The 72089-nt window shown below is 35.8% G+C and overlaps 5 protein-coding genes across 9 annotated transcripts; 2 read left to right on the forward strand and 3 right to left on the reverse strand.

Annotated features, from left to right (window-relative positions):
• Positions 1-1416: 1416 nt before the first annotated feature.
• Positions 1417-3652, forward strand: LOC104106149 (pentatricopeptide repeat-containing protein At4g21705, mitochondrial). 3 transcript variants are annotated; one of them, XM_009614640.4, is made up of 3 exons: positions 1417-1770; positions 2223-2303; positions 2439-3652. In XM_009614640.4, the coding sequence occupies exons 1-3, from the start codon at positions 1531-1533 to the stop codon at positions 3468-3470; spliced, it is 1353 nt and encodes a 450-aa protein (XP_009612935.1). In that variant the 5' UTR covers positions 1417-1530; the 3' UTR covers positions 3471-3652. The 3 variants fall into 3 exon arrangements, with proteins under 3 accessions (XP_009612935.1, XP_009612936.1, XP_009612934.1); XM_009614641.4 differs by having other exon boundaries at positions 2448-3652; XM_009614639.4 differs by having other exon boundaries at positions 2223-3652.
• Positions 3653-6523: 2871 nt separating this feature from the next.
• LOC104106148 (monothiol glutaredoxin-S17) lies at positions 6524-11071 on the reverse strand. Its single transcript, XM_009614638.4, has 3 exons — positions 10818-11071; positions 9938-10012; positions 6524-8042 (listed from the first exon to the last, which is right to left on the reverse strand). The coding sequence occupies exons 1-3, from the start codon at positions 10995-10997 to the stop codon at positions 6852-6854; spliced, it is 1446 nt and encodes a 481-aa protein (XP_009612933.1). The 5' UTR covers positions 10998-11071; the 3' UTR covers positions 6524-6851.
• Positions 11072-51982: 40911 nt separating this feature from the next.
• LOC104096299 (anther-specific protein TA-29) lies at positions 51983-52948 on the forward strand. Its single transcript, XM_009602656.1, has one exon. It carries the CDS (start codon positions 51983-51985, stop codon positions 52946-52948), a length of 966 nt encoding a protein of 321 aa, XP_009600951.1.
• Positions 52949-52959: 11 nt separating this feature from the next.
• Positions 52960-55248, reverse strand: LOC104096297 (stem-specific protein TSJT1). Of its 2 annotated transcripts, XM_009602653.4 has the most exons (5): positions 54914-55211; positions 54488-54728; positions 53836-53956; positions 53531-53753; positions 52960-53203 (listed from the first exon to the last, which is right to left on the reverse strand). In XM_009602653.4, the coding sequence occupies exons 1-4, from the start codon at positions 55117-55119 to the stop codon at positions 53554-53556; spliced, it is 768 nt and encodes a 255-aa protein (XP_009600948.1). In that variant the 5' UTR covers positions 55120-55211; the 3' UTR covers positions 52960-53203; positions 53531-53553. The 2 variants fall into 2 exon arrangements, with proteins under 2 accessions (XP_009600948.1, XP_070051691.1); XM_070195590.1 differs by lacking the exon at positions 52960-53203 and having other exon boundaries at positions 53372-53753; positions 54914-55248.
• A 1742-nt stretch (positions 55249-56990) lies between these two features.
• Positions 56991-66766, reverse strand: LOC104092013 (uncharacterized). 2 transcript variants are annotated; one of them, XM_070195592.1, is made up of 5 exons: positions 66155-66766; positions 64675-65608; positions 63994-64518; positions 58078-58527; positions 56991-57364 (listed from the first exon to the last, which is right to left on the reverse strand). In XM_070195592.1, the coding sequence occupies exons 1-5, from the start codon at positions 66649-66651 to the stop codon at positions 57050-57052; spliced, it is 2721 nt and encodes a 906-aa protein (XP_070051693.1). In that variant the 5' UTR covers positions 66652-66766; the 3' UTR covers positions 56991-57049. The 2 variants fall into 2 exon arrangements, with proteins under 2 accessions (XP_070051693.1, XP_070051692.1); XM_070195591.1 differs by having other exon boundaries at positions 56991-57370; positions 66155-66763.
• Positions 66767-72089: the final 5323 nt, after the last annotated feature.

Here is a 72089-nt window from a genome sequence, read left to right on the forward strand (position 1 = left end):
TGGAAAAAAATTCCGATCATAATTGATTTGGTATGGTTTTAACTAAAAAAAGTTAAACCGAAACTAAACTAACCCGACATTACATGTATAGAAATTTTAAATATATTTAATTCATAAAAGTATTTATTGTAGTAAGTTATAAATATTTCTTAAACCTTTTCATAGTTTTATCTTTTAACGCATTATTACAAGTTTGGACTTATAATTTTTGAATGCTCCAATAAGTTTTATACTCCATAAATGTTAGTAACTCAAATAAAGTCCAAACTAAAATCAAATCAATATTAATGCTAACAAAAGACATTCAATTCAATTGTACTAGAAATGACAATATTGTTGGATATCTATTTTTTAGTTTTTTCATGGTTTATATAAAATGCATAATTTTTTTTACTGTTTAGTCATGTAAATAATAGTACTTTTTAATCATATTTATTTTAGCAACTTAGTAATTTTAGATTATGTTCATTTTTATTATGCCTTATTAATAATATTCTTTATGTGATTTTATTATCTATTAAATAATTAGTACACCGTCATGACTCATCTCATATTTTATGTTATTTTTTTAAAAAATACCTTATATAGTTTTGTCTTACTTGGATTAAATAAATATTTAGAACACAAATTTTATATTTTGTGCTATGAAGACTTTGTGGGAAAAAGCCAAAAAATACGGAAAATCCGAGAAAAATCGAGATTAAAAAGCCCGACTTTTATTGGTTTGGTTTGATCTTTAGATTAGTTTGATTTGATAATTGAAAAATCGAACCAACCCGACCTATGTACACCCCTACTCATCAGAATACAAACTGTGAATCTATAAATATTATTCTCTTTTTTTTTTTTGGTAAATAAAAATTTTATTACAAAGTTGAAATATTCACAGTTCAAGAGAAAACAAAATCAGTAAATCTGCAGTTTGGACATAATGACCCAAACATTTCACAATAACACTATTTTATAGGAAAATGTTTATGATTTACATTAGATAGTAATACTCCCTCGGTCCCTTTTTATATAACTTTTTCATACTGAACTGGGAGTTTAAGATATCAGTTTTACTTTTATATTAATTTGTAATAGTAGAAAAATATCAAAATAATAGTGTAAAATTTGGTGTATATGGTAAAAAGAAAACTATCACTTCAAAGTTAAAAAATTTGAATTCTTAATGTAATTAAAGCTGTATATAATAATCTTATTAGAAGAATGGGTCTAAATATTTTAAAATTAGTAAAACATAAAAGAAGTTTCATATAGATTGGTAATTCTTTTTATTTTTATTTTTATTTTTTAATTGTGATAAAATCTTTCGTTTAGGTGTAGATGCAATATGTTGGATTTACAACCTTTTACCTGTATGGCTGTATAATATCTAAAAGATTGAAGGGTGATTATGCAATTTATGGAACTTCCTTTCGTTTTCCCCCAAATGCGCTGAAACTCGTAAAACCCCCTAAACCCTAAAACAGTGTTTCACTCAGCAGGGATTTTTGCCCAAATTGTCATCCAAAATTTCATCGGAAAATGCAATTGAATCGCCGGGTATTCCAATCCCTAACCGGAATTACATGTCGATTTTACCATTCCGACAAGCGGAAAAAGGTGACACTTTACTCAAAAATCAGCCCACTGGGAGACCCTAACTATAGCGTAACGAATGAGCTGGACGAATGGGTTTGCAAGGGCAAAAAAGTCCGATTTGCAGAGCTTCAACGCATCATTCTTGATCTTCGTAAACGCAAACGCTTCAATCAGGCCCTCGAGGTACCCCTCTATCCATGAGTGATACTTGTTCTCTAATATGTTAAAATTTCTATAGTTTTACTGTATTTTTTTTTTTTTTTTTATGTTTGCAGCTAATTAGAATTTTAGAGATTAAGTTTAGTCAACATTTCAGTTATTAGTGTTGTGGAATTGTTGGTGAAGCTGCTCATTTGTTAATCTAGGATGTTGGTTTAAACTTTGTGCAATTGGTTTGGATTATAAAAATATTCTGATTATTTTAATACAAAAAATTATTAAGGGTGTTTCCTATTGAATTTATTTTTTCATGGAAAATATGTCGTTTTTTAATGGAAATGTTACTATGAGACCTAATCTCTGACATTCAGCTTCTGTTTCCACATGTATATATAGTTCCTTGCCCTGATTGAATGGAATGTCCCATATATTGGATGCTAATTTAGTCATTTGTGCTGAACTTTATTGTTGAGCAGGCTTCGGAGTGGATGAAGAGTTCTGGTATTTTCACTTTTTCATCAACTGAGCATGCAGTACAACTGGATCTGATTGGTAAGGTACACGGGTTTCATTCTGCAGAAAGCTACTTCAATAACTTGAATGAAGAAGATAAGAATGATAAGACATATGGTGCTCTTCTACATTGTTATGTTCGGCAATGCGACATTGAAAAGGCATTGACACATTTGCAGATGATGCAGGAGAAGGGTCTTTCTCTATCTTCTGTGGCCTTCAATGATATAATGTCACTGTACACCAAAACCGGTGAGTATGAAAAGATCCCTGAAGTGCTACACCATATGAAGGAAATTGGGGTTTGTCCTGACAATTTAAGTTACAGAATCTGTATCAATTCGTATGGAGCAAGATCAGATATTGAGGGGATGGAGAGGGTCTTGATTGAAATGGAGAACCAATCATACATTGTCATGGACTGGAACACCTATGCTGCTGTGGCGAATATTTATGTTAAATCGGGCCTAGATGATAAAGCAAACAGTTTCCTCAAGAAAGCAGAGGCGAAGATAGATAATAAAGAAGGGCTCGGGTATAATTACCTCATCTCGGTATATTCTAGACTGGGAAACAAAGATGAAGTCATCAGATTATGGTTTCTTGAGAAGAGTGCTCTGAAGAGGTGTATAAATAGGGATTACATAAATATGTTAGAATCTCTGGTGAGACTTGATGCACTTGAAGAAGCAGAGCAGTTGCTCAAGGAATGGGAAACATCCGATAACTGTTATGATATCCGTGTGCCATACATAGTCATTATAGGGTATATCGATAAAAAGCTTTATGAGAAGGCCGAGACCATGCTTGAAGATTTATCTACAAAAGGGAAGACACTAACACCAAATATTTGGGGAAGACTGGCAGCAGGCTACCTAGATAAAGGTAAGTTTGAGAGTGCTGTGAAATGCATTAAAGTTGCTCTTTCCTTAAAGAAGGATAGCAAAGGATGGAAGCCTGATCCTAAGGTCATCATGAAAATATTAAGTTTGTTGGGGGAGAATGGTAGTGCGAATGATGCTGAATCATTTTTGAGTTCGCTGAGGCCCGTCGTCTCTGTAAATAGAGAGATGTATCATGTCTTACTAAAATCATATATAGCAGGTGGTAAAGAAGTTGAAAGACTTCTAAACAGTATGAGAGCTGATAACATTGATGAAAATGAAGAAACAAAAGTGATACTTGAAGAATATAAACCAATAAGCTCCTAACAGTTAAATGTACTGAATGAAATTCTTTCAAATGCTAATTCTGAAAATAATTCTGTGTTGGGCATGAGTGTTTGTGTGTCCTTTAACAGTTTATGCTGGTCCTTTGTTGTTCCACCTTGCATTGTTCCTTTCAGAGTTTTTATCTAACTGGGATTTCTTCTTTTGTTTTCTTCTTCTCATAATGCTGTATATTCCCTTTAAAATCATTGCCAAGTCTTCCTGATCTTCTTCGTCCTCTTCTTCACTTTCTGTTTCATCAAGAATGGTTTTGGATGCAACATTCCTTCTCTTTTCTTTATGTCCATGCCTTTGAAGATGAATTTTCTCGAAAGTAATAAGATTGTAGCGAAGTTCATCAATTATCATTTGATCCAGATTTCCACTTTCAATTGCAATAACCTTAGGTTCCCACACTCTAGGCAAACTCCACAGAAATTTTCGGACTTGTCTACCATTAGAGTAGGATTTTCCTAAAGCCTTGAGATCTCCAACAATTTTACTAAATCTCGTGAACATCTCTTCAATGGTTTCATCTTCTTTCATCATGAATAACTCGTACTTATGAACTAGAATATTAATCCTGGCTTCCTTTTCTTGCTTTGTACTTTCATAGAGTATCTCCAACTTGTCCCATCTTTCCTTTGCAGTTTCACAACTTGAGATCTTTGCGAATTCTTCCATGCTTAAAGCACAATTAAGTATTGGTTTGAATGGCATCCTTTTGTTCTTTTTGTATAGGATGTCTTACCTTCTGTTTCCTTCCCTCATCATCAGCAGGAATTGGTAGAGGTCCGTCCTGAATGACTAGCCATGCTCGATAGTCAACTGATTGCACATACGTTCTCATTCTAGCCTTCCAATGACTATAATGTTCTCCGTTGAAGTATGGTGGCCTAGAGTTTTCTTCATCACTGGACATTGGTCTTTCCTTACCTTCTGTTAAGCAAAAACAAGCTTGTGAGATAGAGACTTTGATACCAATTGTAAAACAAGAGGCGTGAATTATGCCCTTTTAAAATATTTAGTCGACTATACTGATATAGCTTGTTTGGATGGTTGTTACCCATGGTATGTATTGTATTATTACCAAAACAATGTTTGTTTTGATTGTATGGTATTATTAACTTCATTGTTCCGGAACAACAAAAAGCTCTATTTTATGAAACAATCGATTTGATGTGCTAGGAATTATTTCCTATTTTTTCTTTTCAATTATGCCTTTGCTTATTACTCCATAATTCTATTTTACCCTTTACTCTATTTTTTTTTAATTTTAACTCCAAATCTCCAACCCATTTGACCTACTTTGCCTTTGTCCATCCTTCCAGAATTGGTTCATGCCGTTCTTTTCATCCAAATCTCCGTACGTTTATTTTTCTTTCCATCGTTCTACGATTTTTTTTGTTAAATGATAGTTAACCTTTTTTTTCAAGTTTTTGCTCTTGTTTTCAAGCTACATAATTGGTGATACATTAGTAAAAAAAGATTTTTTAAAATTATTTTTATGGGTAATTCTTGATAAATTATTTAAAACAATGCGGGTATTTTAGTAAACTTATCAGTTACGGTACTATATGATACAGTCAAACCAAACAACAAAAATATTATTTAACAACAACAAATATACAAGTTGTATTCATAAAATAAAATACAATCTATTATAAAAAATAATAGGTAACAATGATCCAAACAGAGTGTAAGTTAACTAATTCCTGCTTACAGAGCTACACAATTTCATAGGTAAGATTCTTATTCAATTACAGATTATAATAAGAGACTGAAGATACATTGCAGGAAGTAAATGAGACAAGTTTTTATACTGATACGAATCACAAGAATCGTACCTAATCCAGTGTTCTATCTTAAATAAGCTTCATGATTTTGTCCAAGTTAAACTTCTTAATTTTCTGATTTTGTGGAGTCACGATCTATGCTGCTTTCATTAGTTTTGGAATTTCATTCCTTGATCGCCTACAATTCCTCCTTAAATATTCTTAATGTCAAAATAAACGCAGTAATAGTCATTATTGATATCTTTCTTTAATTTCAATAGTGGAGAGTTAAAATCTTCGTTGATGTAAAAAAAAAAAAAAGGAATCGAAACTGATGGAATATATGTATAAAGCGGAAGCATTCCAGCATCAATTTGCATAGACAACGTATTTCGGATTTAAATCAATTTTAAGTCAGAAGAATACCTCTTGAAGTTGTGTAAGTCTCTGCCTTTCTAGCAGTTTTCCCAAACTACTGTTGTTATGTTCAAAGACTGACATACACATATATATATATATATATACCAAAATCCTAATTTCGGGCCTCCCTGTTTTAGGGTGAATTAGGTTAAGTTCTTTTCTTTTCCACCAAAAATAAATCTCCCAAGTCCTTGTTTTACTTGGGCATAATAGAGTTAGAGACTACATATTTAACAAATAAGGCGGCTTATTATGTAAATAATAATTCCTTTCTGACTGAATTATTCTTTTGATAATAATATATTAGAATTATTCAACTAAATCATTATTTTAATGGTTGTCTCCAAATCAAACTCCTTAATTTCCTAATTTTGGGGAATCACAGTCTATAGCTGCCTTCATTAGTATTATAATCCAAATCTTCAGATCTTCAATCCGGGATTGCCTACAATTCTTCCTTAAATATTCTTTGTTTTTCGACCTTACGGAGACAGGATACATTAGAGGACATTATTGTTTTCTTATATGAATTTAGTTATGGACATTTAGAATCTTTATTGATTTTTACTTGAACGCTAGAGAAGATAGCAAACTATATGTTCCTTCTGGGGGTTAGCAAATTAAGGATCACCAGAACATCAGTGAGTTGAGTTATATACAGAGAGTACTCCGTAGTAAGGGTGGACTTAAAAAATAATAATTGATGCATTCTTGGTTATATGAAGTGACAAATATTTTGGACCACTTTCTTTTTTGTGGCTAAAGTGACAATAAAAAGGACAAGAGGTAGCTACTTCCACCTTTATAGGCTCTTTATTTCATCTCAGAAGCTATCTATTGGGAGATATAACCTCGCTATGGTTTGAAGGCAAACAAAATAAGATGTCATAACAATAAGCTAAATTCTCAAATTGACCTACAACTTCAATGTCATAACAAACTCATCGCATAGCCGAAGGAAAGAAAACCAAAAATTGAAAGATAAGGTCTCTACAAAAGCATATTGCTATTCAAACCATCTCTAAGAATGTAACTCTATTCCTCTAGTAGCATGAAATTCTTGTGGAGATAAACATACATAGCTCAGGCAGTTCAGACACCACGAAATCATGTTGACGCAAAATGTATAAGACCTGGGAAACAGCTAACATGTTATGGCTGATGCACGGAACCTGGTCCATTGGTTCTTCTATTCAGATAATGTTGACTTCAGTTCACCGCTGCTTTGCAGTTCCAGCACGATATCACATCCTCCTACCAGTTCACCTTTGTAATACAGCTGTGGATAAGTTGGCCAGTTGGAGAAGGTCTTTAATCCCTGCCTCACTTCTTCATCCGATAGAATGTCAAAGGATCCAAACTCAACCCCTTCCTCCTTCAAAGCATTTACAACCTTGGAGCTGAAACCACATCTTGGTGCATCTGGTGTACCCTTCATGAAGAGCATTACAGTTGAAGAATTTACTATATTCTTTAAACGGTCTTCAAGACTGTCTTTCTGGTGAATCCCGTTCTCAGCTAGAACCTTCCTAAGCTCACCACTTTTTTGCATCTCTAATACTATGTCTGATCCACCAATAAGTTCACCCTTTATGTACAGCTGCGGATAGCTAGACCAGTTGGAATAAACTTTCAGTCCTTGACGGACTTCATCATCAGTAAGAATGTCAAAACTCTCAAACTCTACTTTCTCCTGTTTAAGAATATCCACCACCTTTCTGCTGAATCCACACCGGGGTTCATCATGTGTTCCTTTCATAAACAGCATAACCGGGCTAGAATTTATCAGATCCGCAAGACGAGTAGTCAGAGCAGCACTCGTGCCAGATGGTTCAGAGATGCCACCCTTCTCACCAGCAGTATCTACCCCGTAATCCTTGAAAACTTCCTTAAGTTCACCACCCTCATGCATAGTTATAATAATATCACAACCACCAAGAAGTTCACCCTTGCAGTACAGTTGAGGATATGTTGGCCAATTGGAAAATTTCTTCAACCCCTCACGGACCCCATTGTCGGTCAGAATATCAAAGCTTCCAAATTTGACATTCTCTTTCTTCAAAATATCGACAACTTTCTGACTAAAACCACACTTGGGTTCTTCAGGGTTTCCTTTCATGAAAAGCATTACTGGATGAGAAGCAACCAGCTGCTGAAGTCGCTTTGTCAGCCGATCATCAAGACCAGAACTTACAACTTGAGGAGCGCCACTTTCTCTAGCCAATTCCTGAACTGTTTCAAGAACAGTGGGACCTGCAGCCATCCCTAGGCTAGCAGGAGCAGCAGGATCCCCAGGAGTTATTGACCCAGCAATTTTTGCAACCTTGTTGGCCAAACTAGAAGGATCAGCCCCTTCCAACGTATCAACAGCCTTACCATCCTAAAATAAGCAAAGGAATAGCATGTTATAGGTAGTGTAACAAGCAAAAAGAGAGCTTCATGTCAAGGAATCGTTCAAACGTAACAAGGAATCAAAGTTGAAAGTGTTGATTAATACAACTAATGGGAAGGAACTTAACAAAATTTCTTATCAAACTTACTCAACAATTGATCACCTTTCCATAATTTTTAAAAATTTTATATTGGATTTGTGTGACGACGACTCTAGGCAATTCTTTTCATGACCACCCATTATATTTGTCAGGCGAAAACTACTGAATTTAATATTTCTTGATCTTGCTGACAGATGTTCATCTTTTCACAATAAGTAGCTACGAATATTTCGATCCCATTTTTAAAGAGGTAAATAACTCAAATTTTTGAAAAGCCATATTGATGATTTCACCATGGCATAAGCCTAAGTACTTTGATACTCACACAGTTTCACCTAAGGATACTGGCAAAGACAGTGGAATCCTCCGAAGTAGGATAAGTGACCAGAAAAAATGACATCAACCAGTCAACCCAATTACACCGTGATTTTCATGGATAATCAGAAAGCTTTTCAAATCAGACTGACAGAAGACAGTGATATCTGCAAATGCCCATCACTGGCATGTCATACAAGAGGGAAATGAGGAAGTGAGAGATATTTTTGGGGCTTGTACATCCGACTGCACTAGTAGAGTTTACTGAAGACTTAACAATTTAGCGATTTTTCCAGAAGAAAGTATATGAAGTTAAATGAGAAAGATAGTGGTGTTGCCCCTTAAATAAAGCTTATACATTTTGCAAAGCGATGACCAATATTCCAATTGTCCTTAGCTTAATATGCCTCCAAATAGTAGCAATACCTCATGTAGTCAGCAAATAGAAGAGGCAGATGGATCTCATAGGGTCATGCAAGCCTTAAGGTGCATATGGTTTTCAAGAAGATTGCAAGCACGAAGAACGACATGGCCTTGGCAGAATATGACGAGCTGTTCACTATTTTAAGGGGCATTCTCCCGTTCAAGAATTGACACTGCAATGGGTTACAAATATATAAAGAATCTTTGGGCGTGTGACCTATAGGTCAAGGGTTCGAGTCGTGAAGCAGCCACTAATGCTTGCATTAGGATAGGCTGTCTACATCACCCCTAGAAGTGCGGCCCTTCCCCGGACCTTGCATGAATGCGGGATGCTTTGAGCACCGGGCTGCCCTTTGGGCAGACAGAGCACACTCATTGTCTTTGAAGAAATAATGAAGCCATGAGAGACAGAGTCCATATTCAAGTAATATCTAGAAGAAAAAGAAGGGAAAAAACTCTGAACATTTGTTAGGAAAATATCTTAAAGTGGTTAGGCTGTTGATTACTTTAGAGTATCTTCTTAATTTACTTGTTATTTATTTAAGACATGCATTTGCTATGTAAAAGGTCTCCTATCAATAGATATACTGTGATTAGAGAATAAAATTATGGAAATTATGTGGTAGATGGAGTGTAAAAGAGGTCGAAACAGAAATCCTCAATCCAACAATTTACTTGTTGGCAAAAAGCAGATAAGTTTCACTGAGTTTATTGCATAAAGAAACAAGATAACTATGCAAACAACTAGCAGTAATATCATCATGATTCTCAAAATCATTTCCAATAGTAGAAGTTCTTTCGGATAACTGATGCATGAGCAGATTCTCCCTTGTGCTGCTGACAGTCCAAAAAAGTAACATCATAGAAGGGCTCGTAGGGATTCAGAAGGAAGCTAGGTAAGAATAAAATGCAGGTAGAACTCACATAAGCAGAGGGTGGTCTACATTCATTTCACCGTCTATCCAGCAGGAGAGTAAGGTTTACAAACACAAGCAGCTATACAAACAGTACATGGACAAGGAAAGCAAATTCCCATGTGAGTTACCTTGAAGAACACAAAGTAAGGAACAGCAGAAACAGAGTACAGCTCAGATATTTCAGGCTGTTCTTCAGCTTCAACCTGAAATATAAAGACAGAAGAAAAAGAATCATAATCAGAGACAAGCTAGCTCTTCAGAACGAATAATGAGCATATTCCAGTAGTACTTGAAACATAATCCATTAAGTAGTTGGGATTACAATAACATCAACTACGATAGAAGAAAAGTCCAGCTCCAAGTTCACAATGTTAGAATAAAACAGCTATATCAGTATATGCAGGGTTCTCCAATTTCTATTTGAAACTAATTAGAAGTGCCAAATCAAGGTAAGACTGCAGCAAATCGAGGAGAGCAACAACCCCCAAATTTCCCCGTGTCACAGATTCTTCATATTCATGTAACATAGCTATCTAACCACAAGAACACATCTTTTTTTCTCTGTGCCCATTAAGGGAGACAAATTATTCCCAAAGAGCATATCGATAACCACTCAGGGTGTTTCACAGTTCATTCAAAGTTCCATAAGCTATCTTGAATTATATTCAATAAAAATAACAGAAATCAACCAATAAATAAAAAAAATTCAAGCTTGGTCCATACGCTTAAAAGTTATACACCATGAGGCCAAAAAGTTTACAAAACCCTAAACCCTTCATAGCAAAGTTACAAAAAACAAATCTAAACAACCCCCCTCCAAACAACAAGAACATATCAAGCAGAAAATCTATCAATAAATCATCACTTTATTTCATAGTTCATTAAAATTCCATATAAGCAGTATCATATATGCAAAATTAATACCAGAAATCGATCAATAAATACACTTTATGGGCTTCTCTTTCACATAAGCACATGTATATCAAAAAAGGGAGAAGATTTGATTACTCTGAGAAAATGGGCGTGTGGGAAATCAGTAGAAAGGTGAGAAAAGACTTGGTCCATGTGCTTAGAAGCTTCACACCATGTTGCCCAAAAGTGCAAAATCGCCGGTGACCCGTCGCCGACTATCTTGTCGAGCTCTCTCTTTGATCCAACTTCCTTCACTGATCCTCCTCCTCCGGCCATCCTCGCTTCTTTCAATATTCTCTAATCTCTATAGAAGTGTGAACTGAATACCGCAAACCAAACAGGAATTATTTTTCCTCTTTTCTGCCCTTTTATATTAGGCTTATTTTCTTTTTCTTTTTTCCTTTTCTATGATATCCTCTTTTTTAAAAAATAAATAAATTAGACAACCTACTTTTGAAGACATTCTACTTGTTTTGTCAGCAGAATTTTTTTTTTTTTTGTTGATTCTAACATTTTTTGTTGACGTCACTATCCCTAACTCACATTTCCCCATGTAAATTGGCCTTAAAAGTAAAATGAGATTGCATAATGAAAAAAGAGATATTTAATAAGTTATATATATATAGTCAATTCCAATTATAGTTTATTTCTTTCCATATATTGTTGATTGTCTTATATTTGTGTCACATTGTGAGAATATGTAATCGAATTTTTAATGTGTTTAAATAACAATTTACTTGTATATTAATCAAATTCCACCGCTGAAAAAGATAAAAAGGAAAAATTCTAATAAAATAACTATTTGTAGAACAAGTTTAAAGTTTCTGAATATATCAAATTAATTACTATATAACCATATAACTTTTACGGTATTAATTAGTTATACGATAAGTATAATATCCTTTCTATTGACATTACCATTTGTTCTTCCATATTTTCCTCGAAAAAACTCTTTGTGCATCTCGTAACTCTTCATTTTCTCCTTTTTGTGCACACAAGACCATGAGATCTTTTTCTCTTGGCAAGTGTATTCATAACTAAAAATGGAAGGGTAAATTCAGATTATTTTTTTTGAATAATTTAGACAATTTGCTAACAATAAAGATATTAATCGACAAAAATATAATAAATGAAAAAATTAAACAATATGAAAGAGTACATGAACAAACTTTGAATGTTTTCCCTAAAATATATATGTATGCATTGTCAAGCGAATGAAAGTGTGGGAGAGGGTGGTTGAAGCGAGGGTGAGGATGACAGTGTCTGTATCCGACAACCAGTTCGGGTTCATGCCGGGTCGTTCGACTACAGAAGCTATACACCTTGTTAGAAGGTTGGTGGAACTATACAGAGACACGAAGAAGGATCTGCACATGGTGTTTATTGACCTAGAGAAAGCGTATGACAAGGTTCCTAGAGAAATTCTCTGGAGATGCCTGGAGGCAAAAGGTGTGTCGGTTCCATACATTATGGCGATTAAGGACATGTATGATGGGGCTAAGACTCGGGTTAGGACAGTAGGAGGCGACTCTGAGCATTTTCCAGTTGTGATGGGGTTACACCAAGGTTCTGCGCTCGGTCCGTTCTTATTCGCCCTGGTGATGGACGCGTTAACACACCATATTCAAGGGGATGTGCCATGGTGCATGCTATTCGCCGATGACATAGTTCTGATTGATGAGTTGCGAGCCGGTGTTGACGAGAGGCTGGAGGTTTGGAGACCGGCTCTTGAGTCTAAAGGTTTCAAGCTGAGTAGGACGAAGATGGAATACCTGGAGTGTAAGTTCAGCGCTGAGCCAGGGGAAGTGGGCGTGTATGTGAGGCTTGATTTGCAGGTCATCCCGAGAAGAGGCAGCTTCAAGTATCTTGGTTCGGTTATCCAGGAGGGAGGAGAGATCGATGAGGATGTCACACACCGTATTGGGGTAGGATGGATAAAGTGGAGGTTAGCATCTGGAGTCATGTGCGACAAGAGAGTGCCACCGATACTCAAAGGTAAGTTTTATAAAGCGGTGGTTAGACCGGCCATGATGTATGGGCCTGAGTGTTGGCCCGTTAAGAACTCACATATTCAGAAGATGAAAGTAGCAGAAATGAGGATATTGCGGTGGATGTGCGGACACACTAAGATAGATAAGATTAGGAATGATGATATTCGGGAGAAGGTGCATGTGGCTCCTATTGATGACAAGATGCGGGAAGCGAGACTTAGATGGTTCGGACATATTCAGAGGAGAAGCCTAGATGTTCCGGTATGGAGGTGTGAGCTGCTGGTTGTGGAGGGCACCAGAAGAGGTAGAGGGCGGCCTAAGAAGTATTGGGGAGAGGTGATCAGGCAGGATATGGCGAGACTCCAGATTTCCGAGGACATGACACTAGATAGGAAGATGTGGAGGTCGAGTATTAGGGTTATAGGTTAGGAGGTAGTTGAGTCGTGCCTTACTTCGTACCATTGTGGGACTAGTCATGTAGGGTTTTTGTCTGAGATAGCTAGTGGCAATGTTGTGGATTACTATTTCGCTTTTCAATGCATGTCTTATTTACTAGCTATCACTTTTTCTTTGCATCTTTCTTCTAGATTTCATGGTGTTCCTATTGTTCTTATGATTGTCGTGGTGATATTAATATTTACTAATATTGTCTCCCTTTACTTTGCATCCTTCTTCTGGATTTCATGGTGTTTCTATTTATCATATGATTATTGTTGTGATACTAATATTGTCTCCTTTTTGTCCTTTTGTATTCTTGTTTCTTTTTGATCCGAGAGTCTTGCGGAAACAGCCTCTCTACCCCGTCGGGGTAGGGGTATGGTCTGCGTACACACTACCTTCTCCAGACCCCATTAGTGGAATTTTACTGGGATGTTGTTGTTGTTTGCATTGTCAAGCGAATAAAAAAATAAAGCAGATTAAATAAAGACTAAACGATACCAGATTATGTTCAGATGAAAAAGTAATTGTGTGCTGTGTATACTCGTTGTCATACACTCATACTTCTTCCATTTTTTTAATCATTGGCGCCAACTAACAGTGGGTATTATGATAAACCTTTTGGAGTATAGTCACGAGATTTTGATTATTTATCAGACGAGCAGACGGGTATATATATATGTGCGGGTTCAAGTACCACCCTCCTTCCTTTGTCCTTCAATCTTGCTAAAAGATTCATGGGAAGGTCCATCTAACCCAAATAACAGAAAATGTTCTCTCTTGCCGAGAGATGTGTGAGAAGGTCCATCTCACCCACATAACAAAAAGTATGTTTTCTCTTACTCTAACGAACATATACAAGAATATAGACGCTCCCACCCCCTTGTCCATCACCAAACACTCCATGCAAAGCCATTTCATGATATGCTGCTTCCACGAATCCGTCGTCAAATTTATACTATCCATTAGAGCACCTAACATAAGTATATATAGTAATGGCCACCATGAACACCTCTCATGTGAACCACAAACACTGTAAAGTGAATAAAAACTATGAACCACTTTATCTGCCCTATCACATACTTGCCAAGATTAAGTTGCAACGGGTACTCAAATTTGTCGTTTGTCTTGGTTGCAATACCCCTTGAAAAATAAAATGGTAACAATTGCAGTTAAAAGCACGAGAGGGAGTCGATGAAAGAATTAAATCTCTTAGAGCATCCCCATGCCTGTATTCCTTGACACTGTATTGATTATCATCAGTAAGTTATTTTGATTCAACATACTTGTCAAAAGAATCATATACACGAAGACACCCCTTGACATGAAGGGAAAGAGCATAAAAAGATTCTACTTTTAGTAATGAACTCAATGTGTTGCACTCTTTTTTTAGGACGGAGCTCGAAAGGTGACAACCTCAAATGATATTAAAGATGAGGCGCCACCCAATAATTATTAAGATGAATTAGGACATCTATATTATAATTTATTTTATTAATGGTCTAATCCATTTTCAAAAGATTAAAGGCATGAGCTCCAAAGCCCGAAATTTTCAACGTCGCGGCAGCGACAACGATGGCGGCGAAGAGGACAACACCACCGCAACAAAACGACCTCGAGGCACCGCCTCCGCCAGGAAAAGCCTCCTCAGCTTCGCAGACGACGAAGATTTAGAAGGCTAAGCGTGTTATGAAAGCCCTACGTGATGATGTGGAAATTCTAGAAGTACGTGTTCTCGATTTCATATGTTGACTGTTTTTGTTCAAAATGAGAATAATATGATACTTGTGTCGTAAAAAAAGGTAACAATTTAAATTATTTCGAAAGAAGGAGTTTCTGAAAGCTCAACTCACACTTATCGGACCACTTGAATAGAGCACCCTTCTGAATCAATCTAGTCAATGGGGCCGCAATAAATAAAAACCCCTCCACGAACCGGCGATAATAACCCGTCAAAATTAGAAAACTCCGAATCTCTATAGGTAAAGTAGGTCTAGACCAGTTCTGAACTGTTTCAATCCTCTTAGGATCTGCTTTAATGCTCTCAGCAGATACAACATGCCCCAAAAAGGCAACCGAATCCAACCAAAATTCATATTTTGAAAACTTGGCATATAACTTACTATCTCTTGGGCTCTGAAGTACAACCCGAAGGTGCTGCTCATGCTCTTCTCGACTGCAGGAGTAGATCAAGATAGCATCAATGAATACGATCACAAAAGAATTCAAATAGGGCTTAAATACCCGATTCATCAAATCCATAAATGTTGCTGGGGCATTCGTCAATGTCTATGCTAAATTATTTAGGCACCTTTCGAGATCCACATAATGTCATTCCCTTTCGGATTTTAAAACTAAGTAGGATTGTATGTCTATGCTAAATTATTCTAAGTGGACATGCAAGATTAACTAAATACTAGTTTTCCTATTAGCAATGACTAAAAAACTTTAAAATATTATGTAAATATTAAAACATGTTTGAATTATAAAATAAAAATAAAAATAAAAATGATATAAATTTATGAAATAATAAATGTCGAACATATTACTAAGCTTAATAAAAGAAAGAACCCTACTACACATAAGTGCTTGAATGCCCTATTGTAATTTGATATGTGGAATGTATTTGCTTTGAAAGTCAAAGATGGACTTATATTCACATTACTCAAGAGTAATTTTAGTGCTTCCATGATTTTACACTTTTTTAAACAAAAAATTATTCGAAAAATCTAGTTTGAATGTCACAATCAAATTTAACACAAGGAAGATCATCAATATGAAAATATTGAAAATATCTTGAAGAAAACAAACAAAAGTACTTTTAATAGGCAAATGTCACGACCCAAAATTCTACCACAGGTACCGTGATGGCACCTAGTCTCTAAAACTAGGTAAGCCGATATCAATTACATTTTGAAGCCATTTTTTTTATAAGTAATCGAAACTAACAGCGAAAATAATTACGATATACAACCTCCCAAGACTGGTAGTACTGAGTCACGAACTCTAACTGAATACATGGAATGATCACGAGGACCGAATATACAATACTGTTTGATTACAAATTAACAGTATAATAAAATGAAAAGACTCCAAGGGACTGTGACGACCAAGCAGCTCTACCTTGAATCCTTACAATCCCGCTTTAACTCTGCTCAAGTCCGATATCTCTAATACCTGGCTATGCACAAAAATGTACAGAAGTGTAGTATGAGTACGCCACGGTCGGTACCCAGTAAGTATCAAGACTAACCTCAATGGAGCTGAGACGAGGTACAGTCAAGACACTTAGTAGTCTAATAACCTGTGCAATATAGTATACAAAATAATAGGAAACAGATAGCAATAAGGGCAGGATAAAACAACCAGTGGTATGCGCAGCAAGACAACAAGAATACCATAAATATCACTCAATAAGTAATAATACATGTACGCCCAATTAATTCAAGTTTTTTAAATAAATATCCTTCACATAAAATTCTTCCAAATAACTCTCTTTCAAATGTAGTTTTCTCAAATAATTATTGTTCAAATATAATTCTTTCAATAAATCTTTTCAAATATAATTTCGTCAAATAAATATCTTTCAAATACAATTCTTTCATATAATTCTCTTTGAATAAAAATCCTTCCAAATAAATATTTTGAATATAATTCTTTCAATTAAAAAGTCACCATGTGACACCTCATTTCATAATCATAAAAAATACGGGTCTCAACCCATTTTTATATTTTTCATAAACACGGGTCTCAACTTATTTTCATATTTCCACGGTACCTCGTGCCCATAACTAAATCATATCACAATTGCACGGACAATTCACGTGCCAATTATCATCATCATTTCATCACAACACCTCGTGCCCACATTTCATATCATAACTGCACGGATAATTCACGTGCCAAATATCCTCATTATTTACTCACGGCACCTCGTGCCCACATTTTAATTTATAATCCGCCTGGCAATAGCCACAGGCTCTCAATTTCAACATAAATCAGATTGTTATCAATTTACCAACAACAAGACAAATTGCACAAGGTATAAAAGTAAACACAAGAAAGTCACAACATCACATGAAAATTATCAACACCACAACCCCACATCATCACATATCGTCCTTGACAATAACCACCCGTATCGCTCCTATTGCCACCCTTTATCGCTCCTATAGCCACCCTTATCGCTTCACCCAGACAATATCAATAGCCACCCTTATCGCTCATATCGCCACCATTATCGCTCCTATAGCCATCCTTATCGCTCCGCCTAGACAATATTCTAACAAACACAACAATAGTGAAATATCACCCTTATACCCACATAATATCAACGGTGAAATGCCACCCTTATCTCCCCAAAATAATAACTCACACAACATAATAATTTATACGGGAAATTAACACGGCAACATAATAAAATCAATTCATATCACAATTTGCACAATGGCCACAACCAAATTCCAAAGATATAACAAAATCAATTAATTTCATAACAAATAACCCAAGGCTCCACACAATATCTATAACACCCAAAAACAATCAATAGAGATAGAAATTACTCAGCATAAAGCAAAGCCTTCATTAATGCAAATTTAGATAATTATATTAACGCTTCTTCTTAAACTTGCTTAATTAATTATTTGCATAGGAAAAATTTAAAATGAAATTAAATTTCAAGAATTATCAAACCAACAAACTCACAGAATTACATAACTATTCAAATAAAATTCACATCAAATTGTTATATAAAAACAAGTTCAACCAACAAGGATTTAGGTATGGCAAATAGATGATTAAATAAGTGCCAATAATTATCCAATTTACTACACAATATGCCTAAGACTTAAACCCAATATATTTTGCACATACAAACCCGAGTACGTATTCGTCACCTCGCGTACATGGCTTTTCACTTATCACAAACGGTACATAAGACTCGATGCCTAAGGGATAATTCCCCCACTCGAGGTTAGGCAAGACACTTACCTTTTTGAAATTAGGCCGATATTCCAAAATAGACTTCTTGCTTGAATTGACCTCCGAACAGCTAAAATATATCCAAATTAATTGTACAACTTCATTAAAATTCATCAAAAATAATTCCGGATAATAATACGTCGACTTAAAATTTTATTCCAAAAAGTCAACAAAAGTCAACGCGGGACTCGCCCCTCGGAACCCGATATAATTTTTATGAAATACAAACACCCATTCCGATACGAGTTCAACCATGCCAATTTTATTGAATTCTAATAAAAACTCGACCTCCAAATTTTAAATTTTCGTTTTTGGAAGATTTTATAAAAATCTTAATTTCTTCCATTAAAATCTGAATTAAACGATGAATATAATCATAGATTCATGAAATATAAACACTTTAGGATATAGAACACTTACCCTAATTCATATGGTCAAAAATCGCCTCAAACATCGCTTCTATCCGAGCTTCATAGCTCCAAATATGTCAAAAATGGCTGAAACCTCGAAATATAGCTACTGCCCAGGTATTTACTTTTCGCGATCGCAGCTACTGACCAGGTATTTACTCTTCGCGATCGCGAAGCACAAAAATTTTCAGCCCCAAAATTGCTCTTCGCGATCGCGGAAAACCAATCATGATCGCGAAGAACAAACTCCCCCAACTCTTCCAGATAGCCTCTAGTTTAATGGTCATAACTCTTTGTACAAAACCCTAAATTATAAATAGTTTAACTTTCTAAAAACTAGACACCAAGGACTATAACTTTCATTTGTTGCTCATCTCCCAATTCCTTATAGATTTCTAGATATAAGCTTCCAAAATCAGCCCTGTGCAACAGAGATTTCCAAACTCTTCCGAGACAGCCTATAGTATATCTACCATAACTTTTTGTACACAACTCTAAATGACAAATGGATTACTTTTCTGACAACTACACATCAAGGGCTACAACTTTTATTTTTGGATCATCTCCAAATTCCTTATAGATTGCAAGATATAAGTTTTCAAAGTCGGGCCAGTGCGACATAGATTTGTTCTACGCGATCGCGAAAGAGTTTCCGCGATCGCGATTCACAAGGCCCCAAACTGCTGTTTGCTCTTCACGAACACGACCAAAGGTTCGCAATCGCGATGCACACCTCTGTAGGCAGAAACCAACAATTAAAAATGGCCTAGAAATGGTCTGAATCCATCCTGAAACTCACCCGAGCCCCTCGGGACCTCAACCAAATATACCAACAAGTCCTAAAATATCATACGAACTTAGTCGAAGCCTCGAATCACATCAAACAATGCTAAAACCACGAATCACACCTCAATTCAAGACTAATGAACTTCGAACTTTCGAATTCTATATCTTGTACCGAAATACATCAAATCAACCTCGAATGACTTCAAATTTTTCACAGAATTTATAAATGACATAACGAATCTATTCCAATTTCCAGAATCGAATTCCGACCTCAATATCAAAAAGTCAACCCCCCGGTCAAACTTCCCAAAAATTTAACTTTCGGCATTTCAAGCCTAATTCACTACGAACTTCTAAATAATTTTTCGGATACTCTTCTAAGTCCAAAATCACCATACGGAACTATTGAAATCATCAGAATTCGAATCCGATGTCGTTTACACATAAGTCAAATATCCAGTCAAATTGTTTTTTTCATTTAAGCTTCAAAAATGAGAATTGTTCTTTTAATTAAATTTTGAATCTTCCGAAAATCAAACTCGACCACACTCGCGGGTCATAATACATATTACGAAGCTGCTCGAGACCTTAAGTCACTGAACAGAGCGTTAATTCTTAAAAGGACAAGTCGGGTCGTTATATTCTCTCCCTCTTAAACATATGTTCATCCTCGAACGTGCCAAGAATCGTTTTTAAGACTTAATTTACTAAATGTATTTACTGCACACATACTCGCGGGTGATTCTATGTCACGATAAATTTAACAGAGGTTCGACAATACCATCTCAGTTGAGATTACTTCTTTGATCCATATTTATAAACTTTGAAACCAATTTCTTACACTCCAAACATTTCCAAAAGGCCTGATTTTCACATCAATGTGCGGTATTAGTCTCAACTGACTAGAGCAACTCGTGCCTACGCACATCAACTTTCTTGATAGTGTTGAAGTACTTCAAAAATTTTCGGGGTGTTATATTCTTCCCCGCTTAGGATCATTTGCCCTCAAACACATAACATAATTTTTTGTCTCTTCTTTGCACGTCTCAATCTCCCAAATTTTTTACTAACTCCCAAATTTTTCAGAAATTTCGGCAGAGTCTCCTCTATAATTGGGCCTAACCACCTGCCAGAATAACACCAAAATAACTCCTAACAACACATCCACATATATATATATATATATATATATATATATATATATATATATATATATATATATATATATATATATATATATATCAATAAAACAATCTCATCATTACAAGCACTGCATTATCATAATGATATCAGGACATGAAGTACATCATATGTATGCTCATCACCACATCTCTGGTCTTAATAGTTGTTCATAATCGATTACAACATCTCCAATTAACCTCATATTAACCAAAACCTCGTTTCGAATTTTCACAACACTGACAACAAAATGTGAGGCATGAAGACCTCATAACTATTTACCCGACTTAACGAGCCACATTTAACGCCGCCTGGGCACTCACCTCGTGGGCTAAAACTCAATATTTTTCTCACAATTATGGATAAATATGCACAAAAACACATAAAAGAATTATCAAATAAGCCTAACAGGCATGACTCCTTATTAATACTATAGTACAAATTTTAATTTCACAAAAGGAGAATTTAAACTCATAACTTTTTTACCACAAGGACCTCGTCCTTATATAATTTCCACCGTGGCTTATAGCCCAGTTTAATTATTTCACACCATATAAAAAAATGCGAGGATCTCGTCCTCAACTCCGAATCACAAGTATTTTTGCACATTGTGCCCACTGAAATTTTCAATTTCCTTTCTTTCTTCTTTTCAATAAATTTCGTAAAGAATTTTTCTCAATACATAATGAACCCTCATACCGGTAGGGCATATAATTCATAAAATTGAATTCAATTATTTCGAAATCACATCGAAACCCATTGTAGAGAGTAATAGAAAGTCACTTTTGGACTTATAGCGCACAATAATGTACAAAACAAAAATAATCCACACGGGCTAACACCATAAAATCTCCCAACAGGGATAAGCGCGGGAGTGGAGTACCAATTCACTAATCCACCATATATAAGGAGCATGAAAGGAGTTCTCACCTCGATAATCGGAATCAAATCAAAATAAGAATGATGCTCCTTTTATTATAAATTATAGCATACATGTAACTACACCATCTGGTGTATCGGCCTTAGTCAATTCATAGCAATTATATCAACGGGTCGGGCCTCCACCTCTTAGGCGCCCTCTACCCGTCTGTCCTCCACCCCTAGCTGGCTATGCACGTGGAGTATTAACTGGAATAAAGCTTGTAGCCTGAGTGTTATGTTGAAATCTACCTCTCCCAAGTCTGGGACAATTTCTCTTGATGTGTCTAGTATCACTACTCTCATAACAACCCCTCTGCGGGCACGACCGCTCATACTTAATCTCTGCCGGATAACTGAAATAACCACTGTAAGAACCACGTGCTGGTGGTGCATTAAAAGAACTTACTGTAGTACCTCGAATATTCTGAAATTATTTTTGTGACCCTGCTGGTACTAAAATGTAGAATTATTAAGGACGCGGAAATACCGCAAGCCCTAGCATCATCCCATACAAATCTCACCTCTTAATCATATACAAGTTTCGGAGAATCTTTCAATACCACATAAATACATCTCAGGCCCAAACTGAAATAACACATGACCCACCAATCTGATCGTTGATAGTGGACTCCCCTCACTTGGCGCGAAGCCATAGGACACATTCTGATGATCCACAATACTAACCTTATCGCTCGTAGGACACCAGTCATAAGATACCTCAAGTCATTTATGTGGCGCATGTCATCCTCGTGACAGTGAAACTCGCTTTCTCCAGTGCCTTTGCTGCTAGTATGTACCCTTCGCTAAATAGAAATCCCATACGAACTACATAATCTCTAACACCACTAACTATCTTCATATCTACATCCACCTCGTGACCCTACCACGATTGTTTCGATTAGGCAATTAATTAAACCTTCTTAAGATTATACTTATTAACCAGATGTCAGAACCTGCTGCACTCCCATGTGCAGAATTGAATGATCTCAAAATACATCCGCATCCTCGATCTGGATGACACGTTGTAACAATGGTTGAACAACCCTAGCACCCTTATAACCCCTCTGTAGTATCACAAATAGTTGGCACATAGTTGATACCGAGTGCGCAATTTCATACACGAGTGGATTCAAAAGAACATAAGATATATGCTTCAAGCTGAATAAAAATCGCACGATGAGGAATGAAAGAAGTTAATTTTTCCTACTAGCTCTGTAGCCTCTCGAAGATAAGTACAAATATCTCCATACCGATCAGCAAGACTCTACTAAACTCATTCGTGACTCGTAGAACCTATAGACCTAGAGCTCTGATACCAACTTATCAAGACCCAAAATCCCACCACAGGAGTCGTGATGGCATCTAGTCTCTAAGACTATGTAAGCCGATTTCAATTACATTTTGAAGTAATTTTTTTTAAAAGTAATCAAAACTAACAACAGAAATAATTACGATATACAACCTCCCAAGATTGGTAGTACTGAGTCACGAACTCTAACTGAATACATGGAATGATCACGAGGACCGAATATACAATACTGTTTGATTACAAATTAACAGTACAATGAAATGAAAAGACTCCAAGGGACTGCGACGACCAAGCAGCTCTACCTTGAATCCTTACGAACCCGCTTTAACACTGCTCAAGTCCAATATTTCCAATACCTGGCTCTGCACAAAAATATGAAGAAGTGTAGTATGAGTACGCCACGGTCGGTACCCAGTAAGTATCAAGACTAACCTCAATGGAGTTGAGATGGGGTACAGTCAAGACACTCACTAGTCTAATAACCTGTGCAATATAATATACAAAATAGTAGGAAACAGATAGCAATAAGGGCAGGATAAAACAACCAGTGATATGCGCAACAAGACAACAAGAATACCATAAACATCACTCAACAAGTAATAATACATGTACGCCCAATTAATTCAAGTTTTTCAAATAAATATCCTTCACATTAAATTCTTCCGAATAACTCTCTTTCAAATGTTGTTTTTTCAAATAATTATTTTTCAAATATAATTCTTTCAATAAATCTATTCAAATATAATTTCCTCAAATAAATATCTTTCAAATACAATTCTTTCATATAATTCTTTTTGAATAAAAATCATTCAAATAAATATTTTAAATATAATTCTTTCAATTAAAAAGTCACCATGTGATACCTCATTTCATAATCATAAAAAATACGGGTCTCAACCCATTTTCATATTTTTTCATAAACACGGGTCTCAGCCTATTTTCATATTTCCACGGCACCTCATGCCCATAATTAAATCATATCACAACTGCACGAACAATTCACGTGCCAATTATCATCATCATTTCATCACAGCACCTCGTGCCCACATTTCATATCGCAACTGCACGGATAATTCACGTGCCAAATATCCTCATTATTTACTCACGGCACCTCGTGCCCACATTTCAATTTATAATCCGCCTAGCAATAGCCATAGGCTCTCAATTTCAACATAAATCAGATTGTTATCAATTTACCAACAACAAGACAAATTGCACAAGGTATAAAAGTAAACACAAGAAAATCACAACATCACATGAAAATTATCAACACCACAACCCCACATCATCACATATCGTCCCTGACAATAACCACCCTTATCGCTCTTATTGCCACCCTTATCACTCATATATCCACTTATCGCTCCGCCCAGACAATATCAATAGGCACCCTTATCGCTCATATTGCCACCCTTATCACTCCTATTGCCACCCTTATCACTCCTATAGCCACCCTTATCGCTCCACCCAGATAATATCAATAGCCACCCTTATCACTCATATTGCCATGCTTATCGCTCCTATAGCCACCCTTATCGCTCCGCCTAGACAATATTCCAACAAACACAACAATAGTGAAATATCACCCTTATACCCACATAATATCAACGGTGAAATGCCACCCTTATCTCCCCAAAATAATAACTCACACAACACAATAATTTACATGGGAAATTAACACGGCAACATAATAAAATCAATTCATATCACAATTTTTCCAATGGCCACAACCAAATTCCAAAGATATAACAAAGTCAATTAATTTCACAACAAATAGACCAAGGCTCCACAAATATATATAACACCCAAAAACAAGCAAAGCCTTCATTAATCCAAATTTAGATAATTATATTAACGCTTCTTATTAAACTTGCTTAATTAATTATTTGCATAGGAAAAATTCAAAATGAAATTAAATTCCAAGAATTATCAAACCAACAAACTCACGGAATTACATAAATATTCAAATAAAAATCACATCAAATTGTTATATAAAAACAAGTTCAACCAACAAGGATTTAGGTATGGCAAATAGATAATTAAATAAATGCCAACAATTATCCAATTTACTACACAATATGCCTAAGACTTAAACCCAATATATTTTGTACATACAAGCCCGAGTACGTATTCGTCACCTCGCGTACACGGCTTTTGACTTATCACAAACGGCACATAAGACTCGATGCCTAAGGGATAATTCCCCCACTCGAGGTTAGGCAAGACACTTACCTTTTTGAAGTTAGACCGATATTTCAAAATAGACTTCTTGCTTGAATTAACCTCCGGACAACTCAAATCTATCCAAATTAATTGTACAACTTTATTAAAATTTATCGAAAATAATTTCGGATAATAATACGTCGACTTAAAATTTTATTCCAAAAAGTCAACAAAAGTCAACGCGGGACCCGCCCCTCGGAACCCGACATAATTTTCATGAAATCCGAACACCCATTCTAATACGATTTCAACCATACCAATTTTATTGAATTCCAATAAAAACTCGACCTCCAAATTTTAAATTTTCGTTTTTGGAAGATTTTACAAAAATCTTAATTTCTTTCATTAAAATCCAAATTAAACGATGAATATAATTATAGATTTATGAAAAATAAACACTTTAGGATGTAGAACACTTACCCTAATCCATATGGTAAAAATCGCCTCAAAAATCGCTTCTATCCGAGCTTCATAGCTCCAAATATGTCAAAAATGGCTGAAACCTCGAAATATAGCTACTGCCCAGGTATTTACTCTTTGCGATCACGGCTACTGCCCAGGTATTTACTCTTCGCGATCGCGAAGCACAAAAATTTTCAGCCCTAAAATTGCTCTTCGCGATCGCGGAAAACCAATCATGATCGCGAAGAACAAACTCCCCCAACTCTTCCAGATAGCCTCTAGTTTAATGGTCATAACTCTTTGTACAAAACTCTAAATTATAAATGGTTTAACTTTCTAAAAACCAGACACCAAGGAATATAACTTTCATTTGTTGCTCATCTCCCAATTCCTTATATATTTCTAGATATAAGCTTCCAAAATCAGCCCTGTGCAACAGAGATTTCCAAACTCTTCCGAGACAGCCTATAGTATATCTACCATAACATTTTGTACACAACTCCAAATTACAAATGGCTTTCTTTTCTGACAACTAGACATCAAGGGCTACAACTTTTATTTTTGGATCATCTCCAAATTCCTTATAGATTGCGAGATATAAGCTTTCAACATCAGGCCAGTGCAACATAGATTTGTTCTACACGATCGCGAAAGAGTTTCCGCGATCGCGATTCACAAGGCCCCAAACTGCTGTTTGCTCTTCACGAACGCGACCAAAGGTTCGCGATCACGATGCACACCTCTGTAGGCAGAAACCAATATTAAAAATGGCCTAGAAATGGTCTGAATCTATCCTGAAACTCATCCAAGCCCCTCGGGACCTCAACCAAATATACCAACAAGTCCTAAAACATCATACGAACTTAGTCCAAGCCTCGAATTACATCAAACAATGCTAAAACCACGAATCACACCTCAATTCAAGCCTAATGAAATTCGAACTTTCAAATTCTATATCTTGTGCCAAAATACATCAAATCAACCTCGAATGACTTCAAATTTTTCATAGAAGTCATAAATGACATAACGAAGCTATTTCAATTTCCAGAATCGAATTCCGACCTCGATATCAAAAAGTCAACCCCCCGGTCAAACTTCCCAAAAATTCAACTTTTGGCATTTCAAGCCTAATTCCACTACGAACCTCCAAATAATTTTTTGGACACTCTCCTAAGTCCAAAATCACCATACGGAGCTATTGAAATCATTAGAATTTGAATCCGATGTCGTTTACACATAAGTCAAATTATTTTTTTCATTTAAGCTTCAAAATGAGAATTGTTCTTTTAATTAAATTTTGAATCTTCCGAAAATCAAACTCGACCAAACTCGCGGGTCATAATACATATTACGATGCTGCTCGAGACCTTAAATCACTGAACATGGCGTTAATTCTTAAAACGACAAGTAGGGTCGTTATATTCTCCCCCTCTTAAACATACGTTCGTCCTCGAACGTACCAAGAATCGTTTTGAAGACTTAATTTACTGAATGTATTTACTGCACACATACTCGCGGGTGATTCTATGTCACCATAAATTTAATAGGGGTTCGACAATACCATCTCAGTTGAGATTACTTCTTTGATCCACATTTATAATCTTTGAAACCAATTTCTTACACTCCAAACATTTTCAAAAGGCCTGATTTTCACATCAACGCACGGTATTAGTCTCACCTGACTATAGCAACTCGTGCCTACGCATATCAACTTTCTTGATAGTGTTGAAGTACTTCAAAAATTTTTCGGGGTGTTACATTCTTCCCCGCTTAGGATCATTCGCCCTCAAACACATAACATAATTTTGTCTCTTCTTTGCACGTCTCAATCTCCTAAATTTTTTACTAACTCCCAAATTTTTCAGAAATTTCGGCAGAGTCTCCTCTGTAATTAGGCCTAACCACCTGCTAGAGTAACACCAAAATAACTCCTAACAACACATCCACAATATATATATCAATAAAACAATCTCATCATTACAAGCACTGCATTATCATAATGATATCAGGACATGAAGTACATCATATGTATACTCATCACCACATCTCTGGTCTTAATAGTTGTTCATAATCGATTACAACATCTCCAATTAACCTCATATTAACCAAAACCTTGTTTCGAATTTTCACAACACTGACAGCAAAATGTGAGGCATGAAGACCTCATAACTATTTACCCGACTTAACGAGACACATTTAACGCCGCCTGGGCACTCACCTCGTGGGCTAAAACTCAATATTTTCCTCACAATTATGGATAAATATGCACAGAAATACATAAAAGAATTATCAAATAAGCCTAATAGGCATGATTCCTTATTAATACTATAGTACAAATTTTAATTTCACAAAAGGAGAATTTAAACTCATAAGTTTTTTACCACAAGGACCTCGTCCTTATATAATTTCCACCGCGGCTTATAGCCCAGTTTAATTATTTCACACCATATAAAAAAATGCGAGGATCTCGTCCTCAACTCCGAATCACAAGTATTTTTACACATTGTGCCCACTGAAATTTTTAATTTCCTTTCTTTCTTCTTTTCAATAAATTTCGTAAAGAATTTTTCTCAATACATAATTAACCCTCATACCGGTAGGGCATATAATTCATAAAATTGAATTCAATTATTTCGAAATCACATCGAAACCCATTGTAGAGAGTAATAGAAAGTCACTTTTGGACTCATAGCGCACAATAATGTACAAAACAAAAATGGTACACACGGGCTAACACCATAAAATCTCCCAACAGGGATAAGCACGGGAGTGGAGTACCAATTCACTAATCCACCATATATAAAGAGCATGAAAGGAGTCCTCACCTCGATAATCGGAATCAAATCAAAATAAGAATGGTGCTCCTTTTATTATAAATTATATCATACATGTGACTACACCATCTGGTGTATCGGCCTTAGCTAATTCATAGCAATTATATCAATGGGTCAGTCCTCCACCTCTTAGGCACCCTCTACCCGTCTGTCCTCCACCCCTAACTGGCTATGCACGTGGAGTATTAACTGGAATAAAGCTTGTAGCCTGAGTGTTATGTTGAAATCTACCCCTCCCAAGTCTGGGACGATTTCTCTTGATGTGTCTAGTATCACTACTCTCATAACAACCCCTCTGCGGGCATGACCGCTCATACTTAATCTCTGCCGGATAACTGAAATAGCCACTGTAAGAACCACGTGCTGGTGGTGCATTAAAAGAACTTACTGTAGCACCTCGAATATTCTGAAATTATTTTTGTGACCCTGTTGGTACTAAAATATAGAATTATTAAGGACGCGGAAATACCGCAAGCCCTAGCATCATCCCATACAAATCTCACCTCTTAATCATATACAAGTTTCGAAGAATCTTTCAATACCACATAAATACATCTCAGGCCCAAACTGAAATAGCACATGACCCACCAATCTGATCGTTGATAGTGGACTCCCCTCACTTGGCGCGAAGCCATAGGACACATTCTGATGATCCACAATACTAACCTTATCGCTCGTAGGACACCGGTCATAAGATACCTCAAGTCATTTATTTGGCGCATGTCATCCTCGTGACAGTGAAACTCGCTTTCTCCAGTGCCTTCGCTAAATAGAAATCCCATACGAACTACATAATGTCTAACACCACCAACTATCTTTAATTTCCTGCTATACTCTATCATAAATCGTAAATGCATGAATGTGATGTACCAAGAAATCCGCGGTTCCTAATGGAATAGGCAACAAAGCCACCTTGCCACCCACTGCCACTAAATCACCACCCCCCCAAGTTAAACTGGTGCTTGCTGTTGCACCCGGGTGACTCAACTTCTCAGCTAGAGTTGACCTTCTTAAGATCATACTTATTAACCAGATGTCAGAACCTGCTGCACCCCAATGTGCAGAATTGATGATCTCTAAATACTTCCGCATCCTCGATCTGGATGACACGTTGTAACAATGGTTGAACAACCCTAGCACCCTTATAACCCCTCTGTAGTATCACAAACTGTTGGCGCATAGTTGATACCGAGTGCGTAATTTCATACACGAGTGGATTCAAAAGAACATAAGATATATGCTTCAAGCTGAATAAATGCCGCACGATGAGGAATGAAAGAAGTTAATTTTTCCTATTAGTTTTGTAGCCTCTCGAAGATAAGTACAGACGTCTCCATACCGATCCGCAAGACTCTACTAAACTCGTTCGTGACTCATAGAATCTATAAACCTAGAGCTCTGATACCAACTTATCACGACCCAAAATCCCACCACAGGCATCGTGATGGCACCTAGTCTCTAAAACTATGTAAGCCGATTTCAGTTACATTTTGAAGCCATTTTTTTTATAAGTAATCAAAACTAACAACGGGAATAATTACAATATACAACCTCCCAAGACTGGTAGTACTGAGTCACGAACTCTAACTGAATACATGGAATGATCACGAGGACCGAATATACAATACTGTTTGATTACAAATTAACAGTACAATGAAATGAAAAGACTCCAAAGGACTGCGACAACCAAGCAGCTCTACCTTGAATCCTTACGATCCCGCTTTAACTCTGCTCAAGTTCGATATCTCTAATACCTGGCTCTGCACAAAAATGTGCAGAAGTATAGTATGAGTACGCCACGGTCGGTACCTAGTAAGTATCAAGACTAACCTCAATGGAGTTGAGACGAGGTACAGTCAAGACACTCACTAGTCTAATAACCTATGCAATATAGTATACAAAATAATAGGAAACATATAGCAATAAGGGTAGGATAAAACAACCAGTGGTATGTGTAGCAAGACAACAAGAATACCATAAACATCACTCAACAATTAATAATACATGTACGCCCAATTAATTCAAGTTTTTCAAATAAATATCCTTTATATATAAAATTCTTCCAAATAACTCTCTTTCAAATAATTATTTTTCAAATATAATTCTTTCAATAAATCTTTTCAAATATAATTTCCTCAAATAAATATCTTTCAAATACAATTCTTTCATATAATTCTTTTTGAATAAAAATCCTTCCAAATAAATATTTTAAATATAATTCTTTCAATTAAAAAGTCACCATGTGAGTACTGAGTCACGAACTCTAACTAAATACATGAAATGATCACGAGGACCGAATATACAATACTGTTTGATTACAAATTAACAGTACAATGAAATGAAAAGACTCCAAGGGATTGCGACGACTAAGCAACTCTACCTTGAATCCTTACGATCCCGCTTTAACTCTGCTCAAGTTCGATATCTCCAATACCTGGCTCTGCACAAAAATGTGCAGAAGTCCGCCACGATCGGTACCCAGTAAGTATCAAGACTAACCTCAATAGAGTTGAGACGAGGTACACTCAAGACACTCACTAGTCTAATAACCTGTGCAATATAATATACAAAATACTAGGAAACAGATAGAAATAAGGGCAGGATAAAACAACCAGTGGTATGCGCAGCAAGACAACAAGAATACCATAAACATCACTCAACAAGTAATAATACATGTACGCCTAATTAATTCAAGTTTTTCAAATAAATATCCTTCACATAAAATTCTTCCAAATAACTCTCTTTCAAATATAGTTTTCTCAAATAATTATTTTTTAAATATAATTCTTTCAATAAAACTTTTCAAATATAATTTTCTCAAATACAATTCTTTCATATAATTCTTTTTGAATAAAAATCCTTCCAAATAAATATTTTGAATATAATTCTTTTAATTAAAAAGTCACCATGTGACACCTCATTTCATAATCATAAAAAATACGGGTCTCAACCCATTTTCATATTTTTTATAAACACGGGTCTCAACCTATTTTCATATTTCCACGGCATCTCGTGCCCATAATTAAATCATATCACAACTGCACGGACAATTCACGTACCAATTATCATCATCATTTCATCACAACACCTCGTGCCCACATTTCATATCCCAATTGCACGGATAATTCACGTGCCAAATATCCTCATTATTTACTCACGGCACCTTGTGCCCACATTTCAATTTATAATCAGCCTGACAATAGCCACAGGCTCTCAATTACAACATAAATCGGATTGTTATCAATTTACCAACAACAACACAAATTGTACAAGGTATAAAAGTAAACACAAGAAAATCACAACATCACATGAAAATTATCAACACCACAACCCCACATCATCACATATCGTCCTTGACAATAACCACCCTTATCGCTCCTATTGCCACTCTTATCACTCCTATAGCCACCCTTATCGCTCCTATTTTCACCATTATCGCTCTTATAGCTACCCATATCGCTTCGCCCAGATAATATTCCAACAAACACAACAACAGTAAAATGCCACCCTTATACCCACATAATATCAACGGTGAAATGCCACCCTTATCTCCCCAAAATAATAACTCACACAATACAATAATTTACACGGAAAATTAATACGGCAACATAATAAAATCAATTCATATCACAATTTGCACAATGGCCACAACTAAATTCCAAAGATATAACAAAATCAATTAATTTCACAACAAATAATCCAAGGCTCCACACAATATATATAACACCCAAAAACAATCAATAGAGATAGAAATTACTCAGCATAAAGCAAAGCCTTCATTAATGCAAATTTAGATCATTATATTAACGCTTTTTCTTAAACTTGCTTAATTAATTATTTGCATAGGAAAAATTCAAAATGAAATTAAATTCCAAGAATTATCAAACCTACAACCAACAAGGATTTAGGTATGGCAAATAGATAATTAAATAAATGCCAATAATTATTCAATTTACTACACAATATGCCTAAGACTTAAACCCAATATATTTTGCATATACAAGCCCGAGTACGTATTCGTTACCTCGCGTACACGGCTTTTCACATATCACAAACGGCACATAAGACTCGATGCCTAAGGGGTAATTCCTCCACTCGAGGTAAGGCAAGACACTTACCTTTTTGAAGTTAGGCCGATATTCCAAAATAGACTTCTTGCTTGAATTGACCTCCGGATAGCTCAAATCTACCCAAATTAATTGTACAACTTCATTAAAATTCATCGGAAACAATTTCGGATAATAATACGCCGACTTAAAATTTTATTCCAAAAAGTCAACAAAAGTCAACGCGGGGCCCGCCCCTCTGAACCCGATATAATTTTCATGAAATACGAATACCCATTCTGATATGAGTTCAACCATACCAATTTTATTGAATTCCAATAAAAACTCGACCTCCAAATCTTAAATTTTCGTTTTTGGAAGATTTTACAAAAATCTTGATTTCTTCCATAAAAATTCAAATTAAACGATGAATATAATCATAGATTCATGAAATATAAACACTTTAAAATATAGAACACTTACCCTAATCCATATGGTGAAAATCACTTCTATCCGAGCTCCATAGCTCCAAATATGTCAAAAATAGTTGAAACCTCAAAATATAGCTACTGCTCAGGTATTTACTTCTTCGCGATCGCGAAAAATGCTTTGCGATCATGAAACACAAAAATTTTCAGCCCTAAAATTGCTCTTCGCTATTGCGGAAAACCAATCGTGATCGCGAAGAACAAACTCCCCTAACTCTTCCAGATAACCTATAGTATAATGGTCATAACTCTTTGTATATAATTCCAAATTGAAAATGATTTAACTTTCTGAAAACTAGACACCAAGTACTATAACTTTTATTTGTTACTCATCTCCTAATTCCTTATAGATTTATAGATATATGCTTCCAAAGTCAGCCCTGTGCAACAGAGATTTCCAAACTCTTCCCAGACAGCCTATAGTGTATCCACCATAACTTTTTGTACACAATTCCAAATGACAAATGGTTTACTTTGCTGACAACTAGACATCAAGAACTACAACTTTTATTTTTGGATCATCTCCAAATTTCTTATAGATTGTGAGATATAAGCTTTCAAAGTCGGGTCAGTGCAACATAGATTTGTTCTACGCAATCGCGAAAGAGCTTCCGCGATTGCGATTCACAAGGCCCCAACCTGCTGTTTGCTCTTCGCGAACGCGACTAAAAGTTCACGATCGCGATGCACACCTCTGTAGGCAGAAATCAACAATTAAAAATGGCCTAGAAATGATCTGAAACCACCCCGAAACTCACCTGAAACCCTCGGGACCTCAACCAAATATACCAACAAGTCCTAAAACATCATACGAACTTAGTCGAAACCTCGAATGACATCAAACAATACTAAAACCACGAATCACACCTCAATTCAAGCCTAATGAACTTTGAACTTTCAAATTCTATATCTTGTGCCAAAATATATCAAATCAACCCGGAATGACTTCAAATTTTGCACACAAGTCATAAATGACATAACGAAACTATTCCAATTTCTAAAATCGAATTCCGACCTCAATATCAAAAAGTCACCCCCCCCCCTCCCGGTCAAACTTTTCAAAAATTTAACTTTCGGCATTTCAAGCCTAATTCCAGTACGGACCTCCAAATAATTTTCCGGACACGCTCCTAAATCCAAAATCACCATACGGAGCTATTGAAATCATCAGAATTCGAATCTAATGTCGTTTACACATAAGTCAAATCTCCGGTCAAATTTTTTTTTTCATTTAAGCTTCAAAAATGAGAATTGTTCTTTTAATTAAATTCCGAATCTTGCAAAAATCAAACTCGACCACACTCGCGGGTCATAATACATATTACGAAGCTGCTCGAGACCTTAAGTCACTGAACGGGACGTTAATTCTTAAAATGACAAGTCGTATCGTTACAACCAAACATATTCAAATTTCCATGCTAGGAATTATATTAATTAAACATTTCAAATTGAATAAAATCTCCTATTATTGTCTAATCTCAATATTGAAATAACATGAACTATACAGGATATTGGCACATTAACATAGTTACTTTAGATTGATTTTGATATCAGCAGGGGATGCTCTAATATTGTAGTTAATAAGGCTTGTGACTTAAGCCCCCAAATTTGTGCATAATATTTATAGGTATTTAAATAAAATAAAATTTAGTTCTTTTAGTGCAAAAGTAAACCTGTTTTTATATAAAACAAAAGAAATTTTCTTACATATGTAAATAAAGTAACCGATTGACTTACTTAAAAATGGGTAGTATGAATAGTTTTTTTTAATGTGTGAATTGGAATTGATTTAATGAGGAAAATAGTACAAGTAGAAGATACTATATACTCAATCAAATAAAAAGGCTTGATTCGTTTCCAAATGCTTATATTTCTTATAAAATAACGTTAGTAGTTCCTATAATAGTTGCCTCAATGAAAAGAAATTTTTCAAAATTAAAATTAATAAAACTTTAGCTAAGATCAACAATGACACAAGAAAGTTTAAATGAGCATCCTATATTATCAATTGAAAAGGAATTATTGGAAGAAATCAATTATAAAAAAAAATATTAATAACTTTTCATCTCAAAAAGCTACAAGAACGGACTTCAAGTTAAAAATATATATTATAATCATTTATGAAAGAATTATGCCTTATATTAAACTTTGGCTTTATGTCACACGTGTGCTTGAGCCGCCCCGGAATATCAGATGCGTCGTTGTAATAACATTGCCTCTTTTAATCAGCAGATATCTTTCCACATGCATCACGTCGTTTGAGCTTCTTTTCAGAGTTTGTATCTTATGCATATGGACGTTGTTTCTTTGGTTGGAAGATATTTCTTCACAAGCTTATTGCCATGAGATATTTGAATTTCAAATAGTTCAGAAAAATTCAAATAGGAAAAGACCTCATCAAACTTTTAAGTAACAGAATTTATTGTTTCATTGTATTGGCAATACAAGGTAGCTAACAACTTTCGTTCAATCATTTACGTTTAATGTTGCCATGGACTAATCAAAAGACCATATTTAAATACCAATGTTTAAAAGGAAGTTCAACTTCTCTTTAAGGACAAAGAAACCAAATGCAGAAAATAGATGAAACTATGGCTGCCTTCTATTTTTGTAACTTTACATAACTGTTACAGTTTAAAAGAAATATAACAAATTCTTAGCATGAAATCCAATATTACAGTTGTGGCAGGAAAATATTTATATTTTTAGAACACAATTCCATTAAAATAGGAATATTAATAATTAATTGTCACGACCCCAAATTCCCTCTGCAGGATGTCGTGATGGCACCTAGTCTCTAAAACTAGGTAAGCCTATCAATACGGAATAAAAATAAAAATCTGAAATAAATAAATCTGAAACTTTACATAATTACAACTCCCAAAACCTGGTAGAAATAAGTCACAAGCTTCTAAGAATTTTATCCTCAATGAGTCTGCGGACGCTGGCAGATATACCTCGAAGTCTCCGTGCACAGGTAACTCACTGAAGTCGGGGCTGGTAAAGAGTACCTGGATCTGCACAAAAAGATGTGCAGAAGCATAGTATGAGACTATGAGTACACCACAGCGGTACCCAGTAAGTGCCAAGCCTAATCTCGGTAGAGTAGTGACGAGGTCAGGTCAGGCCCTACTGAAAAATAAATAATGACATGGTAAAATGTTTAACAATATAATAGATAAAATGATAATGGAAATGAATCAAGTAGTGTGTCACCATTTAATTACACCAAATAATGGTAATTAATACCTCGCGAAAAAATAAAACAGAATTCTTTTCAACTTTAAGAAAATCACAATAATAATCAAAGGCAACTGCGGCCATAAATCAATATCAACAAGGGCACTCCCGAGGTGTCGCCTCGTAGTCCCAAATCATAAATAAATTCACAATATCTCATTTTCTTATCTCACCGCAGGAGCCTTCACAATTTATGTGAAAGAAAATATTTTTTCCGAAATAGCATCCCGCGATTTAGCCATTCTTATCACACCGCATGACTTCTAATAGTTCCCCTACTAGCCACGCGTAGCAAGCCACCCTTATCTCACCGCATGCGTTTCAATACCCAAACCTTATACCACCGCATGCGTATCAATATCACAATATATCACAATTTGCACCTCAAGTGCTCAGATAATTTAACTTGCCAAAATAATTCAATAACAATATTTTTTCACAATAAAGAGCTCACGGCTCATGACAAAATAAATCATCAATAATATTTTTGCACAATAAAGAGCTCACGGCTCCATCACAATGAGTACGAAAATCTTACAAAAATATTCAGGAATAAATAATTCAGGAAAATAATATTTCAAAATCTTTAATACGTTGCTTCAATATCAAGTTTTAAAATGTCAAACACTTCATATTAATAATATTTAATTTAAAAAAAATCAACCTTCAAATAATGCACAGTCAACCTCGTGTACACGACTTTCAACACATTTCAATAATCACATCAATACTAATCCTAGGGAAAATTTCCCCCACACAAGGTTAGACAAGTCACTTACCTCGACTTGCTCCAATTTAACCAAGTATTATGCTTTTTTCTCGATTTTTCGACTCCGATCGACTCGTATGTAGTCATAATTAATTCGATATAGTCAACAAAAATTATAGGAATCAATTTCATAAGAAAATACTATATTTTTTAATAAAATCCGAAATTAGCTCAAAAATTGCATGTGGGACCCATGTCTCGGAATCCAGCGAAACTCATAAAATCCGACAATCCATTCAATTACGAGTCCAACTATACCAATTTCATTCAAATTCGACTTCGTATCGACACCAAATCTCAAAAATTCGTTTCTATGAGATTTCTAAAAGTTTCTCAAATTTCTATCTCAAAACACTAATTAAATGGTGAAAATAATGATATATTCGTGTATATTGACCAAATCCGAGTTAGAATCACTTACCCTAATGTTTTTCCTTGAAAATATATCAAAAACGCCTCTCCTCAAACTCCAATTCGTCAAAAATGACAAATGGAACGAAATCCCCTGTTTTTATAACTTACAGATCTGTCACGGAGCCCGATTTGTCAGGGAGCCCGATTTTGACAAGGAGCCCGATTTTGACAGGGAGCCCGATTTTTGACAAGGAGCCCGATTTTTGACAGGGAGTCCGATTTTGATAGGGAGTCCGATTTTGACATGCAGCCCGCTTTTGACAGCACTTCACAAATAAATATATAAAAATTATATACATAAAAATACATTTTGAATTAAAGTGGTACTTGATATACAAAGTATAAAAGACGTAGTGTCACGACCCAAAATTCAACTAGTCGTAATGGCACCTAACCCAACCCGCTAGGTAAGCCAACTTTCACTTATCCAATTCCAATAACAATTATTAAATCAATTTAAGTAAATAAAGATCTTAATCTTATACATTCCCCATGAACTGGTAGTACAAATCATGAGTTTCTAAGAATAGAGTATACAAAACTGGTATGAAGTAAATACATCATCTGTTTGAAAAGTACATAAACAGAGTTTTATGAATCTAAGGCTACCATGAACAAGAGGCAGCTACAACCGGAACACAGGTACATCTTCAGATCCAGCTCCCAACAAACACAGCAACATCAACAGCCAACATCTGCACGCAAGGTGCAGAAGTGTAGTATGAGTACAACCGATCCCATGTACTCAACAAGTAGAAAACCTAACCTTAGGTTGAAAGTAGTGACGAGCTTATACCAAGGTCGGGTCCCAACTTCAATAACCAAAACAATAGTTCATAACAACGTAAAGCAAATAATACAAGAAGTAACTCAGAGATAAGATGCTCAGCAAAATCATGATTTTTGAAAATAGTTCTGCCTTTTCAAGTACATCAGTGAAAACCCAAATCGTTAACCGAAGTTCCCAAAAATATGAATAAGTTTGAAAACAATAATTTTCCCAAAAATCCTTTCAATAATAATAAATAAAATATTTTATTTTCTTTCTAGATAACCAGTGTAGAACAAATGCATTACTATGCCCATCTGGAAACATGTGTGAGAAATCATGAATAATGTAATACCGTACAATATGAGGAAAATATATCTCGATGCTTGTATGTCATGTGTGCATGTCAATGCAATGTATCTCAGAGATGAACTCATGTACTCGCACTCTCAGACTACTCAATCTCACTTTCTCACACATTTCACTCATCATGCTCAATCACTCGGTACTATATATGGCCAATCAGGCCTAGGGAAGATCCATCTCGGAATATACACATCAACTGATCATCAGTCACTCAGTACCGAGTAGGGCCAATCCAGCCCGTGGAGAAGATCCATCTCCAGGTATATAATGCTTCGGACAAGATCCATGTCTAAGGAAGATCCATCCCTCAATAATAACAACTGCGCTCACTGGGGGTGTGCAGACTCCGGAGGGGCTCCTACAGCCCAAGCGCTATAATCGGCACTGACAACTCACGTGTTGCACAGAAAACTCACGTGCTGCACGGACAACTCACATGCAATAATATCAATATCTGGATCCGCACAGACAACTCACGTGCTGCACGGACAACTTATGTACTAAAGTATCAATATCCTCACAAACAGACCCCCAGCCTCACTCAGTCATCTATCTCTCCAGTCTTACTCACGGGCTCACAATGTCATAAAACTAGCCCGACAACAATGATATGATGTATCAATAAATAACAACTGAGATTGAGATATGATATGAATGCATGAATATGACTGAGTACGAAATATCAATAAAATCAGTGAAATGACAGCAAGAAACGACCACTATGGGTCCTAGCAGTATCGTCATAAAGCCTAAAATATGATATCTAGAATGATTGACAGCTCAATTACTTTATCACATGGTGAAAACACGGACATCAACAAAGTAGAACTACTATACAGTGCCATGGAAATAACAGAGTCCCAATTCACATGGTGCACGCCCACATGCTCGTCACCTAGCATGTGCGTCACCTCAATACCAAATACATAACACGTATAATTAGGGTTCATACTGTTACAACCCATATTTTCGTACGTACGAGTACGTCGTAAGTCAATTGATGTAAGCTCAGAAATGAAATAATATTTGAAAAGTTTACAAAGTAAGTTAATCATATTACCTCGGAGGTTACAAATATTGAAGATCATGAACAACAAGTACAAATATAGTTGGAAGATTCAAAAGCTAAAGGAATTGAAAAACATAATATTTCGTCGAAAATCGACAAATTGAGAATGTTATAGCATGTACTTTTGGAGTGAGACTAGGGTGTTTAACATGATAAGGAGGCTATGTTATGATTTATGTTAGTCGTGTGTTATATTTTGAAGTCAAGCGAGTGGTGGAACAAAAGTCGATGAAAGTCATCACAAGTTACGTTCATAAGTTTTACTGAAACTTTGGGTCCAATGTAACTGACATTTTCTCCCAATATACATAGAGTTATGGGGTGTTCCATCCATCAAATTAAAGATCTATGAGTCTATTTTCCAACGCATTAAACCATTTGTCAATACGACATCTGAGTAGAGAGATATGGGAGTTTTTCCGAGACTGCGCAGACTGTCACCTACTTGCTTAAACGAAAATACAAAAATGGGCCTCTTCGGGTCGTCCAAAAATGGGCCAGTTCGGGTCATTCAAAGAGGACTTTTTAAAGTCTTATCCCCTTCATATATTAGGTTGATAATAGAGAAAAATAACCAGAATTAATCTCTGCAAAACTCCTCCCAAAAATTTCCCCCAAACCCAAATTGATTTTCTCTCCCTTTCAAGTTCTAATTGGAGGTAAAGCCTAGAGTTTGAAGAACCAAGATAGGAGCTGAGTTATCCAACAAATAAGGTAATTTTACTGCTCTCTTTCATCCATATTTTTCTGCTGTATATGCATAGTAAGTCGTTCTATATTTGTAAGAACTCACGGGAGGGTGATCGAAAGCCGTGAGTTTGAGTTATTCACTTGTAGCGGACTGTTTTGTGGAATGTTTTATGGACTATTTTGTGGTGCTGTTGGGCAGCGTGTTTTACTACTGTTTTGTGGAGTTTTGGAGGAGGAAGTGTGTGGAGAAACACCACATGAATGAAGGATGTTGGGCTGGTCGTTCATCGTAACAATGTCGGGTTGTTGACACTACTACGGTGGTCGTTTTGTGTATGAAGAGATTGGGTTGTGTTGGGCTGTTTTGTAGTATTGTGTGGTGTGAATAAGGTTGGAAACTAATGTATATATGTTGTTATTGTTGTTTTGGTGTTGTGGTGTTATCTTGAATTTGGAGGAAGTAAGGATTATAGGGGAGATGTTGTCCGTTTTAATACAAAATAAGTTTGTCGTTCGTTGTGCGTTAGTTGTACCTTTCGTAACTTAATGATAGTATTATTATCGTTGTTGTAGATTAAGATGAGAAGAGGCGAGTTCAAGTTGGTGATTGGAAAGATTGTGATAAGGTATGTTAAGGCTAAGCCTTCCTTCATTTTGGCATGATCTCGTAGCTACATATGTTAGTAATGAGACATAAAGAGAAGTTCGTATTCATAAATTTATTCACATTATTCTAGTCTCATAAGTTACAATATTATTACTTATCGAGACTCTATATTCAATTTAGTATTGTCTTCTTCCAGCCAAGAGAGCAGCAAGCCTATATATACAATATTACAGTATTTTTATTACCATCGAGCTATAATCGATGGGCAGGCCCCTATTGGGCAACCTCTGATCAGATGGTAAGTTATATACCGAGCCTACTATGATTGAGCGCCTATGAGCGAGCCCAGAATGGCCGAGATATAGAGCCTGGTATGGCTGAGCGCCTATGAGCGAGCCTACTACGGCAGGGCAGTTACACATACTGAGCCTTATAGGGCCGGATAACTATTTTACATACTATATGGAGAGAGTTGAGTCAGTATCAGCAGGTAAGCATATCTTCAGATTATTTTTGACTCCCAGTTACATTCTGTTATTATATCATCTATTCAGTTTCAGCTTTCAGTTATTTTGTTGCCTTACATACTCAGTACATTATTTGTACTGACGTCCCTTTGCTGGGGACGCTGCATTTCATGCATGCAGGTCCTGATAGACAGCTGGATAGACCTTCCCAGTAGACAGAGCCAAATATCAGCTTGGTTGGTAAGCTCCACTTTCCCGGAGTTACCAGGTCTAGACCTTGGAGTCCGTTTTATATATATACAGGTTTGATGGGTAGGTCGAGGCCCTGTCCCGACCATGATACAGTTCAACTATCTCTAGAGGCTTGTAGACAAGTCCTATATAGTTTGTATAACACTATATGAGTTTTGGGGTATGTTTACCCCTTAGATGAGACAGACGATATTTTCAGATGATTCAGAATATGGCCTCATCAGCCTAGGTTGAGGGTTATTCCTCTAGAGTTCACATTTACAGAGTGGTACGCTCGGGCCGAGTATGGTACCGGGTGCCGGCCACGCCCCTTCAAGTTTGGGGTGTGACACATACCCTCAGCTCCAAGATTAGAAGAGTTAGTTACCTCGAACAAGACGAATCCAATGCCGAGCAAGCTAAACAATGCTCCAGAAATTTCATTATTCACGTATCAACTCATGAACGGCTCGAATCTAGCCACAATAAAGTTGATTCAGTCCAGACAATTTATAAGAATTAATTCCGTATCAAAATTCTAATGTTTTCCACAAAAATCCGAAATTACACTCCAAAAATCGTCCTGGGGCCCACGTTTCAGAATCCAACAAAACTCACAAAATTCGATAACCCGTCCAATTACAAGTTCAGTCATACTAATTTTACTCAATTCCGACTCCAAATTGATGTTCAAAACTCAGAAATTTATTTTATGAACTTTAGGCCAACACCCCTAATTTCCCCTTTAAATTCATCAACCAATTGCTAAAATGAAGATAGATTCGAGGAAAATAATCACAAGAGAGTTAAGAACGCTTACTCTAAGTTGTGTAGAAAAATTCCTCTCCAAACTTGTCCAAATCGAGCTCCAAAATCCGAAAATGGTGAAAAATAGTGAAACCCCGAACTTAAAGGGTTCTACCCAGACTTTTCGCTTCTGCGAAATTTGGACCGCATCTGCGCCTATCGCAGGTGCGAAAAAACCCATCGCACCTGCGGCTCAACCTCGCTTTTGTGCCCTTCAGCCCGCTTCTGCGACCATCGCATATGCGGGAATGTCTTTGCACCTGTGACCTCTACCCAGCCCTTCCTAGGTCGCTTCTGCGATTCATTCCACGCTTCTACGTGCGTGCACCTGCGGTGCCCACTCTACAGGTGCGGTTATACCAGTAGCAGCAGTACTTCAGCTGCTTCATCAACTCAAAATCAAGTCCGTTAACCACCGGAAATCAACCCGAGGCCCCCGGGACCTCAACCAAACATACCAACAAGTCTTATAGCATCATATGAATTTAGTCGAATATTCAAATCACCTCCAACAACATCGAAAACACGAATTACACACGGATTCAAGCCTAAGAAACTTCAAAATTCCTAAGTTCTACAAACGACATCGAAACCTGTCAAATCACGTCCGATTGACTTCAAATTTTGCACACAAGTCACATTTCACATTACAAGCCTATTCCAATTTCCAGAATTAGATTCCGACCCCGATATCAAAAAGTTGACTCCTCGGTAAAACTTTCAAAAAATTCAACTTTCGCCATTTCAAGCCTAATTCCACTACGGACCTCCAAATAATTTTTCGGACACGCTTCTAAGTCCAAAATTATCATACAGAGCTATTGGAATCATCAGAATTCAAATATGAGGTCGTCTACACATAAGCCAACATCCTGTCGACTTTTTCAACTTAAGTTTTCCATTATGAGACTAAGTATCTCAATTCATTCCGAAATCCTTCCGGACCCGAACTAACTAATCCGATAGGTCATAATACAGGTATAAAGCACAAATAAAGCAGTAAATAGGGAACGAAGTTGTAATACTCAAAATGACTGGCTGGATCGTTACACGTATAAATCAATACATCTTGAATTTAGGTGACATTCACATATGCATTAGATTTTCAAAAATGAAGTGAAGAAGATGAATGTTGGAAAGGGAGAAGGGATATGGACAAAAAAAGTACTTCCCGTGATTAGTGAGTTAGTTAACTTATTAAATATTGAGCTTAATTTTTATAATATGCTAATAATAAAAAAAAGTGCTCTTTATGGAATAAACAATAAATGATGCTATTTTTTTTTAAAATAATAGTTAAAAAGGATCAAGCGTGTAGAAAACTCTTTTATTTTTCTTTTCTTATTTATTTGACAAGTCAATTTCAGATCAGATAGTAACAAGGGAAAAAGGCCAGATTTGTTCCTCTACTTTCGTAAATTATCCACGTTTGTGCCTAGTTCTACTATCCGTCCAAAGACGTCCCTACCATTAAGAAAGTAGATAAAATCGCCCTTAACCCTAACAGAGATCTAACGTGGCACTGGGACCCTTCTCTTTGACTGCCAACAAGGCAAATTAAAAAACCCATACCCATTCAAATAACCCACTACCCGGCCGAACCCATTTTCCCTCTTAAAACCCGTTTTTTCTTCCACTCCACCCAAAATGACACCATCACAATCCTAAAGCAAATGATTTTCCATCAATGTGAAGCTTCCTCAACAACTTCTATGCCTAGCCAAATACACAACTTAGCATCTGTGCATTCAGGAACCTATACCAAAAGCAAAATCTCCAAAGTCAGGTTCACGCACTTAAGAGAGATAAGGATAGAGCCTTCGTTGTTTATTCTAACCGAATTTCTGTGACAACAGAGAGCGAGTTTGTTGATAAAATCGAAACAAGATGTGATGACCCAAAGGATCATATTGTGAATTAAGACTGTATTTCGGGCCTGTTAGCCTTAAAAACCTTATTTTTACTCACATCAATTTGCGTGCGTAGTCCGGGCGTAAATCTGGAAAGTCTTTATGTGGAAATTTATGAAGTAATAATTTTTGGGATTTAAAATTAATTTTTAGTTGACTTTGGTCAACATTTTGAGTAAACGGACCCGGGCCCGTGTTCCGCAGTCCCGGAAGGTCCGTAGTAAAATATGGGACTTGGGCGTATGCCCGGAATCGAATTCCAAGGTCCCTAGCTTGAGAAATGAATTTTTGATGAAAATTGTAAGACTCAAATTGTATGGATTTAAAGAAATTGATTAATGTTTGATTTTGTTGGTATCGGGCCCGTATTTTAGTTCCGGAGCCCGGTACAGGTTTAATATAATATATAAGTCATGTCTGTGAAATTTAGTAGAAATCGGAGTTGATTTGACGTGATTCAGACGTCTGGTTGAGAAGATAGTAGTTTTGAAATGTTCTTGAGGAATTCATGAGTTTTGGTGCTAAATCCATAGTTTTAGGTGTTATTTTTGTGATTTGATCGTACGAGAAAGTTCGTATGATGTTTTTAGACTTGCATGCATGTTTGGTTTGGAGTCCCGAGGGCTCGGGTGAGTTTCGGATAGGCTACGAAGTAATTTTAGAACTTAGAGAATTGCTGGTGTAACTGGTGTCTGTAGCGCAATTGCGAACTAAGCGGGCCTGGCAATTGTGAGGTATCTATCGCAATTGCGAAGAAGTCCTAGTCCAGCATGTTCTCGCATTTGCGAGATTTTCTTCGTAATTGCAATGGGGGTATGGGGAAGGGTATGTTCGTAAATGCAAATTTCTGCCCGCAAATGCGATGGGCCAATTGTCGCAAATGTGACATATTCTTCGCAAATAAGAAGGCAGCGGAAATGTGAAGGATCTCGCATTTGCGAGCTTCGCAATTGCGAAGCTCAGGTCTCAAATGCGACGTCTGCAGCTGATAACTTTGGACTTAGACGGATTTTTTATTCATTCTTCAATTTTTCGAATCCTAAACCTCAAGAGGCGATTTTCCAAAGACCAAATCTTCCCCAAATCATAGGAAAGTAATTTATAACTCTTTTCTTTCAATCTTTTACATCTTATAACAAGATTTCAACCTAGAATCTAGAATTTTTATGGTGAAATTAAGATTTTTGGGTAGAACTTAGGAATTTCGAAATTTGGAGATTTAGACCCCGAATTGAGATCGGATTCCAAAACCAATTATATATCCGAGCTCGGGGGAGAATGGGTAAACGGATTTTGGTCTGAACCTCGAGTTTGGACCAAGCGGGCCCGGGGTCGATTTTTGACTTTTGTTGGAAAAACTTAGGAAAACTGTAATTATGCATTAAAGTTAATTCCTTTAGCAGTAATTGATGATACTAAACTAATTATGATTAGATACGAGTGGGTTGGAAGTGAATTCTAAAGGGAAAGCGGTACTTGAGCAGTGAGTGGCCTGCGAAATTGAGATAAGTGTCGTGGTTAACCTTGACTTGAGGGAATAGAACCCTTAAATTATTTGTTATGTAAATTGCATGTGAACGACGTATAGGTGAGGCGAGGAGTATCTATATGTCGTCAAATTAATTGTTTGCCTGCTTACTTGAAAATCATAAATTATTTTAAATCATGAATTAATTATTATAATAATTGTTTCTCTCCTATTCTTTGTCAAATATTAATTCTTGAATTCCTGCATTAATTGTTACATACTATTTGAATTATGTGCCTTAATTATTATTTGACATTTAGCATATTAAATATTAAACTGCATATTTTCTCTCTGATTTCCATAATAATTTGCTATTTACCTTTGTTTGTTTTATAATTAAATCATAATTATTGTATGCTTGTTGTCATATAATTTTATATTAATTATTGCATTTATTGGAAAAACTTCTTCTATAAGAATTGGTAAATGAATATGTTGGAGGATCAGGTTGCACGCCGCAACAGAATTGATTATAATGAATATATTAGAGGATCGGGTTGCACACTGCAACAGACTTATTAAAAAGTTCATATTGGAGGATCGGGTTGCACGCCGTAACAAACTTATTAAAAAGTCCATATTGGAGGATCGGGTTGCACGCCGTAACAAACTTATTAAAAAGTCCATATTGGAGGATCGGGTTGCACGCCGCAACAGACTTATTAAAAGTCCATATTGGAGGATCGGGTTGCATGCAGCAACAGACTTATTAAAAGTCTATATTGGAGGATCGGGTTGCACGCCGCAACAGACTTATTTAAAAGTCGACATATATATATATATATATATATATATATATATATATATATATATATATATATATATATATTGGGGGATCGGGTTGCACGCCGTAACAGACTTGATTAAAATGAATATATTGTGAGAGCGGGTTGCACGCTGCAACAGAATTGAATGTGAATATATTATGAGAGCGGGTTGCACGCTGCAACAGAATTGATGAAAATGATAATTAGTTATAACTGCTGAGTTGGCTTTAATTATTATAAACGAGTTACCTGATTTATTTTTATTATTGTTGTTGTTACTAATATTGCGTACAGGTAATGTAAGTGACTCGCCTTAGTCTCGTCACTACTTCGTCGAGGTTAGGCTCAGCACTTACCAGTACATGAGGTCGGTAGTACTGATACTACACTCTGCACTTCTTATGCAGATTTCGGAGTTGGTCCCAGCGGCGTGCCATAAACTTGCTCGGATTTCAGCTACTCGGAGGAGACTTGAGGTATAACTGCATGGCATCCGCAGTTCTGAAGTCCCCGTCTATTTTACTTTAGCTGTGTGTTTATTTTCAGACAACTTTATTTTATTCAGACCTTTATTTCTATTATTCTAGAAGCTCGTACACTTGTGACACCAATTCTGGGATGGAATTTAGACACCGTTATTTTTATGGATTATTCATTACATTTCAGACTTTACTTCCGCATTTATTCTTTGATTATTAATAAATTTAAAAATTATTTTAAAAATAGATAATATTATTCTAACGTTGGCTTGCCTAGCAACTGAAATGTTAGGCGTCATCACGGGAATTTCGGGTCGTGACACAAGAGAAGATGGCGGGTAAAACCGGAATTATTTCAGCCTTTGCGTTGAGGGAGTCTTTTATGATTTTTTCCTTCAACTGAAAGCCATCTCCGGCAGACAAAGGAGCATTTTCTACGGTCACCGGAGGTAAAGTACTGAAAAATTCTGGCTAAACATTTATTGGGGAGAACGCCAGTGAAATCTCGATGGTTATAGGGCTCTAAAATCGGGTTGTGAGTAGAGGAAGATTGGTCCATTCAGACTGTAAAAAAGTTTTTGAAAAAATGACGTTGAATTGTGCCATCGGAATTTTTAACAACACCGTGGAGAATATATATAGATTAGAGTGGATATATTGCGGAGGTGATAATTGATTCTAATGGAACTCTTTTGAAATGAGATGGGAAATTGGGCAGGTTTAATATTGAGGAGGAAGAGTGGCCTCTAGGCCTTTTTCGGGTTCTTAGTATTCTTGGGTTAAAAATTCAATTTTTTTTGTGCTATTGATTTTCCATAGAAACAAGGGTTTTGGCTAATCATGTCGATAACAGGTCTTTTGAATTTGGGTTTTTTAATGTGCCTAGTTGGTAGTCAAAGAGAAGGTCCCGGTGCCATGTTAGATCTCTGTTAGGGTTAGGGGCAATTTTGTTTACTTTTTTAACGGTTGGGGCGTCTTTGGACGGATAGTAGAACTAGGCACAAACATGAATAATTTACTAAAGTATTATGTATTAGATAAAAATAGAAAACACACCCTATTGCTGTAAAGATTCTTTAAAATGAATTGAATGTTTCAATAAGGAAAGTCACAACTCAATTTAAGTAAGTGTAAAGTTGTATAACTTGAAATTCTCTATTAAGACGTAGTGATCTAAAAGCCTATATAAATTTCCACAAAGTTTTAATCTATTGTTTGTTCTTGAAAAAAAAAATATTTTCATGTTTCTCTGTATTTTAGTAAGTACCAAAATATTTGGGTCCAAGGAAGACTAAATTAAATACCAAATTTGATAAAAGAATACTGCTTAGAAGAGTAGATTAATAATTTCTAAAATGTTTCTTAGATGATTGTAAGTGTTACCTTAATTAGTCTATGTAAGATTCAGGTGCACACAGAGCTGCTTTACAATATAATTGATATTCTATACAAAATAGACTTCCACTTTTTTATAACTAAGGGAGTTCACCTAATCATGAAATAATCATTTTATACAACTTGAGTAGTTGGGTTCTCTTAACAACTGAGGGAGCTCACTGCTCACCTATAATGAAATGAATAATCATTTTATACAACTTGAATAATTGGCTTCCAACCATTACAAGATTGTATTTAGTTTTTTGACCCCGTCTTTTTTTTTACATGAGAGATTTGTTTTTACACATAAGAGATCTTTCTTTTATACGTATGAGACCTAAAAAAGATATTTTCTTAAATTCAACACTGTAAAGGGCCATGAAGGCCTAAAACCCCTTCTACACTCCCTTAAAATATACTAGTAGTCATACCCGCGCGATTCGCAGTCAATATTAAATAATATTAATTAAATTAAATTGTGATCGTGCCTGTTTGAACATATTAGATCGTATTGCTTTAATAAACTAAAATTGTCATCTTATTTGTTAATACGATATATAGCCACTGAAGAACTTTTTTGTTCTATATTTTTTTTTTATTATATTATCCAATATTTCATAATTTTACATTGTTAATAGAAATTTTTATTAGCATAATACTTTGTTTAATATTTTTGTCTGATCGCTTTCTTTTTGTAATATAAGAGAATATATATATTTTATTAATCTTAAAATATTTGTTATTTTTTATTTTATTCTGATGTTCTCAATAATATCATCTGAATTTTAATGAAAACAATCTCTATTAAATTAAAGGAACTTATATAGTTATCGAATAATTTTTTTGTTATGTTTTTCTTTATTATATTATCTAATATTTAGTATAATTACATAGTTAATTTTATTAGCATATTACTTTATTTAATATTTTTGTCTACTACTTTCTTGTTGTAATATAATAGAAGATATATATTTTATTGCTTTTGAAATATTATTTTATTTTAAATTTTATTCTACTATTCTCAATAATATTATCTGAATTTTAATGAATAAAATCAGTTATTATGTTTTTGTAATTTTAGTTTTTTATTTTAAAATAATTTAAAAACTCCAACTTGAAACTACTCTCCAATTAATGGACATTTTTTTTTTAATTTTTCGTTTTTTTTATAAAATATTTTATTTTATTATTTTATATATATTTATTTAAAATATCAAAAACAATAAATATAAAATATAAAATATTTATTATTTTATTCATTAAAATTTAGATATTATTGAGATATATATTTATATTTTATATTTTATTCTATTATTCTTAATAATATTTTCTAAATAAATAAACTTTTTATTTTTAAAAAGAAAAATAAAATTCTTTAAAAAAAAACAAAGAAATTTTGAATTTGCAGTTTTTTATTTTTTGTAATTTTAGTTTTTTATTTTAAAATAGTTTAAAAATTCCAAATTGAAACTACTCTCCAATTTGAATGGATATTTTTTTAATTTTCGTTTTTTATTAATAAATATTTTATTTTATTATTTTATAGATATTTAAATTCAAAACCAATAACCAATAACTAATTATTAACTAAATAACTAATTATTAACTACTTATATCATGCGGCTTTTTTCTCTCCTTTTAATAATATATAGATAGATATAGATTGTTCTCAATAATATTATCTGAATTTTAATGAATAAAATCTCTATTAAATTAATGATACTTATATAGGCATCGAATAACTTTTATGTTATGTATTTTTCTTTATTATATTATCCAATATTTAGTATTATTGCATTGTTAATAGAAACTTTTATTAGCATATTACTTTATTTAGGTTTTTGTATGCTACTTTATTTTTGTAATATAATAGAAAATATTTTTTTTATTTTATATTTTATTCTATTATTCTCAATAATATTTTTTGAATAAATAAACTTTTTATTTTTAAAAAGAAAAACAAAAATTATTTTAAAAAAACAAAGAAATTTTGAATTGGCAGTTTTTATTTTTTGTAATTTTAGTTTTTTATTTTAAAATAAATTAAAAACTCCAACTTGAAACTATTCTACAATTTGAATGGACATTTTTTTTTCATTTTTTATTATAAAATATTTTATTTTATTATTTTATAGATATGTAAATTCAAAAACAATAACCAATAACTAATTATTAGCTACTTATGCCATGTGGCTTTTTTCTAGGTTGTCACTTGGCTTAAGAAGAGGGCTTTGTCCTCTCCTTTTAATAATATATCGATTATATTAGGGATTTTTACACAAATAGCCGGCTATATTAATTGTTTACTTTTTCTAACCATATACATAGATTATACATTGATTATACATGATTATACATATTTAATATATAAATTATGCATATAATATACATTCGCTGGTTATTTTTAGTTTAAGTTATAGGGTGGGAGGCTATTTGGATTAATTCTTTATTATATTAAATATTTACGAATTCGTGTTTGACGGTGTAAATCATATGTATTGATACTTGTTGCTTCTTTTATTAATTTTAGTGATTTAGATTCCCTAGAAACTACCATATGCTGTTTTTAGGTTCGTATAATATGAGAAAAGTTTATTTTTAGTCGCTTCCAAATATATATTTATATACTTTCTCCGGTCCACAATAAGTGATTTTTTGGTTGTTTTCACACAGATTAAGAAATTCACATTTTAACATTAAATAGTAATGAAATTGATCATATTAACCTTTACTATTTCTTCACATAAACATTTCTAACACATACTCCAACACCATTTACTCCAAGGGCACTGTAGGAAAAAAATAATTAAATTATTTTTGAAATCTAAAAAACTCACTTATTTTGGACCATAAAAAAAGGGCCAAAAAATAACTTATTGTGGACCGGAGAGAGTAATATACTTTTTGGTTAGCGAATGCAATTAATTTAGACATTGTGTTATGTTCCAGTTAACCGCTTCCCTGCACTTCTTTCAATCTATCTCTCGATAGAAAATTGTGATACTTTGCGACTTCTATCAGAGGACTTTTTGTTTTCCATGTAACAATCTGTCATTTTCGATGGGGAGATTTGCACAAATAGGCTATTTATGTGTCCCAATTTAAATTTTAACCCCATGTCGATCAGAACTTAGCCACGAGCACCAGAAGTTTGATGGATATGTGACTTTGTCACTATCCGGTTTACTAATCAAGAGCTATTTTTATTCAAAATTGGATATCTAGCTAAGTATAACTGGATAATTTGCATTAACAGATTGAATATAGTGCCAAACAAGAAGGGACAATTGACTTGTCACTTTATGAAAGATGATTCAAACATGATTTTTTATGTACTAATATATACATCCTACTCGAATTAAAGCGACATAGGCTCGAAGTATGCACATTTAGCAATGTAAATTAAATCAGTTTTTGAATCAAGCTAAAAGCAGACTTGCATAAGGTGGGTGGCTGGACTAGAATAAACATCTTCTCTAGCACAGCTTCATAATGTAATTTCCATAACTGAAATCAGGGTGAGACAAAATTTTGGTACTTTTTCCTCACACTAAGTCCATGTTTGCAACAAATTAATACATGAAACCTTAATGTTACCCTCAGATTAGCCTGCTACTCCCCATTTTCCTCGAAATGCTCCAACAAAAGTTAGTTTTGCAAGTTGTTGTGTATGTCTTGTGCTCTATATATGCCCTTGTGGTGCAAGTGTAACAGTACAACATCATCACTCAAATCAAAGTCTTTACTTAAAGAAATTAGCTAAAATGGTAGCTCCAAAATGGGTTTTCATTTCTTTTATGATTTTGCTAAGCTTAGCAATATGCTCTGGCCAGCCTGTTACCTCTGATGCAATTAAGGCTAAGGAAGCTGATCATGACAACCTCAAAGCTCACACTCTGAGTAATATCGACGCCAAAGGCTTTGGAGGAGGCGGTGGATTTGGCATTGGTGGTGGTTGGGCCGGTGGTGGTGGAGGTGGTGGAGATGGTGGTGGTTCTGACACCCCTAACTACGGTTATAATCCTGGCTGCAGTATCCATGGTTGCACTGTCCCTGGCTTTGGTTTCCTACCTAAACCTGTCTTTGGTGTCCCAGTCTATTCCCCTGGTTGTGGCTATGTGTGTCCGGCCGATATTCCTACTGGAGGAATGACTGAATCCAAAATCACAGGAATATCACAATCCGCTAGACTATACCGTTGCAAGCCAGGGCCAAATATGTGTGACAGTAAAGACTGTAATGAGCTTCTCCTACACTTTGTTTTCCCAATGCAAGACAAACATGACAATAAACAAGAACATCTAAGATATGGAGGACGCCGAGGTATAGGTCTCACTGTGGGAGGAGTTGGCGGTTTTGGAATTGGTTTTGGTGCTTGGGGTGGTGGTGGTGGCGGAGGAGGTGGTGGTTCTGATGCCCCTGGTTGTAGTAACGATGGCTGTGACCCTGGTTTTGGCTGTCCCCCGGGCTGTGGTTATGCATGTCCTGCCAACAATCCTAGTGGAGGAATAACTGAATTCCATATCTCAGGATTATCACGATTCGATGGACCTTACAGATGTAGGCCAGATATGTGTGAAAGTGAAGATTGTAATGAACTTCTTCTACACTTTGTTTCTCCAATGCAACACAAACATGAGAACCGACATGATCATATAGTAGAAAGGAGTGATGAGGAGGAAGCGCATCATCAGTCAAAGCAGCATAAAGACGAAGACATCATAAACTAGGCTCTCCCACAAACCAAAAAAAAAGGAACTATATATGTAGCTTCAGCCAAAAAACTGTATACACTGTCTAAGAATACTCACTTCCAACGAACTTAAATAAAACTAGTTTACAGTGGATTGGGATATAATCAGTTGGACAATTTGCTAAACCTCCTCATGCACTGTAAAAATAGACTTGCTACTAGTATTTGGAATATAATGCTGAATATATTTGTTGTTACTTTGCCTAATGTCAATCAGCATTCAGCAATTTCTCTGTAGTTAGAAAATGAAAGGAAGAATCAGGAAACTCATATTTAAAGGATGAAATAATTTAAAGATCGCGAAGCAGTCACAATTTAATAGTACCAGGAAAATAATCTATAGGAATCACAGAACTTTTTGATTTATCAAATTAAGGAAGCAAACTGGGAAAATGTGAAATGAATGAACATAATGCTGAAAGCTATTGATCAGATGATTGGATTGATTTCGTAGGAGCAACATATGATTTAAGATTATTTCAACAAGATGGCCATAAAGTAGCATATCATTTGTAATTTAACATTATTACACTCAAACTCAGGAAGATTGTCAATTTACCCTCAAAACAAAGTTTTAAGCCTTCAGTCTCCTTCAACCACAGTGGCACCTGCCCAATTGGCAGCACTTCCCCGGCGTGGAATGCTGTGGAGTTTGGTGTACAAATCCACCTGGAAAATCACAGCATTGATGTTTCCTTCATCATCTTCGCGTGCAATTGCTTTTACTTTGTGCAGTGGATGATCAAAGCTTATTAGTCCAGTGTCACTTATGAAGATACACCCTGTTCAATCAGCTTTTATACATTAAATTTTGCTTGATATCCAAAAAAGATTGAATCAAACTTGAGGATTTGATTAAGAAACCTGGAGGAAATGGGGTATAGAATTTTCCACAAGAAGCTTGAATGAACTCTGAATCATCGGAACATACTAAAGACCCATCTGCAGCAGTTCCCCAGTGTAACGGCACACATCCATCGCGATCCTACATTGCTTAGAGCAACATTAAGTTTATCCTAAAAAGGATTTAAGTTATATACATTGACAATATAAAGATTTTTTTAGTGTAGTTTAACCTAGTTTAACATGTGATAGAAGGTTAGTTACCACTTTTACCCGGTTTCCAACTAATGTTTATCATGTAATTACCTTATAAGTGACATAACTGGTAAAGTTGCTACCATGTGATCAGGACATCACGGGTTCGAACCATGAAAACAACCTCTTACAGAAATGCATGGTAAGACTGCGTATAATAGACTCTTGATGTCCAGCTCTTCCCGGACCCCGCGCATAGCGGGAGCTTAGTGCATCCTTATAAATGACATGATTGTATAAACATTTTTTATGTCGTCAGGGCACCAAACTTAAACTCTTCTAAAAATACTATGTTGATCATGGTGTATAGTTAAGTTTAAAGAAACAGACCAAGTTATGGATCATGGAAATGGTTAATATGAATGTTCAATAAGCTAAGAAAGAGATCAATTATGTGAGAAAAAGCATTGTGACTCACCCTGGCAAGAAAAAGAGTAGAAGCTTTTGAGTCAAACAGAATGAAAGCAAATTTGCCTTCAAGTTCTTTGATGACTTGATCAGGAGGGTATGGCGCCCGATCCCTTAAAACTTTGTAAGCTTCAACCATAATCATAGCCTCTGTGGCTTGTCTTGAAAGACCATAATGTTTTCTCAAATCAAAAGTGTTATCTAAAGCCCCAGAGAATATGCAGAAGACATCATCCATCACAACAATAGACCTAATGTAAACAAAACAAAACAAAACAAGCTCAGACAACTTCATTTATAGTCACCTTGCTATTGCTTCAATCTTGAAATACTACACTAGTTTTTAAGAAAAGTTCACCCTTTTAGTATACTAATCAATGTGCCCAAAAAGAAAAAAACAAAACATGTTACTATTACTAGTACTAAACATCAATACCTTGGTTGTAAAGGGTTTTCATTTCCATGAGAAAAAGCCATGAAATTCCCATTGAAAAGGTGGTAAAAAGTTGAGTCTTGCTTCCATGTTTTGAAACTTTCTGCAATCTCTTCCCTTGTTTTAGCCTCCTTTTTCTGTATACCTGCTTGAGGAAGGCTCAACTCTGGAGGTGGCCTACCAATGGATTGCTCAAACACAGCCAACATGTTTGGACAAAGTAAAAGCTAGAAAAATTTCAAGAATCCCAAGCTAATTTCTTTTTTCAAGAACCATAAAAATCCCAGGAAAGCACATTCTATGTACTTATAATATAGAAGACTTGCAGCTGACATGCTTATCCAAAAGACTGTTGTAACTGAAAACAAAGTACTGACGTGGCATCAACAAAGTGATAGTGCATCTGTCACACTCTCCTTTGTTCAAGATGGTACTACTTTAATATTTTATGGGCGAATAATTACTTTGGGAATTTGTAAACAAAATTTCTTTGTTTCTTTCATTGATGGGATAGATGTCTTGGAACATGGTTTTGAAGTACCAGAAAATATGATATACTAGTAGTTTTAGAAAGGTGCGTATGAGTTTAACAATTGAATCCATAATTTTTGATGCGGAATAAAAATTTATATATAAAAATTTATTAAAATTATAAAAATAATGAATATATACTCGTAACTTTATAACGCTAAAAACCTTAAAAGTTGAACCCATAGAATTTAAATTTTGTATCTTTGTATGGTTTTAGATTATGAATAGGAAGTAGAAACAAGCCAAGAAAGTTTTGTCTAAATACAGAAGGCTGAAGCTAGCAGTATATGACTTTACGCACTTCGAGAAGCAGGCAATACTGGACTCTTCTAAATAATTGATCCACTTAAACCCAAAATTATTTGCCTATGCAACGAAGTCTCAGAAAGCACGTAATAATGCTATTTCAAGCTTTCTGTTCTTTCAATGATGAAACTAATTAAGCTTTTTTTCAGTGGAGGTGGACGTCAAGGTATCTTTCATGTATGCATTATTTTGATGTAATTTGACTAATAGGGAAGAGATAATAAGATAATGTAATTCCCGATTGAGACATTATTTGAAAACAGCAAAATCTGTGGGACATAACCATTAGCGGAAATGAGAAAATAATGGTTTTTTGTTTGAAAGTTACCCTGGTTTTTTGTTTGAAAGTTACCCCCCCCCCCCAAACGAGATTAGCTTGTGACCGTTTGGCCATAGATTTTGTCAAAATAAATTTAGATTTTATTTGGCAAACATATGTTTGGCCATAGATTTTGCTTACATTTCGATAAAATCAAGAGCTGGTTTTGGGCCAAAATATCACTATTATATTTTTTAAAAATTGCCCCAAACTTTTGTATTTTATAAAAGAGCCCATTATTTATTATTTTGTAACAATGTTACTTCGTCTTCTCGATCACGTGATAGTGTATCATGTAGTTCATTATAAAAATGATAATTTTGTATCAAATTTATTCATGTTCAGTACTATGGTTTGCGATAATATAATGAATGTTATTGATAATGGTAATGTTGGGTATTTGTAATAGTTTTTAAAACTTGTGGGTATAAATCATATTTCATGTTTTTCCAAAATAAATTAGAGAAATATGTTTTGAAAACTGATGTCCAAACACATTTTCATCTTCAAACCAAACTTCGCCCAAATCAGATTTTTCAAAACAAATTTGGGAATCTATAGCCAAACGCTAGCTCAGTCTTCTAATGCAATTTGTATCAAAGATTCCTTCTTCGTTATCAATGGAAAAGCATTTGTTTTTCTTATTTATACATTTTAATTTTCACAGTGAAAGCTGCTCGAGTAACTTTGTGCGCAGTACAAAAACTAATAAACCCACAGCGAGTGTTGAATTAGAAATTTTCAATAGAGCGGCAAGCAAGTTTTGGAAATACAGCAATTTATTTAGAGAACACTTCCGCATTCCAATGAAATAGTTCAACGGTTAAGAGATCATAATTTGAACTAACATTTCACGAGTGTGCTTCTGGGTTTTTAAGAGAAAGAGAGAACAAGCCCAAAAGATAAGCCTGTACAAGACAAGAATTGTCAGATAAACACCATTCAGTGTGTATATTACCTTTACCTGGGTTTTGAGAAGTGTTTCATTTGATATAAGCAACTGTACAACCATAATTCATAGGACTTTCCTGTTCAAACTTAACAACACGAGGATGATCTCTTAGTAATTTATGTGCAGATTCTTTTACAACCCCAGTGCCCATCCCATGAATAACAAAAAGAACAGAATTAGGCGCTCTTGAGTCAATAGCCATGTTGAGCTGGTGTGAAGCATCCTCCACTCTCAGGCCACGCAAGTCTATGGTGTTTTTAGATGTCTGCAGCACAGGGCCATAAGAATCCTGTTGATTTTTGCCTGCTTCAGCAAGACTTCCAAGGTCCCTAAGACTCTTGATCCGCTGTACCTACATCATCGATCATGATTAACTTTTTCTTTCATTCCCCATGTTTTTACCAAGTGAGAAACAGCCAAGCACGAGTATATATCAGATATATGTGAAACGAACCTAACTCACATGCGAAATTCTCAAGATACTCGTCTTTACTAAAACATGCAACTCCATTCATTTTATAAGATAAGGCAAGTATCTAAGCTAGGATTATAAGTTCCAAGCTCAAAAATGAACTACCTGATTGTCATATACTTAAAAACTAGCCTCATATGCATATAATTGATAATCAATTTATGTTACACCGCTTCTACCGGTCTCAGTTGAATATTTAAGATGTTAGGTTTTCTAGCACTGACGTTCTCTATATTTTCTGCTGGCATAATCTCTATGAGGCTAAATGACTCCTACCAAAAGTTGGAGCTAAAGTAGCATACCACCATGACTAAATCTCAATCAAAACTAATTGCTATCACCTATATGAATCCAAATCTTCCGTTGTACCTTACTTTTCGATAAGTCCACATGGAATCCAAGAGATTGTAGGTCTACTTTCTTCCCTGAGATTTTAGGTCTACCTCGTTTCTTTAAAAACTTTCAATCACCAGTCTCATAGTGGTGCCTATGTTTCATGTATGTGTATGGTGTATTATGTAGTATATATATTTATAGTTTTATACTTACAACAGAAAGAGAGAAGAAAGAACTCAGAGTTGGCAAACCTGGGTTTTCAGGACAGCTGCACCGGAAGAAGCATCAGGGGGAATGGGTCTTACACTACGTTTGCCCACGCGGACTCTGATTTTTCCATATTGAACAAGGATACTGTCATCATCCCCAGGTTCCTCAACTACAGTGGCTAACTTATTTCCAAAGGCCTTCACATATACTTGTTCTCCGATCTGAGGTGTGTAAAGGCTCTGGCCTATTTCTCTGAATAGAGAATCTTTACTAGGCTGATGAGCTTCAACTATCGATGCAATAGCAGATTCAGCTTTTTTCACAAGTGGATTAATCTCGTCAGCACTTGCATTTCTGAGTTGGCTCTCAAACTTCTCTACTATAGTGTGGATCTCATTTTTCACAGTCCTCACTTCCTGTTGGATTTCATGCGTTTCCTTTGCTTTGATGGCTTCTTCACGTCCCTCTAGATCTTGTGCTTCCTTGTTGATCTTCATTGCAAGGAAAAAGGAAAAAAGAAAATACTGAAGATAATAGTCAAATTCAAAATAATGGTTAACAACAATATCTCTAAGGTTGTCCAGCAGCATCTTCCCAAAATAAATCTGTGAGAAGGTACGGGAGAAAATATGTTATTGATATTGGATGAGCAATACAATACAAGAGGTCCTTATTTATAGCTATACTATACAAGGACATACTACTCGTGGGACAATACTACACTATATACATGCTGTAAACTAACACTCCCCTCAAGCAGGTGCATACAAATCATATGTACCGAACTTGTTACATATATAACCAATACGAGGACCAGTGAGAGACTTGGTGAAAATATCTGCAAGTTGATCATTCGACCTCACAAACTTTGTAGCAATCTCTCCTGAAAGTATCTTTTCTCTGACGAAGTGACAATCAATCTCAATGTGTTTAGTTCTCTCATGGAACACCGGATTTGATGCAATATGAAGGGCAGCTTGATTATCGCACACAAGTTCCATCCGACTGATTTCACCAAATTTCAACTCCTTGAGCAATTGTTTGGTCCAAACTAGCTCACATGTTGCCATAGCCATTGCTCGATATTCTGCTTCTGCACTAGACCGAGCAACTACATTATGTTTCTTGCTCTTCCAGGACACCAAATTTCCTCCTACTAAAACACAATATCCAGACGTAGAACGTCTATTAGAAGGTGATCCTGCCCAATCAGCATCTGAGTATCCAATATTCTGCTCATGACCTCGATCCTCAAAGAGTAACCCTTTGCCTGGAGCCGATTTTATATATCGAATAATGCGGACAACTGCATCCCAATGACTATCACAGGGAGAATTCATAAACTGACTTACAACACTCACAGGATAAGAAATGTCGGGTCTAGTCACTGTGAGATAATTTAATTTTCCAACCAGCCGCCTATAACTTGCAGGATCGCTAAGCGGCTCCCCCTGTCCTGGCATAAGTTTAGAATTCGGATCCATCGGAGTGTCAACAGGTCTGCAACCTATCATCCCTGTCTCCTCAAGAATGTCTAAAGCATATTTTCTTTGAGAAATAACAATACCCGCGCTAGACTGGGCAACCTCAATACCTAGAAAGTACTTCAATCTGCCTAGATCCTTAGTTTGGAAGTGCTGGAAGAGATGCTGCTTCAGATTGGTAATATCATCCTGATCATTGCCAGTAATAACAATATCATCAACATAGACTACCAACATAGACTACCAGATAAATACAGAGACTTGAAGCAGAGTGCCGATAAAACACAGAGTGATCAGCTTCACTACGAATCATGCCAAACTCCTGGATAACCGTGTTGAACTTACCAAACTAGGCTCGAGGAGACTGCTTTAGACCATAAAGTGACCGACGCAAGCGACATACAAGGCCACGAGACTCCCCCTGAGCAACAAAACCAGGTGGTTGCTCCATATAAACCTCATCCTCAAGATCACCGTGAAGAAAGGCATTTTTAATGTCCAGCTGATAGAGGGGCCAATGACGAACCGCAGCCATGGATAGAAAAAGGCGGACTGAAGCCACTTTAGCCACGGGAGAGAAGGTATCACTGTAATCGAGCCCAAATATCTGAGTATATCCTTTGGCAACAAGACGGGCCTTAAGTCGATCAATCTGTCCATCGGGACCAACTTTGACTGCATAAACCCAACGACAACCAACAGTAGATTTACCTGAGGGAAGAGGAACAAGCTCCCAAGTACCACTTGTATGTAAAGCAGGCATCTCGTCACTCATAGCCTGTCGCCATCCTGAATGAGACAACGCTTCACCTGTAGACTTAGGGATAGAAACCGAGGACAAAAAAGATATAAAAGCATAATGGAGAGATGACAGACGATGATAGCTCAAACCGATATAATGAGGTTTAGGGGTAAGGGTGGTCCGTATACCTTTCCGTAGTGCAATCGGTGTACTAGGAGCAGGGTCCGCAGCAGGAGCATGGTCAGGACGAGAACCAGTTGGGCCTGATGGAAGACGCAAACGACGATGATAAGTCAAGAGTGGTGTTCCTGTGGCTGGGGAATTAGGGGGAACAACACTAGACTCCTCAACAGTTGGTATGGATGAAACCTCTATGGTCGAAGGTGGAGGAGGAGCTATAGTAAACTCCTCAAAGGTCGGTATAGGTAAAACCTCAGATATATCATGGTGGTCAGCAGAGGTAAAGAAAGGTTTAGACTCAAAAAATGTGACGTCAGCTGACATAAGGTACCTACGAAGATCTGGAGGATAACAACGATATCCCTTCCGAACACGAGAATAACCAAGGAAGACACACTTGAGAGCACGAGGAGCTAACTTATCTTTCCCAGGGGCTAAGTTATGAACAAAACACGTGCTCCCAAAAACACGAGGTGGAAGAGAGTATAAGGGTGACTGGGAAAACAATACTGAATGCGGAATCTGATTCTTGATGGGAGATGAAGGCATCCGATTAATCAAATAACAAGCTATGAGAACTGCATCGCCCCAAAAACGCAACGGAACACGAGATTCAATTAGAAGTGTGCGAGCAGTCTCAATAAGGTGCCTATTCTTTCTCTCAGCAACCCCATTTTGCTGAGGGGTATAAGGACAAGATGTCTGATGAATAATTTCCTGAGAAGTCATAAACTGCTGAAATTGAGAAGATAAATATTCTAAGGCATTATCACTGCGAAAAATGCGAATAGAAACACCAAATTGGTTTTTGATTTCAGCACAGAAACTCTGGAATATAGAAAATAACTCAGAACAATCTTTCATTAAGAAAAGCCAAGTACATCTTGAATAATCATCAATGAAACTGACAAAATAACGAAATCCAAAGGATGAACTGACTCTACTAGGACCCCATATATCAGAATGAACTAAGGAGAAGACAGACCCTGCATGACTCTCAACACTACGCGAAAAGGAGGCTCGGGTATGTTTCCCAAGTTGACACGACTCACAATCTAATGTAGACAAACTAGATAAACTAGGCACCATCTTCTGAAGTTTGGATAAACTCGGATGTCCTAAACGTCTGTGGATTAGATCTGGAGGATCTGTAACTAGACATGTTGTGGAAGGACTGAGTGAGTTAAGGTAGTAAAGGCCTTCTGATTCACGTCCTGTACCAATTGTCTGTCCCGTACTGCGGTCCTGCATAATAAAAGAATCGTCAATAAAATATATACCACAATGGAGGGCACGAGTCAAACGACTAACAGATGCAAGACTAAAAGGACAGTCAGGGACATAAAGAACGGAATCTAGGGTGATAGAAGACAAGGGATTAGCTTGTCCAACTCCTTTTGCCTTAGTTTGACATCCATTGGCTAAAGTAACAGTGGGAAGAGACTGTGAATATACAATATTTGACAAAAGTGATATATTACCAGAGATGTGATCAGAAGCGTCGGAGTCCATGACCCATGGGCCAAGAGTGCTAGACTGGGAAACACAAGCAAAAGAATTACCAGTAACAGAAGTATCAGTCTGAGCAACTGAGGCTACTTGTGGAGATGTCTGCTTACTTGCTCGATACTGAAGGAGCTCATTATATTCTTCTTTAGATAAAGAAAATCCTTGGTTACCTGGAGTCTCGGTTCTGAGCAATGTAAGCATTTTTGGGTGGACGACCATGTAAGGAATAGCACATTTCACGAGTGTGTCCAAGTTTGTGACAATAAGAACACTTGGGTCTAGATCTTCCAAAACGACCTCCTCCTCGTCTATGCTCCATAGTTTGAGATGCCCGAACATCCATTGTCTGGGATGCAAGAACAGAGGAATCAAGTATCTGTGATGAGATCACTGGTGGACTTGGTGCTGCAGCAAGGCGGAGTAATCGAGAGAATAATTCATCAACTGTCGGGACAGACGGACTAGCCAAAATCTGGTCGCGTACTGAATCAAGATCATTAGGAAGTCCAGCGAGGGTAAGAACGAGAAACATTTTCTGTCGCTGCTCTTGTTGTTTTTCCACACTAGCAGAAACTGGCATCAACTTCTCAAATTCCTCCATGACTGCCTGTACTTGACCCAAGTAAGTAGACATGTCCAATTCCTGCTTCTTTAAATTTGTCATCCGTGATATCACATCATAGAAGCGAGATATGTCATTAGTGTATAAGGTGTGTGCCTTTGCCCAAACCAAATAACATGTCTGGAATGGACGAAACAAAGGCATCAACTTGGAATCAATAGATCGCCACAAGATACTATATAACTGAGCATCGATTTTTGCCCAAAGTGCTATTGCCTTTTCATTTCCATCGCTAGACTGTTTGATTAGATGATCTTGAACACCTTGACCTCTACACCATAACTCGACAGATGAAGCCCAAGCTAAGTAGTTTGAACCTCCCATTAAAGGTTCCGAGGTAATAATAGCACTAGAGCTTCCAGAACTCATGTTTCTAGATCCAAAAGCATCAAATCCCAAAGACATTGTTGCAAATTATTACCAAATAGGAGAAAGAATCAACTGTAATCCACTCAAACAGTGTACGGAAACACAGAAACAGAATACTGAAATACTGTAGCTGCCGGAATAGTACTGTAGCTGCCGGAAAAAACTCAAAATTGTCGGAATGAAATGAAAACAGTAGAGGTAGGATCGGAATTACCAGGCGACCCAACTGTTCTAAAGGAAGATTTTCAAAAAATGGCCGGAAGTGGTCGTACGCGCCGGCGCGTGAGCTCACGCGCGTGAGCTTCTGGTGGCGCGTGGAGGCGCGTGAGGAGGCTGCTGCCGGAGTTTTTCACTGGGGTTTGGTCGCCGGACAGTGACGACTTTTGTGGTAGTGTTGGATTTTGCACAACACTGACAGAAATGAAGCAGGTAGAAAACAACCTTAAAAAAGTACTGATTTCTCTTTCCCGGAATCGCTGGAATTTATGCACAGCGATTTCTCTTTCCCGGAATCGCTGGAATTTTATGCACAGCGATAAGTCTCTCACAATTGCTCTGATACCACTGTGAGAAGGCACGGGAGAAAATATGTTATTGATATTGGATGAACAATACAATACAAGAGGTCCTTATTTATAGCTATACTATACAAGGACATACTACTCTTCTACCAATGTGGGACAATACTATACTATATACATGCTGTAAACTAACAAAATCTAATGTCTCGTGCCTATCCCTACAAAGATGATATGCAATCAACTCAACCTTGACTTTTGTAGGGCCTTTGACACAGCCAAGATGGAAGATCAAGAAGCCACCTAGATGTGATTTTTTTTTTTTGGGGGGGAGAATCATAGCAGCCACAAATTTTGATCTTATACAAATTCTGATCATGGCGGTTTTTATTCGAAAAACAAAACAAAGTTCAAACATCAAATTGACCAGCTCCAGGATTTAGTAATCACTTGGCATCTGCTATGAGTTCGTTGAGTTTGTACCCCACTTATATGAATGGGAGTATGAATTCAGGAAAAGCTTCAGAATATACCTCATTATAAATGTTCATAATATCTGAATGAAGAGAAGCAGCTTCCATTGCTTGATATTCTAGTCTGTCACTTTCTTCAATTAGTGAACGATAAAGTAATCCCTTCTGCTCCTGCTGCTTGTCCGGTGTCAATTTGTTCACCCATAATACTGCTCGGTCAATTATTCTTTCATCAAAGCCCATTGATTTTGCAATATTTAAGGCATTCGATTCTCCCTTGCTTCCCCAAAGAATCCGATAGGTAGGCTGTAGAGTCTCCAAGGAAAACTCTGTTGCTGCAGTTTCAAACCGATTGTCCTTTTCTTTTAAGCGAGTTAAATCTGCATAGTGGGTAGTTATAACAGCTAAATTAACCCTGTCCTTGAGATATTGCAGAATGCTTTCTGAAAGTGCTACACCTTCTGAAGGATCGGTCCCACTTCCGATTTCATCAATAAGAACTAAAGATTCTCTAGAAGCGACTTCCAGAATCTCACGAAGCCGTGAAATGTGCCCACTAAAGGTTGACAGACTTTGTTCCAGAGACTTCAGCAGGCAAAATAAAAAAGTTCAATTTTGGCGCGAAAGAAAAAAAACAAGACAATGAAGAAGGAAAGGAAATCTCAACTGGGTTAAATTGAAAAAGATATGCAGCAGAGATGGGTGATAGAGGGAAGATGGGTGTATAGCAAAACCAAGTACCTGCTGGTCTCCTATGTCTGCCAGAATGAGATCAAACCATGGAAGCCGTGGTTGATTTTGGGCAGGCAAATACATACCGGCTTTCAACATCATAGAAGCCAGTCCTAGAGTCTTCATTGAAGCCGTTTTCCCTCCAGTATTAGGGCCCGAGATGACAACAACCTTTGTTCCATGACCAACTTTAATATCGATGGGCACAGGGAAATGTGCACTAGATTTTGTTTCAAAATTCATGACACCATTTCCCTGATCCAAATCAGGCGACCTTGGGAACACATCAGTGGACAAGTTTCTCAAAGAGGACTCAAGAAGCAATGGATGCCGTATCCCTTCTACATCTATAGATAAAAGTTCAGATTGGGAATTGTTACAATTTCTTGAACTTAAAGCTGGACAGGCACCACCTATCCATTGAGCATGAGCAGCTCTTGCAAATGCAAGATCAATTTCCAATATTCTATCTAATAAGTGTTTTATTTTCATATTAGATTCAGCTATTTCCGATGTAAGCAAACTCAAAATTGTTTGCTCCTCAATCCTCTCAGAACTAGAAAGCTTAACTTCCATGTTGTTCAACTCAACTGCCTCTTTAGGTTCCATGAAATATGTAGATCCACTACTGCTCGTATCTAGGATTACGGCATTAGGAAGCAAAGATCTATGGGAAGCTCTGACAGCAACACACAGTCTTGAACGGCGCTTGGTTACTAAAGGTCTGTCAAATCCCCCACCCTGAAAAACTTGAGTTGATAATTGCTTCAACAATGATTCTAGATTTCCCATGTTCCGTTTTCTCTCAGACCTTATAATTTCCAAATCTTCACTAGCTCTGTCAAGGATTGCTGAAAAGCTGCAATCAATACAGAATTCTATTTTTTGCTCCAATTCCACAAGAAAATCACAATTGTGAAGAATTTCCTTCAGAGGAGAGTACCTGTTTGAACATAATTAGACATTCTAATGAAACTGCTCAATACTATTTAAATGGCACTTCATGAGAATCCATCACTACCACATGAGACAAGCTTCGCCATTTTGAGTTAACTGCAATTGGGAGTAGGAAGGCATTCTCAGAAGGCATAGAAAATAAAGGGCAAGCACACTCTACGTGAATTCATCTTTGGATTTAACTTTATAAGAACTCATATTCATAATCAAGAAATTCTTGGGTTTCAAACATCATTTTTTTTAAAAAGGGAAAAAATGAACCACCAATACAAAAGGAAAGAACTTTTTGTTTACTTTAATATCCGAAATTCAATGGTCCGAGTGTCCGACTAGTTCGAATTTTCATTGAGGAGGAGTGAAACACTCCTTCCGAAAAGATTCTCAATTTTCAGTTTTCAGACGAGACTTTTAATTAAGAGCGAAAAGATATCATGCAATGATGTGAGAAACATGAGCCAAAAAAATCAAAAAAAATAATTAAAAAAAATCCGTATGTCAATAGTTAAGTGGAGTATCAAATACAGCAATACACCTGTCAGAAAAATCACTCAGCGAAGCAATTTCCTCCAACTGTTGGAGCAAAAGCCTCGCCGCTCCCAAGGTCCGTTTCACAGAGCAAAGCTCACGAATTGAGAGTACTCCGCCGGCAATGGAAGCATTAACAATAGGGGAAACATCCTCAATTCCGGAGAAATCCAACGGCCGAGGAACTGCCACGGCGGCGGAGGTCTGAGAGAGGAGTTTCCCGCTCTCTTCAGGAGTTTTACCCACCGGAATCAGAGCAGATTGTGCGGCAGCGAAGCCCATGGATGTGGAAGTGAAGGCGGAGAGCTGGCGACAGACGGCGGGCCATTCTAGAAGCTTCAGGGTCTCGGATTGGAGTGACTCGGCGAGTTTGACTCTGTGAGTTGACTCGGATGAGAAGCGGACGGAGAACCGAGTTGCACGAGGGTTGTAGAGCGAGGTATGACGTGGAGGAAGATGATTGGTGAGGAGAGTGTTGTTGAATTTGCAGTTTAAGAGGTTCATTGAAGATTGAGTTTTGAATTGTTTTTTTTTTTTTTTGCTGAGTTATGTGTGTTGTGTTATCCAGTTGCTCTAAAATGGAGGGAAGGCTGGGTTTGGATCTTCTGTGTTTAGATACACAGCGGTACTGTGAGTTATCAATTTTTTTTTTTCCCGTAGGCTTCTTTCTTCTTTTTTTCCTTTTCTTTTTCTTTTTAATATCTGGTGTACAAGTTGGCGCATGAATGGAAAAACACTTATTCAACTTAGTTTTTTACATTAAATTATAAGTATTAATTTAGATGATTATGTGATCAAATTGAGGTGAGAAGGTATATAATTAATTAAGATTAAATGATATGATGCATATAAATATTATGTATTTTATTGAATTGATGTAAATATGAGTTAATTTTTTTCATCCATGAATAACGGAGAAAGAGAATGTAGAAAACATGAGCACCTTTGAGAATATCACTTCTATATTAGGTTACATGTCCAACTTCTTTTAAGCATTTCTCTTCTTTTGAATTTAATTCATAAAATTAACGAATTTGATAACTTTTTTACATTTAATTAGTATACACTTTCTTCTTGAGCACTTTTGTACAAGTGAAACTAACTCTTTTGTCGAGGTGTTGAAGTACATGTGCGGGTAAATTTTGGTATGGACGAAATCCTACACTTATATTATGTGGCGGATCTAGTATTCTAATACTCGGTTCGAATGAACCCATAATTTTTTATGTGCAACATAGAATCATATATAAAAATCTATTAAAACTGGAATAGATAGTAGATATAAATGTATCTATTTATATTTATATATATCTATATCTATCTATCTATCTATATTATTATAAAAGCACGAATGTTAGGAAGCTAAATGTTGAGAGACGAAAATATCCCCGATAAATTGATCGACCTTTTTGCCCTTTAAAGTTAATATTTTCGTTTTGTAGCAATTTAATGATGGGTATAAATATAATTTTGGGTTATGACTATGTAACCTTTTTTCTGTTGGGACTCAATCTATTCTAAAATATAAAATTTTACTTCAAAGAAACAATTCCATAATTGGATAAAATACTCCTTTATACCATCCTAATCATAATTTGATTTCTACTACCAAATACCAATTGCCTTTGAACTCTAAGAAATCAACCCGTTCAAACCAAAATAAAACAAGACAAAAAATTTCTCCAAGCTATATTTATTACTCAATTTATAATCTAACCATAATAAGCACAAAATCTAATACGCTTGGCTTAATCGTTATTTGTTTATTTATTTTTAAAATTTAAAATGACAATATTTTACTTCAATAAAATTAAATTATGAAAATCGAGATCAAACACCGTAGGAATATAACTATGTTTAATTTAATTTTTGACATTATTGTTCATTTATTGCGATTAGTGTTGTGAACAAATGAATGGAAATATATAAAATTAATATTGGAGTGAAAGAAAGTCAAAAAAATCAAACAGTTATAATACATTGCAAATGAATCAAAATCAAATTTTGATGTAAGAAATATATTTTACAAATCAAAATTTTGATTGTACAGCTTTAGGACGTTATTTAAAACTTTGTGAACTATTTCTGAAAAAATATGAAATAAATATTTTAGAAAAATTCAATTGCTCTATATTCATATTGCTCTAATTTTGTCTTATAATAGTCTTTTTGCATTAAAAAAAAGGAAATTGATCTGTTTTTGGTAATTAAATTTATTTTATTAATCACCATAAAAAAATACATAACCATAGCTAAGCGATCACAACTTTTATCCAAACTACTCAAATAGCATCCCTAACAGAAAGCTATTGCTAAAACATAAGTTGTTGTACTATGTTCCTAACTCCATGTGGAGCTCTAAGATTACAAATATAGGCAATTTCTCTGGCAATACTATCCAGCTTCTGCTCTTTTGTTCAAAGGTTCGTTGGTTTTTTTCAATGTATATCGCATGCACACGTTCTGAAATTGATCTTTTTATATGTTATATAGGAATATTACTTCTAGACTATTATGAGTAGATTATGTTTATTTTATTCTTTCTATAATACTATTTGTAACAACTCTTTTTTATATCAAAAGGACAAAAAAGATGCCAACAATATAATAGAGTGGTGGTGCTAAATATTGAAGCAGAATTAGTTATTTGGGACGAAATACTTATGGGGAACCTTATATAAAATTTAACTTTTACCACAGAAAATGAATGATATCCTCTTAAATTTGTCTGAAAATAACACATAGTCAAATATTTTTAAGTGTTGGACTATATTTGATGCAACATATTTTATTACATTGACTATTATATGTCGCATTTTCAAAAAGAATATCAATATCGACAATAAGAGTTTCAATCATAACAAGCAGCCAAAGTATCATAAGGGAACAAACCCAAAAATATCGTATATAAAAAAGTATAAGGTAAGATACGATTATATTTTTTATGTCTATACTATTAATACATATATCATTTGCAAGTTCAGACGTGATGTCGAATTATTTTAAATTCAAGTATAATGTAAGTGTAATAACATTTGAAGATTGTTACATTTTCTTTCACATCAACTGATGCATTCATATATATAATATTTTAGGTAAACTTAACTTTTGGTTCCTTAATATATATAAATAATTAATTGAGAATTTACGTGAAAAGTATGAATATCAAAATTTTAGCGCTCGAAAATTAACGTGCAATTGTTATCGTGCAACGCACGTTCATAGAAACTAGTACTATAATAAAAGCACGAAACTCCTTAACGGAATGTCGTTCGCCTTTTTTACCCTTTAAAAATAAATTTCACATGTGAAAAAACTATAATTTAAGTTACTTTCCTAATATTTAGTAATTTGGAATCAACTAAAATTTTAGTTTTATAAATCTTTCCTAATTAAACCAGGTAGGAAGTCCTAATATTTAGAATTCTAGAACAACTAAAAAGTTTCCCTTTATATGATAAAATCCGGTTAACTATAGTTCTGTTATAAAATAAAAACTGTAAAGTAAAGACAATTATAGAGAGAAACTAATATATTATTCAAACTTCAAACTTATGTATATAATGAACTGAAAACTCCTCTATTTATAGAAGAAAGGAAACAGTTGCGAGACTTTTCAGGAAGCAGCTGCAAGGCTTTTCTTTAGCTGCTTGTAAGCTGTCTGCATGAGCTGCTTGCAATCTGCCTGTTTAATAAGAAGCTGCTGCAAATCATTTCATTGACTTGCTTGCAACCTGCCTGCATCAGTTGCTTGTAGATAAACTTCAACAGAGTACTAAATGGATAATCTTCTTCAGGAAGATTATCTATAGCGAAGTAATAAATGGATATCCATAATATAATTATTTTCATAGCACTCCCCCTTGGATGTTCATTAAAAGGTATTATGCCTCGTCAAAACCTTACTAGAAAAATGTAAGGCCCCAAAAAAATTTTCTAACGATTTAATATTTTAAAGTACGCCAACGGTATTTGGGAATAACGTGTTAGAGTATTAAAGGAGAACTATGGGATAGAACCACATTATTTCGAAATGAAACGTATATGTTTAAGGTGTGTTGAAACATAATAAGGAGTTTTGTGAATGGAAAGAATTCGTGTGGAACAAGTAGGATACATTAAGTGGAAAGGATGTCTCAATTCGTATAAGATCCTACTTCAAACGTATTCTGCTACCAAAGTATAACGACTTATAAGGTTATCTACCTATAAAATTAAAGCCCTTTGAATCTAGTTTCTAACGCTTCAAACCATTCGTCATTCGGACATTCCTACAAAAAGTTATGATCAAATTACCAAAGGCTGGCGGAAGAGCCTGCGGATGCGAAACATCCGAAGCCGCGTCCGAAAGAGAGGCTGGCAGTGAAGTGTTGCCATAGCGTCCAGGTCCACATTTGAGCTTCAAAGAGGAGTGAAGTGGGGATGCGAAGCATCCAGGGCCGCATCCGAAACCCAAAAATCTGGGCCTATAAATACAAGGTCGGGGAAGGGGGATATTTTGAGTATTTGGGGGTTAGGGTTCTTGAGGTGAAGGGACGATTTTGAGCTCAAATCAAGTCCAATCAACCAAGGTAAGCTGTTAATGATATTTTGGGTTGATTATTACTCAATATACATGATTTCTAACATCATTCTTACATCCAAATACAAGATTTCATCATCAAATCCTCAAGAACACAAAAATTACCAAAGTTATAATTTTTCAAGATTGATCTACTAGAGGTAATTCTAATGCTTCAAACTCATTTTATATGAGTAATTATAAGTATTTGAAGCATTTGTTGTAAGTTTTAAGGGTTGAAAGATTGGATTATAAAAATCTAGTTCATAGCATGAATGGTACTTTTGAGAAAATAAGGGAGAAGGTGAATGGTAATCTTGGCGATGAAATTTATTAATACATTGAATCTATGGGATTTGTTACTAATATTGGTCTCATTGGATGTTGTTATTGTAGATTGAAGTTGATTAGTGTAGTGCTTCGTTGTAGTATTATTAAGGGAAGAATTTGAGGTATGTTGGCTAAACTCTTCTTTAAGAGTTGGAATTTTCATTATCCTTGTGAGTTCCAAGATGTTGATTATAAATCGAGTATTCCGATAAGTTTTGTGATGAAGATATATGTCCAATTTGTATTTCAAATGCTCTTATCATATTGCATTATAAATTGAGGATGTGTCCCAAACTATGGATTACGTATCCATATGTTATAATTTCTAGTCGTGATTTATGTGAAAGGTATTATGCCAAGTTGTGTAGAGATTTTGATTGTAATACACCTTCACCCGCATACATTGGGGGTGAGGCGGCATGACCGCTTTGTGTAGGGATTATGGTATAGAGATTATGACTGTGATACACCTCCACCCGCATATATATTGGGGTGAGGCGGCATGACCGCTTTGTGTAGGGATTATGGTATTGTAGGACTGCACCTCCACCCGCTAACATTGGGGTGAGGCGGTACGACCGCTTTGTGTTGGTATTGGTATCGTTGATGCATTTTCACCCGTATACATTGGGGTGAGGCGTCATAGCCGCTTTGTGTAGGTTCTTGGTACTGTGGCTACACATTCACCCGCATACATTGGGGTGAAGCGGCAGGGCCGCTTGATTAGAGTTGTAGTATTGTATGTACACCTCCATCTGCATACATCGGGTGAGGCGGCGGGACCGCTTTGTGTGAAGATGGTTACATAGGATCTCATCTTAAATCCTATAAATGTTGTTGATAGCTTTTAATAAGCTTGCTATGGTTGAGACAGTTATCTATATTATTTTATTGCCGCACTGGTTCATCATAATTATCTTGTATTTTTAAATTCTTAAATTGGTGTTTAGTTTTCATACTAGTACTATTCGACGGTACTAACGTCCCTTTTTGCCGGGGACGCTGCATCTTTTAATGGATACAGGTGGTTCCACAGCAGGAGACATTGATC

This window comes from Nicotiana tomentosiformis, chromosome 2 (assembly GCF_000390325.3).
Source record: "Nicotiana tomentosiformis chromosome 2, ASM39032v3, whole genome shotgun sequence".
In the NCBI taxonomy this organism is placed as follows: domain Eukaryota; kingdom Viridiplantae; phylum Streptophyta; class Magnoliopsida; order Solanales; family Solanaceae; genus Nicotiana; species Nicotiana tomentosiformis.

Excerpts from the sequence above, each read along its gene's own strand:
- LOC104096297 (XM_009602653.4), bottom strand. The coding sequence starts at position 55,119 with ATGTTGGCTGTGTTTGAGCAATCCATTGGTAGGCCACCTCCAGAGTTG. Across the intron at positions 54,729-54,913 it reads GAAAACCCTTTACAACCAAG|GTCTATTGTTGTGATGGATG; the intron begins GTATTGATGTTT and ends TGTTTACATTAG. Across the intron at positions 53,957-54,487 it reads CTACTCTTTTTCTTGCCAGG|GATCGCGATGGATGTGTGCC; the intron begins GTGAGTCACAAT and ends TAAGCAATGTAG.
- LOC104106149 (XM_009614639.4), top strand. The coding sequence starts at position 1,531 with ATGCAATTGAATCGCCGGGTATTCCAATCCCTAACCGGAATTACATGT. Across the intron at positions 1,771-2,222 it reads GCTTCAATCAGGCCCTCGAG|GCTTCGGAGTGGATGAAGAG; the intron begins GTACCCCTCTAT and ends ATTGTTGAGCAG.
- LOC104096299 (XM_009602656.1), top strand. The coding sequence starts at position 51,983 with ATGGTAGCTCCAAAATGGGTTTTCATTTCTTTTATGATTTTGCTAAGC.
- LOC104092013 (XM_070195591.1), bottom strand. The coding sequence starts at position 66,651 with ATGAACCTCTTAAACTGCAAATTCAACAACACTCTCCTCACCAATCAT. Across the intron at positions 65,609-66,154 it reads CTGAGTGATTTTTCTGACAG|GTACTCTCCTCTGAAGGAAA; the intron begins GTGTATTGCTGT and ends ATGTTCAAACAG. Across the intron at positions 57,371-58,077 it reads CAGCTGTCCTGAAAACCCAG|GTACAGCGGATCAAGAGTCT; the intron begins GTTTGCCAACTC and ends TCGATGATGTAG.
- LOC104106148 (XM_009614638.4), bottom strand. The coding sequence starts at position 10,997 with ATGGCCGGAGGAGGAGGATCAGTGAAGGAAGTTGGATCAAAGAGAGAG. Across the intron at positions 10,013-10,817 it reads CACACGCCCATTTTCTCAGA|GTTGAAGCTGAAGAACAGCC; the intron begins GTAATCAAATCT and ends TTTATATTTCAG. Across the intron at positions 8,043-9,937 it reads CTTACTTTGTGTTCTTCAAG|GATGGTAAGGCTGTTGATAC; the intron begins GTAACTCACATG and ends TGCTTATTTTAG.